Source organism: Vulpes vulpes, unplaced genomic scaffold (genome assembly GCF_048418805.1).
Source record: "Vulpes vulpes isolate BD-2025 unplaced genomic scaffold, VulVul3 u000000652, whole genome shotgun sequence".
Taxonomy (NCBI): domain Eukaryota; kingdom Metazoa; phylum Chordata; class Mammalia; order Carnivora; family Canidae; genus Vulpes; species Vulpes vulpes.
This window is the reverse complement of record NW_027325771.1, coordinates 786,142-857,084: the sequence shown is the minus strand read 5'-3', so window position 1 is coordinate 857,084 and position 70,943 is coordinate 786,142. Positions and strand designations below refer to the sequence as shown.

The following is a 70,943-nucleotide window of genomic DNA, read 5'->3' as shown; positions in this document are numbered from 1 at the left end:
CAGGGCAGCTTGACCCCACCCCCATGAAGGCACCGGGAGGAGGAATCACTTGCCCCCATGGGGCCGAAGGTGGGGGGCCGAGTTGGCTCTGTTCCTCCTGGGACCCACCCCCTCCCCCCGGAGGTGTCATCTGCACTGAAGACGTTTTCTCCCTAAAACTGAGATTTTAGAGTTTTATTTGCTAAGTGAGACGGAAACAGTAGGCGCATAAGCACGTACACCGGCCCCGTGTCAGCTTCAGAGGTGGGCCCTTCCCTGCCCTCCCTGTGGGCGGCGGTTCGAAGTCCACCCTCCCCGCAGCCATCCCTGCGTCCCCTTCCCAGGCCGACACCCCGTGGCGAATGCTTTTGGAGAGAAGCAACTGCCCTTTGCTATGACCCGAAAATCTTAGTGAGTGAGTACAAGAGATTGTAACGCTGGGATTTTCTTCTTTGTGATTGAACAACAGCTCCCGCGTCTTGACCCATTGGCTGCGACCATGGAGCGCCGGCCCGGGCGTCTTTTGACCCAAAGGGTGTGCAAGGCCAGCCGTCGGGGGGGGGAGCTGGGCTGCCCGAGGCTGAGCATCCCGTGTTGGGCGCGTCCTGACCCTCTTGCCTTTTCCAGATGCTGCTTCCTGCAGAGCTGCCTGGTGGCTGCTTCCCTGAAGCCTTGTGCCCAGTCGCCCCGGCCTGCTGCCCAGCATCCCGCTCCCGGAGCCCTTCTCAGCAGAGGGCTCTCTCCCTCCTCTTCTCAGGCAGACGGACAGCTGGCCTAGGTGGCATCTAGCTGCCGGGCAATTGCCCAGCTGCTGTCCAGGAGCATCAGGGGCTCGGCTCCATGCCCCTCGGCACAGACACATGCACCCGGACTATGCCTGGGCCCGTCACCAGCTGCTCGTGGCCAGGCCGCCCGTGAGGCCAAAGCTCCAGGAAGCAGTTCTCTGTGCCGGGGTGGGGGTCCCGGGCCCAGCTTTCCCTGTGCTGAGCTTCCCGGTGACTCTGGAGCCGTCTTACAGCCTGGGCCTCCAGCCCCAGGGCCCCTCGACAGCCTGTAAGCCCGTGGGCCACGTGCTTGGCTGTGTGGCCTGGAAAAGATCGGTTTCTGGTGGGAAAAGGGACTGAGGGCAGTAGGAGGAGCGAGCGTGCTGCTGTTGAGCACCCCTCACACTGTGGGTCATCGCCGGCTCAGAGGTGACACGCTCGTCACCTGGAGGTCGTCACCTAGAGGTCGTCACCTGGAGGATCGCCTTCCCCACGCCCACAAGGCTCGTAAGTGGCAAAACCGGAGTTCAGATTAGGGCGAGTGTAGCTCAAAAGCCAGGGGGGAGTCACCCACCAGCATGGTGGGGGCCAGTGCTTGCCCCGCACACGGGCACTGCCACCCAGGGAGACGGCAGGGAATTCGTGTCAAAGGCGGTCGCCACCCTTACGGGGCACACGGGCCCGTCCTGCTGTCATCGTCCATAGGGACCCATGGCTTGACCCCATTCTTCAGTGGGACGGGGGCTATTTTGAGGAGTCGCATGCCGTACATTTTGCAGAGCATTTCATCAGCTCTTACCCTAAGCGCTCAGTAATTGGGGTTTCAGGATGATCACCCCATCCTCGGCTCTTGCGGCCACAGCCAGCTGGCCGCCAGGCCTAGAGTTGCCCCCGTCTATAAGGTTAGGGCTCAGCTGTGTTGGTTGGCGCAGCTGACCTTACAGAGGTGCTGGGCTCACCGACTGCTCCCCATCATCCTGGGAAAAGGCCTTGGAGGTAAAATTTCCCTTGTCGGGCGCCTGCGTGGCTCCGTCGGTTAAGGGGCTGCCTTGGCGCCGGCTGTGGTCCGTCTGGGGCCTGGGATAGAGCCTCACCTTGGCTCCCTGCTTAGCTTCTCCCCAGTTCAGGTGCGTGTGCTCGCTCTCTTTTGCTCTCAAAGATTTTTATCAGTCAAACTTCTGGGTATATGGGGGCAGCCAGCGAGGTCACCGCGCCGCCTTGATTTCAGACAGCTGCGGCATTCGCCATCGCACACGGGGAGGAGCGGGGTCGGCTCGGGCCCCGACGGGCTCCCAGAACCCGTGGCCGGAGCCCCGTGTGTCCCGGCGGCCGAGGGTCCTGCTGGGCTCTGTCCCACAGGGACGATGGTGTTTGAGACAATCGGGGGCTTTGTCATTCATGGTCCGGGTCACTTACATCTCGTGACAGTTGGAGGATGGGGATCTTGGGACCTGTGGATCACGTTTGGAGGCGAGACCCCGTGACCGCAGATTCACATTTCAGGGGAGGCGTGGCTGTAGGCACTTTAAACTACACAGTTGCAGGTACGGCCTACGTGTAAGTAAGAACTACATCAGTAAACATGTTCTAGGGGATCCCTGGGGGGGCTCAGCTGATCCCAGCTGGGGGGGCTCAGCTGGGCTGAGCCCAGCTCAGACCCTGGGGGTCTACAGGACCGGGATAGAGTCCCGCATTGGGCTCCCCGCAGGGAGCCTGCTTCTCCCTCTGCCTGTGTCTCTGCCTCTCTCTCTTTGTGCGGCTCATGAATAAATAAATAAAATCTTTAAAAAAAAGTAAAAAGCCCATGACCTTGCCGCCCGGAGTCACGATATTGGAGCCTATGTCCCCCCTGGGGGGGTGGCACGGTACCTTGAGGGCAGCCCTCCAGCCACAGCATCTCTCAGCAGAGAAACCAGATGCCTCCTGTGTCCACGAGTGAAGGGCTGATGTACCACCTGCCACGACACTAGCCGTTGCCTCCGGGTTGCCTGCCCCCGCCAGTGGCCTGTCACTGGCATCCTGAAGGCCCGCTCCTTTCTGCCGCCCTCTGCCCCCCAGGCTTGGCCCTCCTTGGGGCGCCAGCTGAGCCCCACGCATCCGCCCCGCACTGTGCAGGAAGAGCCAGAGGTGCCTCCATGGCCAGGCCCCCGCCCGGGGTGCATCCTTGACCTGGAAGACGGTGCAGAGAGAGGCCTTGGTCCTCCCGCGTGTGCACCGCATCCTTCCCTGGGCCAGACAGCTGGGTGGCTTCGGCTGCTCATTCCCACTGGCGTCCTTCCCGGGGTCTCTGCTCAGGCCTCGGGCCGGCCCATCCTCGGCCTCCCGCGGGGTCGATGCTGCTGGCGCCGGACGTTTCTGCCCCCGAGTCCTTCCTCGGCACCTTCCCCTTTGTTTCATCTGGGCGTGTAGCAGGCGCATAATTCTCTCCCTTTCTCTTAATAAAAATTAAGCAATCAGTTTCCTTCCCTTCCACGACACTCGGCGCCCGACGTAACCCAGTTACGACGGTGACTCCAGCAAGCGCCCGGAACGCGGATGGCAGGGAGGATGTGCTGCCTAAATAAAGGGCATTGCTTGCAGAGGAACCCCGTTTGCAGGACAGTGATGACACCCTCTTTCCGAGTTTCTAAAATCAGATTTCTATGACTCTGCTAATGTCATAAGTCCGTGCACCTGCTGCCAAGGTTAATACGAGCGGTGTCACATAGGAGCAACCGCTGAGAATACTCGGTACCTTTACTTGCTGATCTGGGGGCTGTAGGACATTAGAATAAACCTATTACATGACTTTTGATGCCGAGAACAAGAAACACGATGGATGCACTGCCTCTCGGGAGCGTTCCAGGCTCTGATCTGTAGGAGGAGCCAATCCAGAGCCCCTGTACTGTCCTTGCCACAGCGGAAAGCAAGACCGGTGATGTAAAAATAGGGTGTTTGTGATGAGACTCAGGAAGATGCGCCATGGCCCGGAACGGCCCGAGGGCCCCAGCTCAAGTGCCAACTCCCACTGTCATTGGATCCGTTGATGGATCATTGCCGAGGGCCGCGCTGGGGGATGGGGGGAGTAATGAGAGGTGCGGGACGGGGCCCCTGGGCATAGCCCTGATCCGGACGCCCAGCGGGAGGGGAGGCCAGACCCTCCCGGGCTGTCTTGCGCCGGGGCGAGGCCCGCTGGCCCCTGCATCGAACCCCGCTGACCGTTTCCCACCAGCAGTGCTGAAGCCAGTCCTCTTATTCCGTGGGCACACTTCCTGCCCTGCAGAAACGCCTCCGTCACTCCCCGCCGCTGCCTCCTCCCGGGGCCCTGCTCCTGGTGGCTCGGCTCCTCCAGAACCCGGGGGAACCCTTGAACTGCGGATCTCAGGACCACGACCTCGCAGTTGGTGCAGAGGGCCGACCATGTCTCCGCATCCAGAGGACTGGACGTCTGTCCCCTCTGCACCTAGAGGACTGGACGTCTGCACCCCGTCGGTCCCCGGAGCCGGTGGGAGCTGGTCTGGACACGTGAGGCTGCAGTGTCTGGCCAGCATTTTCCTTCCCTTAAAATAACTTGGATGAGAGTCACCTCAGTGATTAATGGACAGAAATGGAAAAAGAGTACATTTTCTCTGTTTCAGCACAGCAGGGAAGTGTATTTACTGTCAAAACACAAGGAAACGTAAGTGAGCATAATAAAGAACATAAAATCACCCGTGATCTTCCTTCAGGAAGACGGTAGTCATCGATGTATCACCATCATTTTTTACTGCATAAATGCTCTTAAAAATGAGGGCAGCCACATACGTGCTGCTGTGACCCGGTTTTCCCTCAGTGGAATATTATTAATGTTGTGTTTAGATTCTATCAATGTCCCGCAGCCTCATTTTGAATGGCTACGAAATCCTCGGCTGCGTGGAAATGCCGTAAAGGGCTATAACCAGTTTCCTGTGGTTGAACCTTTAGAAGAACAAGTGACCAAATGCAGTACAAGGGACCTTCTTCTTGCTACAGCCTCACGTGTATCTGCGGTTACTGCCTTAGGACGAATTATCAGAGGTGGAACTACCGAGTCTAAGGTCATTCGAGATTTTAAGGATTTTGGTATCTGCTGCCGAGGACTTCCCGAAAGGCTATATGATACTCTGTACGTCGTAGTTTTTCGAAGCTGCATGATGTGATCTCTGCTTGCGGCGTCCGAGAAGGCCCTGCCTGCGCCTGTGTCCTGCACGTGTTGGTTTCTGCTCCGGGCTGTGGTCACACTCAGAACCCCCTGCAGTGCACCGATCTTCCGAGCTCCCCGGCTACTTCCAAAGCACTCCTCATCTGTACGGCCGTTCATATACTTAGCATCACAAACCGGTGGCCCCGGGCCTGCCGTGGGATCCAGAGGTCTGTCCGCTTAGATTCATTCTCATAATTTGTTGGAAGAATGTCACCCAATATTCATGAAGCCGAATGTTCTGATGGTTTAGTTCCGGGCGGCGGTGGCCCTGTCCTGGCGCGTGAGGCCTTTGGTCCAAGGCCGCATGACGACGCGGGTACTGCTCCCTTGGCTGCAGTCCCAGAGTCGCGGCGCACAGATGGTGCCTGGCAAAGGGTCTGCGTGCCACTGTCAGTGCCCCAAGGTCCTCCCAAGTCCCGACGTCCTCCTGAGCTCTGATGTCCTCCAAAGCCGTGAGGTCCTCCCGAGCCCTGAGGTCCTCCTGAGCCTGAGGTCCTCCCGAGCCCCAAGGTCCTCCCGAGCTCGAGGTCCTCCTGAGCCGGAGGTCCTCCTGAGCCCAACGTCCTCCTGAGCCCCGAGGTCCTCCCGAGGTCCTCCAAAGTCCTGAAGTCCTCTAGAGCCCAAGGTTCTCCCGAGCCCGAGGTCCTCCCGAGCCCGAGGTTCTCCTGAGCCTGAGGTCCTCCCAAGCCAGAGATCCTCCCGAGTCCGAGGTCCTCCTGAGCCCGAGCTCCTCCTGAGCCCCCATGTCCTCCCGAGCCCCGGCCTCCTCGCCCACACTGCACTCCCCACTGGGAGGCCTCACCCCTCAGGCATGAAGGCCCCCTCACGACACCCCAAGTGCTGTGTGCCGGCCTCTCATGGGACTTCACCGTCACCTTCTTCGGAGGCCGGGGCACCAAGGTCCATGTCAGTGCCCACAACCCTGTCCATCAGGCTCTGGCCCGGGAGCTGCCTCGCAGGCCGTGCCACCTGCCCGTGAAGCTGGCCGTCCCCTGTGACCGGCGTCTCTGTGGTGTCGTTGCATTCTGGGCCCTGCCCTTTGTCGAGGTATTTGATGTACGAGGGAACTGAGGCTCCCAGGGTGGGAGGGAGGCTGCGGAGAGAAGAGCTGGAGCTCCGGGGCCGGGACTGCGGAGGAGGATGGGGTTTAAAAGCGGGAGGTGGGGAGCCGAGCCGCTGGGGACCGGGTGCGGGAGGACGTGGACCCTGCTCGCTGGGATGGAAACGTGGAATCTGCTCTGGCGAATGTGTGCGGTGGCCGTGGGGAATCTCATGCCACTATTAACACGGGCCCGGCTTGGTAGCCGTGGCGCTTCCCCGGAGGGTGGATGGAGGCTGCAGGCGCGGAGGCCGCCAGAGGGTGCGTCCCTAAGGTGGCTTCTATCAAACACCGACTCCCTCCCTGGCAGCAACCATGGCCGTTTCGTGTTCCAGTGCGTGTTTGCACGCGAACCTCGTTCCAACGACTGGGACTTACAGGGTCTCAGGTTACACGTGTGACTCGAGTGAAAGCACAAAGGGAAACTCGGGGCCTCGGGGATGTGCAAACGTGGAGTGAGGGTGGGGCGCCTGTCTCCACCACGGCAGGTGCTGCGTCTCCCAGGGCCTCCCACCCGCCCAGGTCTTGGCGCCTGTGACCTAAAGAGCCGGAAGGTCTGTGTCCCACAGACACACACCTGCGCCGGGGCACAAGGGGGCCCCTCCCTGGCCACTTCCTTGGCTCCTGCTGGCTCCCCGGGAGTCCCGGCCCCAGGGCTGTGCTGTGAGTGGTTCACAGCGCTCAGAACAACGTATGTGTGTGCGCCCGTCATGAACTTACTCCAGATCTTACCGGCACGAGGGAGACGTACAGTATCACTTAAGAATAGTACATGCACGATGTCCTTTATTTTTTCTAAAGATTCCATTAAGCCGATTTATTATCGCATTTGGTTTTGTATTTATTTTCTTTTTTTCAATCTTTTTTGGGTCTTTTTTTTTTTTTTGGAGAGGGGCAGTGAGAGAGAGCGCACAGCGGAAGGAAGGGCAGAGACAGACGGAGAGCGTGAACCCCAGGCAGGACCCATGCTCAGTGCAGAGCCCACCGGGTGCTCGGTCCTGCTGCCCTGAGGTTGTGACCTGAGTGGAAATCAGGAGTCAGACGCTTACCTGACGGAGCCCCGGCAGGCACCTTTTGGTCTTTGCTGGACTTTGATGCCAGAGGTCGACCTGTAGTTGGAACCAACCCTCTGCTGCTTGCGACGAGCAGGCTCGTTGATGGACCTCATCATCCCTGTGGCCCGATCACAGTGAGCCCGGAAGGACACTTGGGCCCTCACTCGGCTCCCTGACCGCCCGGACAGCCTTCTTTGCCGGATTGCGGCTTCCCAGCGCTCGGGGACGTCTCCTTGAGGTTTGCGCTTTCACAACGCGATGGCCACGGATGTAACACGCTTCCACGTTTGATTGGCGTGATTAATGTTTTCCACCACATTCATGTCTAAACAATCACGTGACAGTACGGCAGGCTCTGATCTGTAGCCCTGGCAATTTCCACTCTTGTCCTGGAAGATTCGAAGCTCCACCCGATGCTTGTCAACGCGAGAGTTCACCAGAGGCCTGCGGTGGCCCGCCACGGGCTCTGTGTCCAACCGCACAACACAAAGGCACGAAATCACCCCAAGAGCAGAGATGCCACAAGAGTGGGTGAATCGGTGACAAAATGGTGAGCTTTCAGTACATGTTTTTTTTAATCTTTGCTTTTCATCGACTCACTATTGTGTAGCATAATTATAGTAACTTCTACGTTTAATGATTATCCCACAATTTCTGGAAAATTTGCAGCTGACCCCTGGGTGCTGGTAGGAAGGGGCCTCAGTGTAGCCGCGTGCCCTGAGCCCTCACCTCCACACTCACCTGTCCCTGCAGCTTGTGTGCAGGCTCTGCCCTACCTCTGGTCCCTGGTGTCCTGCAGCAGCGGGCATGGACTCAGCTACAGGGACAGTTCTGTACCCTGTACCTCGTCGGCCCAGCTGGGCCCTTGGGGTGGGGCCCTGGGTAGCCCCTCATTGCTCCTGCGGCGGGTGCCTGGCTCCGCCTGAGTCTCCACTGCCTGCAGGTGTGTGGCGGGCGCTCCGGCCTCCCTGCCCTGCCCTGCCCCACCCCTGCCACCTGACTGAAGACCCTCATCCCCTCCCGCTGGGTTCCTTCCTGTATCGGAGGCTCTGTTCGTTCCCTCAACGATTCGGGAATTGGAAATCATTCTTTTTTCTCCTTTGGCCCCTTCGTGCTGCATCCTCTATCAGGAGAAACAGAATGGACTCTTTCGTTTGTCTGGGTTCCCTTCCAAGGCGCCCTTTACCTTGTGTGAGACACTCATTGTCGCCGTGACCCCCCAACTCCCCGGCCTGTTTTTCTCAATTGGGGATGCCCTGGCTCTAACCATTCCCAAATGATGTGTCGGGCCTTTGTCGTAGCCAGCTCAGCTTTGTAGCAGGGACATAATTCAGGGATCTGTGGATGTGTTCTAGGAGAAGACAAGGGTCAAAAACGTGGCGGAGGGGGGTGGGCAAGAGACATTTATTCCTTCCTATAGTAGAGAAAACTCTGTCGCTCACAAACAGTCACTGGCTTAAGCCAGAAAACAAAAGGAACGTGTTGGTTCATTTTGAAGACAGGAAAAACGAAGCTGGCTTCGGATCAAGCTGGATCCAAGGTTCACGTGAAAAGGACATTAGTCACGTCTCCCTGCTTCTCAGTCTCCATCTCTTCCTTCAGTCTGGTGGCCTCACTCTTTCCTCCTCTAAAGGCGTTTCCTCTGGCGCCGAGGAAGGCGGCCCAACGTCAGCTCCAGGCCAACTGGGCCTCATGCTGCAGCTTCGGCAGGAAGAGCACTGGTGCCGCACAGGCCCCCCACACCGTGCACACCCGTCCGTGGGCCCTGGTGGCCTTGGCCTCCCACCCCACCCGCTCGGCCTGCACTCTTTGGTGCCGCACCTGCCGCTGTCCAGGCCCAGCCCGTTTCCCTGGGCCTGAGGCCCGACTGGCTGTTGCCTGGATCTGCCCTCCAGTGCATGAGTGCACGAGCACCCCAGTTCTCTTGCGGCCGGGCCCTGGGAGCTGCAGAGCGCGAGCGTCCAAGTCAGGCCCCGGCCGCAAGAGAACTGGGGTCACTTGATTTCTGAGACTTCCCAAAGGCTACTTTTAGGTTATAAATAGATAAATGAATATATGTAAGGTAAAGTCACATAAAATTGCCATTTGAGACATCAGTGTTTTCTATCGCTTTTCCTTCCCTCTGCCCCGTGCCCCGCTCTGTGAGACACCAGACTCTGGAAGAAGGGACAGAGACACTTGTTGGGAAACCGAGAACAGCGCCCACGGAGGGTGTTTGCCCCTCTGGGTGCTCTGAAGGGTCCTGGGCTTTTCTTAGGATTTCTGCATACTCTTCCCAGAGGTTGAGAGTCATTCATAGATTTTTTTTTTTTTGAAATATTAAAATTTTTTTTCTTGAAATTGCTTTCAGATATCTCAGCTTTTCTCAGAGAAAGCAAAGTGCAAAGCTATCATAAAACCAGTCAAGCCTGGTGCTTAACTTGGGGTAGATTCCCCCCGTTTTAGAGCTCTGGCCTTTGAAACCACAGGATTTTGTTCACATTGGTTAAAAAAAATTTTTTGGAAAGTTGCACTTTCTGTCTGCAGAGTTCAGGGAGACCTTTGGGGGGTCCCAATGCTGTTCACTTCTCTTAAGAGGTCAGTCGGAGCACATTGAACTACGACTGCAAAATGCCAGGAGCGTGTGGATGCCAGAGGCTGCGATCCTTCCGCACGTGCAAGTGGCGGCAGCGGAGCGGCCGACGCCCTGGGGGCCTCCAGTGGTGCAGTGACTTCTCTATCAGCTTGCTAATCTGCTGCCCTGGGGGTGAGTTACGTGCCACATTTGCAGGGGTTTGAAATCTAGAAAATACCAAATTTTAGAAATTTCAAGCTGTTGCAATCATATTTTTGGGAAATATTTTTTTCACGTATTTTGTGATTCCGTGCCTTGAAGACGGGATAAGAAATGCATTTTAATCTCGATGTATTTTGACGTCTTGATGATCAGGGTTATAATAAACATCCATGATACCACCATCCTCATCATCCTCATCATCCTCATCATCCTCATCATCTTCATCATCTAAGCTGTAAGATAATGATGTTCTCAAGAACTTTCTAAGTATGCAGAATTTTTTTGAGTGTTTAAACTGTCCTTGCTTAGTGTGCTCTATGAGATCTCTGCCTTCTTTTTCTCCTTTTTCTCCTTTTTATTCTTCTTCTTCGTCCTTTTCTCCTCCTCCTCCTCCTCCTCCTCCTTCTCCTCCTCCTTCTTCTTGTCTTTTTCTCCTCCTCCTCCTCCCCTCCTCCTCCTACTTCTCTTCCCCTCCTCCTCCTCCTACTTCTCCTCCTCCTCCTCCTTCTTCTTCTTCTCTATCTTCTTCTTCTTCTTTTCTTCTTCTTCTTCTTCTTCTTCTTCTTCTTCTTCTTCTTCTTCTTCTTCTTCTTCTTCTCCTCCTCCTCCTCCTCCTCCTCCTTCTTCTCCTTCTCCTCCTCCTCCTTCTTCTTCTTTGTCTTTTTCTCCTCCTCCTCCTCCCCTTCTCCTCCTCCTACTTCTCCTCCTCCTCCTCCTTCTTCTTCTCTGTCTTCTTCTTCTTCTTCTTTTCTTCTTCTTCTTCTTCTTCTTCTTCTTCTTCTTCTCCTCCTCCTCCTCTCCTCCTCCTCCTCTTCTTCTTCTTCTTCATCTTTTTCTCCTCCTCCTCCTCCTTCTTCTTCTCCTTCTTCTCCTCCTCCTCCTCCTCCTCCTCCTTCTTCTTCTTCTTCTTCTTCTTCTTCTTCTTCTTCATCTTTTTCTCCTCCTCCTTCTTCTTCTCCTTCTTCTTCTTCCTCTTCTTCTTCTTCGTCTTTTTCTCCTCCTCCTCCTCCTCCTTCTCCTCCTCCTTCTTCTTCTCCTCCTCCTTCTTCTTCTCCTTCTTCTTCTTCCTCTTCTTCTTCTTCGTCTTTTTCTCCTCCTCCTCCTCCTCCTTCTCCTCCTCCTTCTTCTTCTCCTCCTCCTCTTCCTTCTTCTTCTTCCCCTCCTCCTCCTCTTCCTTCTTCTTCTTCGTCTTTTTCTCCTCCTCCTCCTCCTCCTCCTCCTCCTCCTTCTTCTTCTTCTTCTTCTCCTCCTCCTCCTTCTTCTTCTCCTTCTTCTTCTTCTCCTCCTCCTCCTTCTTCTTCTTCCCCTCCTCCTCCTCTTCCTCCTCCGTCTTCTTCTTCGTCTTTTTCTCCTCCTCCTCCTCCTCCTCCTCCTTCTTCTTCTCCTCCTCCTCTTCCTTCTTCTTCTTCCCCTCCTCCTCCTCTTTCTTCTTCTTCTTCTTCTTCTTCTTCTTCTTCTTCTTCTTCTTCTTCTTCTTCTCCTCCTCCTCCTCCTCCTCCTCCTCCTTCTTCTTCTCCTTCTTTGTCTTTTTCTCCTCCTCCTTCTTCTCCTTCTTCTTCTTCGTCTTTTTCTCCTCCTCCTCCTCCTCTTCCTCCTCCTCCTCCTCCTTCTTCTTCTTCTCCTCCTCCTCCTCCTCCTTCTTCTTCTTCTCCTTCTTCGTCTTTTTCTCCTCCTCCTTCTTCTCCTTATTCTTCTTCTCCTCCTCCTCCTTCTTCTTCTTCATCTTTTTCTCCTCTTCCTCCTCCTTCTTCTCCTCCTCCTTCTTCTTCTCCTCCTCCTCCTTCTCCTCCTCCTCCTCCTCCTCCTCCTCCTCCTTCTTCTTCTTCTTCTTCTTCTTCTTCTTCTTCTTTCCTGTCCTCCTCCTCCTCCTTCTCCTCTTCCTCCTCTTTCTCCTCCTCCTCTACTCCTACTTCTCCTCCTCCTCCTTCTTCTCCTTCTCCTCCTCCTTCTTCTTCTCCTTCACCTCCTCCTCCTCCTCCTCCTCCTTCTTCTTCTCCTCCTCCTCCTTCTTCTTCTTCTTCTCCTTCTTCATCTTTTTCTCCCCCTCTCCTCCTTCTCCTCCTCCTCCTTCTTCTTCTTCTCATCCTCCTCCTCCTCTTCCTCCTCCTCCTTCTTCTTCTTTGTCTTTTTCTCCTCCTCCTCCTCCCTTCCTCCTCCTCCTCCTCCTCCTCCTCCTCCTTCTTCTTCTTCTTCTTCTTCTTCTTCTTCTTCTTCTTCTTCTTCTTCTTCTTCTTCTTCTTCTTCTCTTTACTGTTCCCTATCAGACTGTCCTAGAAACCAATGCTTTCCATTGTTTCCATGAATCAACTCAGAAAATATTTATAAGGTCCTACTCTGTGGCTACTATGCATCTCGGTCCTGGGACTTGGGCAATGAGTGAAGCAGACCTCATCCCTCCCTCCTGGAGCTCGTCTTCCACCAGATAATGCCTACCTGTCTTCTCTGGTTTTCTCTTGTCTCCTTGTCCTCTTCTCATCTTCCAAACCCACAAAACTTCAAACTGCATACAAATATATTTATGACATCAATAAATAAGCCCTGACCAAAGATGTGAAGGTCTGGCCCATGACTCACCTCAGCAGTTCCATGCATGTACTACGTAATATGGGTTTTTAGGTAGTGAAAACGTCTGGTTTCTCAGCAGTGAGCCAGCTGGTTCGACTCAGGAGACAATAGCCTCTGGATAAACAGCATTTCATTTGATTCAGATAAATATATTTTCTGAGAGAACCATTTCCCTCTCTTGCCCAGTGGAAAAGGACGCTGATACATTATATACCAAGAGTCATGGGAACTTCTGCTTGAGACTCAGAAGGACTTGTAGGGCATATCAAGAGGCGATCTGCTGGTGTGTGCTGAGTCGGCCTGAGACGGACCGCACCTTGATTCTGAAGTGGAAGCCTAATGCACACACACCCACAAACCACCCCAACTATGCCTGAGCTGCAGCCGGAAAAAGAAAATCACACCCCAAGGCAAAACCAGACTCGTTAGCTCGTCCCAGCTTAAGAACAGCCCGGCAGCTGCCACCTGGTCGGGGCCTGTGGACTTGGTGCCCAGATCACAGGGCAGCCTGCCAACCTGCCACCTGAAGGCTCTTCTTTGCCAACTTGGTCACTGTCCACCAGCCCTCCCCCCACTTGTTTGGTTTTCCCGTGTGTTCAAGTTTGGCCCAAATGGAACAAAATAGCCTTCAGTCAATCCAAGTGATCATGCTATGTGCATGGGAGAGAGAAAACCTAAATCTCTTTCTGGCTGCTTCGCTGACTGCCATAAATTGTCCTCTGACACGTGTAGAGAGAGTGGAGCCAGAATTTCCATAGAAGGGTTCCAACCAGGAAACTCTGGATGTGTTCTATTTTTTAAAGAACTACTTTCTGGTTCTCAGGCCCCCTTGCCAGCCCCACACCCATGGAAGAAACTTGACTGACTGTGGTTGTTTTTAAGGAGATGCTTAAATGCAATCCAAGAACTCAGAAGAGAGCAGAACTTCTAAGAAGTCAGAAATCACGAGGCTCACTCTCAGTTACAGAGACAAAGAATAAAGGCTTCTAGAAAATATTTTGAAACCAGATATGACATTCTACTTCTCTTAGCCGTTTACCTGTGAGTAATTAGAAATGATCGATTCAGTCACCCAGAAAATCTGCAGTTTAATCCAACCATCTGAGAATTTGAGGTCTTAATTATGGGGAGGGGAAGGGGGCGGAAGGGGGTGAGGGGACCTACTCCTTCCCCCAGCACCTGAGTGGCCGAGGGCCTCACCGCTCCCCTGGGTGGGGGGCGAAGAACAGAAGCCCTGGGACTTGCAATTTCATGAGCCGTCTTGGTGGTACAAGACATGAGACATTCTCCAAGGGCTTTGGAAGAGAAGGACTCTCCTACTTCTGGGCAAACACGCCCCAACCATCCACGACAGGGCTCGTTGCGCATTAGGACTATGCCTTCCTCAGGCCTGTCCTGCCCGTTGCGTGCGAGCTGGGCCCAGTGGGAGATGGGGGCCCCTGGGCCTTTGAATACTTGCCCATCCCTCGCCTCAGCCCCCCACATTGGTGCCCTCAGCATGCGCGTCACGGGGACTATGCTGCTGCGCTTGGGAGGACGCGCCACAGGGGGGTCAGGACAGCACAGCCCTCAGGGACCCCCACGTCCTCTTAGACGGGGCAGTGGTACTTGTGAGGGACAACTGCGTGCCAAGGGCTGGAAGAGGGGGGAGCCAGAGCTGCCCACATTCACGGGAGGCCATGGGGGCAGTCGTGGGAACAAGAGGCCTGGGGGCACCTGCCCGCAGACCCCGGGTCCCCGGGACACCCAGCAAAGAGGGGCTGGAGGCCGGGCTTGGACTCGCTCGGCACCACCACGTGGGGCCCCATGCGCCTGGCAGGTGTTTGCCGAGGGCCTCCCGCCACCCTGTCCCCCGACGCGGCAGGCATCACATATACGCTGCAGACTTAGCCCCAAATCCTCTGTTCTGTCCTGTTGGTCTGTCAGGCCATCCTGGGCCGGCACCCGGATATCTTGACTATCGGAGACTCAGGCAGGAGGGCTTTACGATGCTGTCTTCCTTCTTTAAGTTCTTGTGTACTCGTCTGTACGTCTTTAAAAGACATTTCCATTTTTACAAATGTCTGGTGGGATTTGGATTTGAATTGCGTTGACTCTGTAGAATGGTAGGAGGACAGTTCTTCCCAAATTATTTATTGAGTCCTTCGGTCCAGGACAACGTTAAGCCTCTCCCCTTATCCAGGCCTTCTTTAAGGTGCGTCACACTTACTAGGTGTTTCATAGATAACTTAGGATTTTCTGTACAAACAATGATGCCATCTGCGAAGGAAGGTAGTTCTACCTTTTTGCTTTCTGATCTGTGCGCCTTAGATTTCTTTTGTGTTGGCTGCAATCTGTGTACGATTTTGAAGAGAAGTCATGGAGATGAGCCTTTTTTGCTTTGGCCTGGATCTTCAAGGAAAGCACTCAGTGTCATTCTTAAATATAATGTTAACTCTGGAATTTTTTTTTGTGTTTTATTGGCTTGATAAACTTTCATCCTATTCTTAGTTTGCTAAGAGGTTTGATTATGGATGTCAAATTTTGTTAAATGCTTATGAAACAGAAGCCCAAAGCCTACTGAATTTATCCTTTCTGAGAGAAAGCCGCACTGCCCAATAACTTAGTTTTTGTCCAGTTCCACAGACTCTCTCCAAAAGCAAATTCTCCTTCTTGCCATGAGGCAGCCCAGACAGAGCCAGTCTTTCTTCCTGCCTCCTGAACCTCCTCCTACCCCACGCTTTTCCAACGAAGGGTGTGGAACACAAGCATCCACCAGTAACAGGATTCCTGCCTCCATCAGCAGTTCTACAGAGTGAGGATCTCAGCATCTTTATTAACCCACGCGAGAGCTCAGCTCTTTATATGCTGCATATGGATCTCACCAAGTTGAAAAATGGAGCACAGATAAAGAATAAAGGAAGCAAGAAGTGAGTAGGAAAAAAGCTGCACCTTCTCGTTCTTGCTCTCAATGTCATAAAGTCTCCTCTGCTTCCTCACCCACATCCTGCTTCCCCACACGTGCCCAACAACATACACAGTTACTCCATTTTTGCCATCTGTTCGGAAATGTAAAATCTAAATGCCTTAAATAGATAGGAGAGACTCTAAAATGCTTAATAAAAGTGCTTAGCTGTCTCACAGATGAATAGGACACCTTGTGAGGAAACCATGGCCGGCATGGTGTTGTTACTGTGTTCCTAATCGTCACGACTTTGCACCTGCCCATCTGCTCAGGCAGCGCTGCTGACAGTTGGCAATGCACTGGGGTGCAATCTGAACGAGTCACAGCTTTCAAACAGCTTTCTCTCTTGCTCTCTATGCATCATGGTGCCTTTTTGATTATTCCCATCTATTCCTATGGCTTAAATGCTATCTTACTTCCTTTCCCACCTTGCCAAATTCACACTCTATCAAGCTCCATTTACAAATGATACGTGAATAGATTTTATGATGTACGTAAATGGGAAGATGTTGCAAGCTGTGCAGAGTCGGGGTTAAGACAACTGAAGGGAAAACCATATAACCCGATGGGCCATGACTTGAGATACGTGTAGCAGAGTTAACAGCAGTTCTTAGTGGGTCTATACGGGTTTAAATACAACCTCCATCAGAATATTATTCAGCCATAAAAAAAAAAGAATGAAATCTTGCCATTTGCAACAACATGGATCCAGCTGAAGAGTATCACGCTAAGCTACATCAGCCAGTCGGAGAAAGACAAACACCATATGATCTCACTCATATGTGGAATTTAAGAAACAAAACAAATGAGCAAAGGGAGAAAAAAAAAAGAGAAAGAAAGAGAAACTATTAGCTAGAGAACTAGACTATTAGCTACAGAGAGCAAACTGATGGTTCCCAGAGGACAGATGGGTGTGGTGATGGGGGAAATAGGGGATACATTTATCATGGTGAAGATAAAGTAAAATAAAATGATAGAAAAACAATACAGCCTCCATTACTGGCGGCTTTGTGACCACAAGTCACATTAAATGAAAAGGAACAGGACTGGCCACACAATTTGCAAGTCTCAATGCAAAATGCAGGGCCGCCTATTCAAAAAATTGGGGAAAAGTACCACTAAAGATACAAAATATAAGGTTTTTTCCTTTCTTTGGTGGTTCGGAGTATGCGATACATCCTGGGTGACTATCAGCTCTTACAGACATCTGAGAGACACTCTCTGTGACTTGGTACCTGTGCACAGCCCCCTGGATGCCCAGACGCCCTCCCTGTGGCTGTCAGCTAGAGGCAGGGAAATTAGACCAGGCATCTCCCCTTCTTATGGGCCTATTATCCCACTCATGGTGGACAGGTAATTGCCTTTAAAGAATTGCAGCCTCTTCTGGGAGACCCACTTAGTAACTGGATCAGGGGTGGGCAAGAAACCGTGCCCAGCAGGGTTACCTGATGAATGCTCCTGGGGTTGCCAGCCCAGGGTGGGGATGGCTGCTGCCGTGCCCCCTCCCAGGGCACATAAGGCACATGCACGGGACCTCACTCTTCATGCCAGGGCCTGAGAGGCCTCAGTGGTCACTAAACACAGGTGGAGAGGCAAGGCAAGGTCCTGGGGACTAGGGAGCAGGGGAGTGGGTGGCTGAGACCCCATCAGTGGGGAGACCGAGAGATAGTAGGCAGCAGAAAGATGTTTGAGCTAAGTCTCTAAGACCCAGGTATATACTCCTTTGTCTCATAGGACTTGACTTAGAAAATGAAAACTCACCGATAAAATTATTAAAAATCTCAAAGCAATCCCAATCATTATAAACCCTCCGAATTCTTCCAACCACGGGGCCCTGTACAACTGCACTAGTGACATGCTCATGCAGCTGGCCCTTGGGGTGATGCCTGAGGCAGAGTCAGGAGCCAATAGACGGCATTAGCATGATTATTAGTAATATTATCATTCACTGGGTGGTCTGTACAGAAGAGAATGTACATTAGCTCAGGCACGTTTATGGATGTGGATATTGGTGTCTAGGTGAGCAGGCCTTTAAAAACAGTGATAAGCTGCAGGCCTAGTAATCATGAGATTGAGCAAAGCCTTTTTCGGGGCCTTCCTGTTCCTATCCACAGCTTCACCTGGCATCACTTGCAAAGCAGCTTTGAACTACTACGGATGTCTATACTGTCTAGAACAAACATGCTTTGGTAATGACCACCTGGGCAGTAAGTGTCAATCAAACTTCTGCTGGAGGCAAAGTGAGCCCGGGGGAGGTGCTAGCCATGCATCCTCCAGGCCCCCAGCCTCTCAGGGCCCGGGCTGAAGGCATCAGGCTTTCCATAACCCTGTGCAAGTGAGTTCTCAAGCTTTCACATGTGTCGTCTAATCAGCAGCGCCCATCATGAAAGCTGATCCGTCCTTTCTGTGCATACAAATGCACACCCGTTGTCCTGACTATGCGGGGTAGGTTTGCACAGACTCCTTGAATGTTTGGCCTAGGGTGCAAAGTGACTGCTAGCACTCAGATGGAAGGATGGTCTTTTCGAAAAATTTTTTTTTATTTTTAGTTTTTTGGAAGGAGGGTCTTCCACACTGAGAAATCAGGCAGGCATAAAAGCAACCGTCAGAGAAGAAAATGTGCGAAACATAAGAATCTCTCTTTGAAAATGCAAAGGAAAGGTGTCAAATGGGAGGAAAGGCCTGTTGTTTTCCTACCCAATGATTCACTTAAAAATAATTTTCTGGCCTGTAAGCTCCCTCTTTTTATTTTTATTTTATTTTATTTTATTTTATTTTATTTTATTTATTTTTTATTTATTTTTTGCTCCCTCTTTCTAGAGAGCTAACATTTCAATGGCTAAATTCAACTACAGTTCTCCATTATGACTAAAGGAGGCCAAAAAAATCCGGTCTGCACACCGGGGAGTGTAAAATGAAGCCTACAAGTCATCCTGCAGCATTGATGCAGGCTGGCGGGGTCTGAGGACCCAGAGTGGCGCTCACAGGACCAACCAGGAGGGTCTTGGCTTCATGCAGGATTGAAATCAAACACACGTTGAGAGGAAGTGAGAGCAGAGTTTATTGACGACATAGAGACAGTGCAGATATAGACAGAGCATCTGAGAGACTCAGAAAGGAAAGGAGAGTGAATCTTGTCTTTGCTTGGGGTCTGGGGTTTTCATCGAGGATTGTGGCCCAGCACACGTATCCTTCCAGGCATCCAGGGACAAAGAGTGTTTAGGTCTTCTCTGTAAGTGACTTATACCTTGGAGCCGGGGGTCTTGATGAGTCTGGAGTTTTGGAAAAATGTTCATAATGACCCTGCCCTGTCATTCCTTAGATGTCATCGATTGTGCTGAAGACTCCAGAGAAATCATTAACCCCTTGATCTTTGTAGGGACAACAATGTTTGTTCAAAAGGTGTATATGAGGTGAGGGTGCAGGTCCTTGCAGGAAAAGGTGCAGGAAAAGGATTGAAAAGGATTTTTTTGTGGGGTCCCCTTGGTTTCCCTGTCTCAGGATGATGAGCTAAAGAGTAGCGAACCATCACAGTATAGTTAGTTGAGCACAGCCAGTTAGGCGCCAGGTGCTGCTTTACGTCCTTTAGGTCAGTTCCCAACCTTACAATCAGATGAGGAAACTAGCTTAGAGGAACTTGACCAAGGCAATGGGAGAGCAAAGATATGACCCCTCCAGTCTGTCCTTAGAGCACACACTCCTAACTACTGGGCCCAAGTTCAAGTTCTACGATAGTAAAGAGGTTTCACTTAGAGACTAGCCTAAAGTATTTCTAAGTATTTCACAACCACTGTGACATAGGGACTATGCTTTGCTGGTCCTTTTACAACAGAATGTGTTCCTTTGTACCTAACACATTACTCATCTAACAGTCACTTGCTATAAATTTAAGAAAACAACAACGACAACAAAACACTATATACAAATGGAGTTTCAGAAAGCTTCAGCCAGGGTATCCCTGGGTGGCTCAGCGGTTTTGCACCTGCCTTTGGCCCAGGGCGCTATCCTGGAGTCCCAGGATGGAGTCCCACGTCGGGCTCCCGGCATGGAGCCTGCTTCTCCCTCTGCCTGTGTCTCTGCCTCTCTCTCTCTCTCTCTCTCTCTCTATGTCTATCATAAATAAATAAAAATAAATTAAAAATAAAAGCTTCAGCCAGGCCATAGAAATATTTCCAGCAGCGGGGGTACCCGGGAGCATCTCCCCTCATCCCAGGAGCACCAGTGGCCTCGTAAAGAAGGAGTGAACCGACTGAATTCAGATCTATTTCTGCTTTAAAGCAGTACAGTTGTCTGAAGGGCTGGAGGGGCTGTAAAAGTGAAGGGGAGTCCTGAATGACTCCCGAGGCTCTGGCTTGAGAAATGGGAAGGCTGACGTTACCGCAGACTGAGGAGAAAACCATGGACGGGCCAGGGCTGGGGTGGGGGGTCCCCGGGAGTTCAGGCTGAACCTGTTAATGCCCAGGAGGCGAATTAGGCAGTGGGACAGGTGGCCCCATGTCAGGGCAGAGGTCCTCCTGTGGTCCCGGCGGAGGCCTGGGTGGAGGTCCTGGGCGGAGGCCCCAGTGTCCTCAGTGCATGGGAATATTGAACCCGAAAGTGCGTACTGTCATCACCAAAGTGAATAATAACTGAAACGTGTAGGCGCTGCCACTCAGCTCCGGTCCCGGCTCCGCAGCAGCAACGCCCAGGAGCTTGACGGACAAGCAGGCTCTTGGGCAGCCCACCCCCCGGGCCAGAAACGGGCAGGTGGGTGCGGGTCTTTCGGGTCCCTCGGCAACAGGCGGGCTGGCGTCTCCTTGCCTGGAACTGCTGAAAACCAGTGGCTTAGGAACCGTGGAGGTAAGAGAGGTCTGCTCAGAACCCCGTAGAAGGCCAGAGGGATGCGGAGGCTGCTGTGTGCTGGAAACCAGCCTGTGGTGCCCAGTGCCCCGGACCACGCCAGGGCCACGTGCTCCTGGCCTCCGCCGGGCTCGAACAGGTGAGTCGGCTTGTTGCCTGCAGGCGACGTGATTTGGGGGGCATCATGGGCAGAAGCAGGCCTGACCCTGGCTTGCGGGCCGAGGATGGAGGGGGTGCCGACTGGGAAGATGGGTCTCTGGAGGAGCTTTCCCTCAAAAATAAGGAAAGAAACGGGCACCATCTCGAGAGGAGAAGTGGAGGTAAGAGGTCTTTTTTTTTTTTTTTTTTGCTTTTTTTTTAAGATTTAATTTATTTATTCATGAGAGACACAGAGAGAGAGAGAGAGGCAAAGACATAGGCAGAGGGAGAGTCAGGCTCCATGCAGGGAGCCCAATGTGGGACTTGATCCTGGGACCCGGGGTCACGGCCTGGGACGAAGGCAGGCACTAAACTGCTGAGCCATCCGGGCTGCCCCTTTTTTTTTTTTTTTTTTTTTTTTTTTTTGCTTTTTTAAGAAGGAAGCTGTAATGCTATATTTCATGGTGTTGGAACGGACTGGCACAGAAATGGAGGGCGAGGCCCCGTTCTCAGGAGGGAAGGGGCACTTGCAGGAGCAGCATCTCTGAGCCGCTGGGGAGGCAGGGAGGTGCCCGGCAAGGAGAGAGCTTTCCCAGAGCACGCGTGCCCCCTGCAGCGTGACCCGTGGGGCGGAGGCGGGGGCTTCCCTCTGCTCAGCCCCGTGGGAGGCGCACGCATCACTCAAGGGTGAGGATGGTGGGGTCGGGAGTTCTCTGACACGGCCGTGGAGGGCCGGGGGACGCACGAAGGGCCCACGGAGGTCACACAGGTTTCAGACTTAGCATCACAGCGGTTGTTTATTTTTCTCCAAAGAAAGCTTTCTGAAAACCTTGAAGCTGGTGCATTGGGCCACACGCACACGCACACCCACCCACACCCACACACACACCCACACACAGGAGGGAAAGTGAATCAGATGCCACCATGGAAAGATTCTGACTGTTGGATGCAAAGACAGGCTCTGAACTGCCACAGTGCGGGCGGAAGGAAGGCCACTGGCCCCACGAGTGGCCCCAAAGGCGGCTTTGCACGAGGTCCCTGGACAGCAGGTGGGGCAAGGGCAGCTGGGGTGCCTGTCGCGCTCACGGCCCGCCTGGCGCAGGGGACGGGTGGGATGGCCTTGGGCCACTGGGAGAGCTCGGGCTGCACTGTGTGGCATCGGGGAGGCGAGCAGAGGGAGGGGGCTGCTGGCCGGGGAGCCGCACCTGGGGTCCCTGGGGCCGGTGACCCGCTGTCCCTGAGTGTCGTAAAGCAGGGTGTCCTGGGCACCCAGCAGGTGGTGGGCCTTGGCTGCGGCCCCGTGGCTGCTGCTCCCCACGCGGAACAGGGCGAGGGGCAGCCTGAAGGCTGAGGAGAGGAGAGAGCAGGCTTGTGGGCGTTGGTGTGGAGCGAAGGACAGAGGGCAGAGTCACCGTGGGAAGGAGGGGAAGGGGGGAGTACGGTGTAAAGGAGGGGAGGGAGTTCTGTGCAGCGAAACCAGAAACACGAGTCAGCAAAGGGACTGGACCGGGAGCGGCGACCTGGCCCGACCCGCCGACACCTGCTGCAGCTGCCACCCTGGGCACCATGTCGGGCCGCGAGCGTCGCGGGAGGTCCGGGCCTTCCGTGGCCACTGGCCCTAGGACCTTGGCCTCAGCGTTTCCGCGTCCCGGGCCCTACACGGGCGGCCCACCGCACTCGGCACCGCGCCACCCCAAAGAGGCCTTCCTTGAAGACCTCCCTTTTTTACAACAGATGCTGGGGTTCCATCCAGATGCAGCAGCCGTGTTGGCAGCGCACGCTCGCCGCTGTGCCCGGGATGGAGACAGAGCCAGAAAGCGCCAGGAGTGTGCGAGAGCCCCCACCCCATGCCCAGTGGTTTGAACGTGTTTTTCTCTAGCACCGGGCCTTACGAGGCTACCCGAGGGGAGCAGGTGAGGGGCTGAGACCCGCGTCTGGACCCCCCTAGGTTGCCAGGGGTAACAGCACCCCCGGCACGTTGGTGGGGCCCTTGCATCTCCGGGCGGGCGGGCGAGGGTGTTTGGAACAGCAACTCGGAACTTGCAGCCGCAGAGGAAGCCGCTGTGGAGTTGGTCCGTCACGGAGATTCCCAAGCTCCAGGTCGTGGCCAAAGAACCAGGATCTTTAGTCCGTGCCCCCACTACATGATTCCAGTCAAGATGTTCCCAGGCCACATGTTGGGAAGCAAGTGGTGGGGCCTCTTGGGCGGCCCTTTACGAGGCCAGAGGCAGGGGCCCTGGGTTTGGGTCCAGCCACCAGGCTGCTGGTCTCCTGTAGTTGGCTCCCAAGCTCCGGCCCCACCTAGGCTCATTCCTGGATAGCCAGCTCAGGTGCAGGTGCCTTCTTTACCGCCCACTCCTCTCCCGGTAACAGGAAGCGGCTTGTGGGCCATTCTGGACAGCAGGGGTCCACAAGCCCTCTCGAAACAGGTGCCTGGAAGCCCATGTAAGGAGTCTAAGTTCTGGGCTTGCTTTTGCAAGTTGGGAGGCGCGGACTGCTCGGGGTCACACGAGTCCGGAAATGCCCATTGACCGCTTTGCTTATTGTTCCTCGCGTGTTAGGCCTCCCGGGGAAACTACGACTTTTTGGGAAGAGGTCACCATATTATTTTTTCCTCCGACTTACTCCCCACCATCAACTACATAACTGGTGTTCAATATGGAATGGGACTTCCCAACGTACAGTCGGGCTGCTTCCAAAGGTCCATTCTGAAGGCACTCATTTGGATCTTGTTTCTCATTAGGACAATGTCATAAAAGGTAATTATGTTCCCAGGGCAGCTTCTAAATACCTATTTAACCAGCAGTGTAGCTGAACGCTAGTTCTAATAGTATCTAAAATCACCTATAATACCGCTTTTTTATGGGAAAATCTGTTCCAGATTCCAATTGGAGATGCCAGGAACTCATTTTTCTGGCCACAGTTCTAGAATAAGACTTGATCTATTTGTGGTTAAGAGTCCCCCGGTGCACATGCGTGTGCACACACACACACACTGGACCAGCTTTTTTGATGGGTTTCCAAAGATTCCATGAATTCCTTTTGGGAGGCAGGATGAGGAGGACAGGCAGGGGTGCTCCTATCAGGGGTGCTTCCAGCTGGCCTGACCAAGTCAGCAGGAGGGACCTGGGAAAGTTGGATTTTTGGGCTTGGAGTTAGGCGGCTTAGGTGGCAGTGCTGAGCGGAGGTGGGAGGAGTCCAGGACTTCCTGTGGCCCCGGAGGCCAGTCTGGGCCGTTTTGGCAAACCACGGCGGGCGGGTGGGCGAGGGCTGTGGTAGCCATACCGGCCGGGGTTCCAACCCAAGGTTGTAGATGTGCTTCAGGGAGGTGATGCTGCTTCGGTCATTTGTTACTGGGTACAAACCACCCCGACGAGTAGTGGCCTAAAAACAAAACACCATTTTATTTCTCGTATTGTTCCATATGGATTTGCAGGTGGTCATCGTGTGGCTGCCTTCTGCGGGCGGGGAGACCAGGGTCTGGACTTGGCTGGAGGCTGGGACTCCTAGACTTGCTGTCTCTCTCCATGTAGTCCTGCAGCTTTTCCTGCTCGTGGGGTGTCTCCTCTGAACCTCCCCATGTGGCTTCTCCAGCGGTGTAGCCAGACTTCTCGCATGGCAGCTCAGGATATTTAAGAAGCAAAAATAGAAACTTTGAGGCCTTCTTGAAACGAGTCAGGCCATTGGCACAGTTTCCCTGCTGGTTAAAGTGGTCACAGGGCAGCCCAGAATCACGGGAGGGGGTGACCCAGAGGCATCGGTTCCAGGAGGTATGGCCTGCTGTGGGTGACTGAAGTAGCCAACGGCCATGGCTGGTGCCATCCCGTACGTGGGTGAGCCTCCAAAACCAAGAGTGTTTAGCTAGAGAGTCTCTGTTACAACCACCACAACCGTATTGCTGACATTCCTAGAAGAAGCCGCTAAATAATTTTTTTTGACTCGCCATTTCTTTTCCCCTGTAAAAAAACACATAATCCAGCTATAAAACCCATCCTGTCATGTTTTCCTTATGTCCCAGCCTTTTCAGAGACAGAGCTCCCCACTTCCCAGGCGGTGCTCTCCATCCAAACGGAGACCTTGGCAAAACTGCAGTGGGTTCTGGGGTGCATCCACAGAATAGTACAAAACCCCCAGGTTTGCATATGGTTTTATTTCTTAACTGTCAAGGAGATTGAAGGTTGGCCCCATAAGAACGTTCCTCTCAGATCTGCCTTCTTACCTGAGGGGAAGAGAAAGGTGGCGTTGGCGTTGGCCCTTGAATTAAATAGATACAAGCATACGTCCGGAGAGCTCGTGGGTTTGGCTCCAGACAACTGCAATAAAGTGAGCCAAATGAATTTTTTTGGGTTGCCAGTGCATATAAAAGCCGTGTTTACACTCTACTGTAGTCGGTTAAGTGTACAGTAGCATTAAGTCTAAAAAAAACCCCGATGTATATACTTTAACTAAAAAAATACTTTTTTGCTAAAATATGCTAACCCATCACTTGAGCTTCCAGCAACTTGTGATCTTCTTGCCGGTGGAGGGTCTGGCCTCCACGTTGCTGGTGGTTGACTCATGACGGTGGTGGACACTGAAGGCTACGGTGGCTTGTGGCAGTTTCTTAAACAAGACAAAATAAATTTGCAACATCAATGGACTCTTCCTTTCATGAATGGTTTCTCTGTAGTACGTGATGCTGCTTGACAGCATTTTACTCGTAGTGGACATTCTTTAAAAACTTGAGCCCATGCTCTCAAATCATGCCCTGTTTTATCAACCAAGTTTATGTGACGTCCTAAATCCTTTGTCATTTCAGCATCATCACGGCGTCTCCAGCAAAAGTAGTTCCCCTCTCAAGAAACCATTTTCTTTGCTCATGGAAAAGAAGCAACTCCTTGTCCATCCAAATCCGAGCATGAAATTGTGGCAGGTCAGTCCCATCTTCGGGCTCCGTTTCAGATTCTGGCTCTCTTGCTGTTCCCGCCACATCCGCAGCTACTTCCTCCATTGAGGTCTTGAACCCCTCAGAGGCCTCCGTGAGGACTAGAATCAACTTCTTTCTAACTTCTGTGCATGTTGCTCTTTTGACCTCTTCCCATGAATCACAAATGCTCTGGATGGCATCTAGAATGGCGCATCCTTTCCAGAAGGTTTTCAGTTGACCCGGATCCAGCAGAAGAATCACTGTCTATGGCAACTGTAGCCTTAGGAAATGTATTTCTTAAGAAAATAAGACTTGAGCTCAGCCCTGGTGGCCCAACGGTTTAGCACAGCCTTCAGCCCGGGGCGTGATCCTGGAGACCCGGGATCGAGTCCCACATCAGGCTCCCTGCATGGAGCCTGCTTCTTCCTCTGCCTGTGTCTCTCATGAATAAATAAATAAAATCTTTTAAAAAAGAAAATAAGACTTGAAAGTCTTATTACAAATTACTCCTTGATCCGTGGGCCACAGAATGGATGTGGCGTTAGCAGCCATGAGAGCAGCATTCATCCCATTGCACATCTCCATGAGAACTCCCGGGTGACCAGGTACGCTGTGAACAAGCAGGGATATTTTGAAAGGAATCTTGTTGTCTGAGTGGTAGGTCTCAACAGCGGGTTTAAAATATTCACTAAACCACGTTGTAAACAGATGTGCCGTCATCCAGGTTTGCCCTTCCATCTGTAGAGCGTGGGCAGAGCAAATCTAGTGTAACTTTTCTGGGATGTTCAGAATGGTAAGTGACCATCGGTTTCAACTTAGAATCAGCAGCTGCGTGAGCCCTTAACAGGAGACTCAGCATGTCCTGTGAGTCTTTGAAGCCAGGCATGGACTTCTCCTCTGTAGCTATTGAAAGTCCTGGATGACATCTTCCAATAGAGAGAGTTGAAAATCTGAAAATCTGTTTTTAGGTAGCTACCATCATGCACTCTCGGAGCTAGATCTCTGGAGGACTGGCTGCAGTTTCTACGTCAGCACCTGCCGCTTCCCCTTGTACTTTTACGTTCTGAAGACAGCGTCTTTCCTTAAACCTCCCGAACCGGCCTCTGCTAGCTTCAGACTTCTCATCTGCAGCTTCTCACCTGTCAGCCTTCTCAGTAGAGAGCGAGGGCCTTGCTCTGGGTTAGGCTTCGGATCAAGGGAATGTTGTGGCTGGTTTGATCATCTATCCAAATCACTAAAACTTTCTTCTTATCAGCAAGAAGCCCGCTTTACTTTATTGTTCGTGTGTTCACGGAGGAGCACTTTCCATTTCCTTCAAGAACTCTTCCTTTGCTTTCAAAGCTTGGCCAACTGTTTGATGTCAGAGGCCTAGCTCGCAGCCTGTCTTGGCTTTTGACCTGCCAGAGTCCTCATTAAGCCTGATCATTTCTAGTTTTTCATTTGAAGTGAGAGACCCATGACTCTTCCTTTCCCTTGAACATTTAGGGTTATTAACTGGCCTAATTTCAATATCGTTGTGTCTCAGGGGGTAGGGAGGCCCCAGGACAGGGAGAGAGACGGGGAATCGGCCGGTTGGTGGAGCACTCAGCACTCAGAGCACACTTTTTTTTTTTTATTTGACATGATTCGTATTACCTCAAAACAATTACAATAGTAGCATCACAGAACACAGATCACCCTTACAAGTGTCATAGCAATAGTGACAAAAAAGTTTGGAATATTGTGGGAATTACCAAAATAAAGAGATATGAAGTGGGCAAATGCTGTTGTAAGGATGGTACTGATAGACTTGTTCAAAGCAACGTTGCCACAAACCTTCAGTTGGTAAAAAAAAAAAAAAAAAATGCAATCTCTACCAAGTACAATGAAGCAAAGTGCATGAAAACCAGGTGCCCATATAACCCTGCCTAAAACAAACCTAGGTGCTCTCCTCCGATCCCCTCTCTCCTTCTGTTTTATTTGGGATAGCAAGATGCCCAGCCTTGTTCTCCAGCTAAGTATGGCCTTATGACCACCTGGTTAGTGAAATACAAAGGAAATAGTATCTAGAACTTCTAGAAAAGTGACTTAATGGGACTTAACTGGGCAGGAACTGCTGGGTCTTCTTTTGGATTCCTTCTTTCTGTTGTTTACACTGTGGATGTAGTGGTTGGATCTCCACCTTGTCGTGAGGTGACCTTAGAGTAGAAAACATACTCCAGGGTAGAGTTCAAGATAGATGGACTCTGGGTTAGTGATGCCATGAAGCTTTATTTGCAGCCTCAATTCCAGAACTAGATATGGAGATCTAGATCACGATGGAGAGGGAGACATTCTTCGTGTGAAGCCATTGTTATTTGGGGGGTTCCTGTTATAGTGGATCCTGCCTTAGGCACCTGCTCGTAGCCTATTATGAATGCCGTCTGTTATGTGTATTGCATCAGAAAAATGATGATGAATCACTTGTGAAGGCCACAAAAGCTGCACACAGATGGTTATGGCAGCATTATTCATAGTTGCTGAGACTTAAAAGCAACCAAGATGTCCTTCAGTAAGTAAATTAACAAGCTGCTGTATGTAAATCCAGACAATAGACTATTTAGTGCTAAGAGGAAATGAATTATCAGTCTATGATAGATTTGCATATTAAATACCTATTACTAAGTGCGAGGAGGCATTCTGAAAGGCTGCATAGCGTACGACTCCAACTTTATGTCATTGTGCAGAAGGCGAAACTGTGGAGACAGTAGCAAGGTCGGTAGTTGTCAGGGATCGTTGGAGCCCAAACAGAGGCACACTTTCTCAGCCCACTAAGGATTGATTGGACGGGAGAATGGGTGAATACAGAGAGACGTTGGGGCTTGAGAATTTGAATTTCCACGAAGCTCCAAGGTGATGCTGATGCTATGGGTCCAGCAGCCACACCATGAGCACCACTGACCTCAGCTTGGGCAGGAGATGACCCGTCAGTGATCAAGGGAGGCAGAGATTTAGATGTGCCAAGGGAATAAGGGGACACACACTGGTAGGAGAGTTCAGGTTTGTAGGCAGTGAGGTGGGGCAGGAAACTGAAAAGAAGGCAAGGAAGCACTGAGATATCACGTGTGCCAGGGCAGCTCCGTCCAGCGATGAGGAAATCCAGAGGCAAGAGGTCCTCTGAAGGCCAAATGGGGGCTGGCATGGAGGCAGCAGATGTCAGGGCTTAGGTCTCTCAGATGGAGATCAGGGAGGGGATCCAGGATGAGAAGACAACTAGCAAGGGCAGGGCCGGGTGCTGGTCCTCAGGGACTTGGAGAAACCAAGCAGATCAGAGAAGACTTCCAGGTAATGACACGGTAACTCCCACTATCACGCACAGCCCCCAACGGACGGTGACTCCCCTCCTGAGACCGTCTCTCCTGCTCAGAGAAATTTCACACCCAGTGTTCCTCGTTGGTAGACGGCCCTCCTCCAAGTAGGGACCAAGTAGGGACCCAGTGACTCAGGCACCTTCAACTGGTGTCTCCGCAATCATCACATGCGACTTTTAAGGCTACTGATGAGGGAAGAGCATCAAGAATTGAACGTGGGAAGCTTAAATGAGTCAGACCCACGTCATTCTGGGCAAGCAGCCTTGCGTGACCCTTGGAGGGGACAGTGTAGCTGAGAAGGCAAAGCCCTCGGACCCTGCAGAGGAGGGAGAGGAGACCGCTTCTGCGCGCCCAGACTGTTCACACCAGGACAGCGAGGGTTTCATGGTTGACCAGGACATCGGCTCTTAACCTTAGCGGCACATTAGCCTTTAAGGTAGGGGGCTTCTAGACATTGCCGGGGCCTATGGCCTCCCTGAACCAGTCAAATCTGAGGCTCTGGGCTGGTATTTTCTTAAAGCTCTGAGAACCAGTAGCCCAGGAAATTGTCTCACTTGCCTCCCTTTGCTCACTGAATCTATAGATGAGAGCGGAAGGAGGGGAAACGTTTCCAAACAGGGCACAGAGGGCACCCCAGGGCAAAGGTGGAGTGGCAAAGTGCCATCGGCTCCTTCCAGTCCTCCCCCCGGGACAGCCGCTGCTCACCCTGAGCTGGGCCCAGGCTCCGCTGAGACCCGGTCCTCTCATCGTCTCTCTTTTCATCATGAGGATCCCAAAGTTCTGAACAGCGAGGAATTCAGAGTCCGTTTTCATTGTGTGTCTCCTGTCCGCTGGAGTCACGGGTCACGACCTTCCTGCTGTCAGTACGGTTATTGAGCTGGGGTCACGGGCTCTAGCCCCAGGGTTTCTGTTGACTTGATGCTCGTTGGCATTCATCCATTTATTTATTTACTCCACAAAGATCCACTTCCCTACACTAGGCACTGGCAGGGTATCTGACCCTTAGCCTGAGCTGCGTGGTGGAGAAGTCACCAGCTTCCAGGTTCCGCAGTGGGGCGCGGACGTTACAGTGCCGCCCTCTTCTGAGCCTTGGTGATGGTCGCCATTTGTTGGAGGCTGGCCCCTAGGCTGCAGCCTGCTCGTGGGCTGTGACAAGGTCACCCAAAACATCCATGCTCAAGAAGTGGAGTCTGCACAACACTGCTAGTGACCAACAGCCTGTCTTGGGCTCATCCCAATGGGCACTACCCAGAGGTTAGAATCTTTATGAGCTAAAGTAATAGCTTCAGAGCTCCTCTTACTGCTGGCCCTTTCTTCTGGGCCATGACGTCAAAGGAAAGACATTTTTGTATGTAATTTTTCATCATTGAGCCTCCCCGGTGGGCCATGCAGACTGGTTCTTTTCTCTACCATTTCTGGTGCTGAAGAGGCCTCCATCCAGAAGACAGATAAGTAAATGAGAGTACATTTCGTAGCCTGTCAGAGGAAGAAGAGCTTCAACTGTTCCCTTTGAATGTGCCGTTGGTAGGTTATTTTATGGTTGCGACACATACCTGCCTTTAGAAGCTTACCAAGCCAAATTTGTCCCAACCTTATTTTATTTTATGTGGGAAATCTCAAGCTTCAGTGGGATAATTAGTCCAATAATTATTTGACCAAGGTAAACTGGGCCCTCACGACATATGTAGGTGGGACTCTTAGCCTAAAACCAGGGAAAGTCAGGCCAGTCCTACCGTCAAGATGAAGAAATGTTTATCTCATGGTAAAACTTCAGTGTTGACACCTGCACAATCAGAGCATAGGGGTCGCTTTGCTTTCTAACAAACGGACAGGTCTCCAGGTTCTTCCTAAGGATCAACAAAAACTGAGTTCTCAAGCATGAGTGTCTCTGATTCACGCCAAGCATCCATTCATTCCTCTAGGCTGCCTCCGCTTTATCCGTATGTCAAGATAAATCTCCAGAAAGTTATGGATCTGAACCATATTAACTAAACTCCCCAAAGAAATATCTTCACTGAGTTATGATTTAATAAGCAGCCTTCCCTCGGTGTTTATTGTAGGTCAGTGTGAGAAGCGGCTATAAGAAAATCATTTCTTCATCTCCTATAAGCCTCTTTTAGCCTATATTGTCATTTATATAAAAATCCAACAGGTAGCCCCAAGAATTTATTGCCAAGAGCAACCAAGTCCCTACCAAAGAACTCCTAAGCTTCTTTGATCAGATACCGCAAACTATACAACTCAGCATCTCTCCTTTTCATCTGATTGCTTTGAGGCTTAGAGCTGGACTTGGTGCTCACGTTTGGCAGCTCTCTTGAGCTGAGGCCCCTCATGTGTTCTTCTCTCTGCCTTCTAATCCCTATACTTTGACCTATTTTTTGGTCTTTATTTTTAATGTATCTTCTTGGAAACTGATAACTTTGGAGGTGGGCTGAGGCATCTTCACCTCACGGCGTGCTCTTCCTCTTAGGGCTCAGGTGGCTCTCATCTCCCCCTAAGGAAGGTCCCAACGGAGCAAGATGGAAATGGTGTATTTTTTGATACCGGATACGGGGGAGTCTCCCATAGGAATCCACGCCCGGATAGGCCGTGGCGGGGAGTACTCAGCGTCTTGGGAAAATTGCTGTCTGAATAGAGAGGGGGAGGAACTGAAGGGACCAGTGTGGTAGGAAATGGGAATCCTGAAGACGAATTTGTAGTCGGATGTCTGTTAAAACCATCTGCTCTGACTTAGACTATGTAGGCTACACATATTTTTATTTTATGAAAGTGACATTTGTTGAAATGTCCACGTATTTCAAAGTCATCAAAGCAGTACTTATTATCAGTGCATTATTTTTCATGTCCTTCTCATCAACAAATCAAAAATAAGAGGCTGAGCTATGAATACCGCTCTCAGGGTGTGTTGTCAGGTCAGTAGGTTTTAAATAGTCCCGAGGGGTCCTCTGCCCCGGGATACTCTGACTATGCGTCTAAGATCATCTGTATTTCTAGGAACACACAGCCCTTTCTGCAGGGGCACTGACTGCCAGAGGTGCGCTTTATTACAGCTCAGGAGGACAGGTCTTGTGTCGAGTTTCTATCTCCCGTGGATGGAATGGAGGGAGATAAAAGAAAGAACAACCAGCAAGATAATTGCAGAACTTTGAGCAACTGAACAAGGCAGAAGGAGGGCGACCCTGGGGGAAAGGCAGTCTTGTACAAGTGGGAGCTTAGCCCGAAGGGAACGCGGAACTCGATGAGAAGTGGGTGGTACCGAAGAGCTTTGGAAACCAAGAGCAGAGGTTGGAGTGGAGGAAAGGGGAGAGAGAAGTGACAACCAGAGGCAAAGAGATGCTGAATAGAGGTATTCATTAAAAACAACAGTAAAGATTAACACACCTGACCCAGGCAGGTGAAACCAAGGAATGGGGCCCTGAAAGAATGAGCAAGTAAGTGCGTAGATACTGGGATACTTGTTCAAAATGGAGCCAGTAAAACTCACCTTGCAAGGTTGTAAGACCTGAATCGTGTGGGTTCTGACTTTAGACCTGAATCTGGGTTTGTGTGGAGACACAACAGGACCCTCGAGATGAAAGAAAACGGGATGATTAATGGAGATCAAGAGTATTTTTGAACAGCAGGGGTGCCTGGGTGACCGAGTCAGGTAAGCGTCCGACTCTTGACTTTGGCTCAGATCGTGATCTCAGGGCTGCGAGACAAAGCCGGGCATCAGGCTCTGCGGCGGGCGTGGAGCCGGCTTGCGATTCTCTCTCCTCTGCTCCCCTGGCGGCCCCCCTTGCATGTGCACGCTCTTTCTCTAGAAAAAAAAATACATTTTTTAACATCAAATGGTTCCTACAAAATGGCATTTTGATTAGTTAAGGATAAGTGAGCCAGAAACACAGGGATAGAATTTCTCTTGATGCACATAGATGTTTTTAAAGAATTAGGCATTGCAAGTGCTGACATAATGCATTTGGATATCTATGGAGTGAATGAGAGAGTAAATAAATAGAGCATGTTCTGTTCAACCCAAACCACTAATGGGATATTGTAAGCCTACTCGGTCATTTTCATGGTAAGGTTTTTATCCTTTCTAGGTCTATATTGTTAGCTTTTCTCCACCAAATGACTCTTAAGAGCAACCTGTAAAGTTTCTTTTAAAAAATCTCTTCATAAAAAAATAAAAAAATTAAAAAATCTCTTCATAAGTGTCTTCTGAAAATACTATTTTTTCTTTTTAAAATTGTTTATTTATCTATTTATTTATTATTTATTTATTTTTATTTTTATTTTTTTAAAAGTAATCTCTGCTTATGACCCTGAGATCAAGAGTTGGATGCTCTTCCAACTTAGCCAGCCCAGTGGCCTCTGAAAAAAAATGGTTTCTTGATCTGAGGTTAGATCGGGGGCATTGTCTCAATCTACGCTCGGTTTAACATCTAGCAGAATCCGTAGCTTTCCTTTTCTTTCTTTCTTTCTTTCTTTCTTTCTTTCTTTCTTTCTTTCTCTCTCTCTCCCTCTCTTTCTTTCTTTCTTTCTTTTTTTTTTTTGTTTAAGATTTTATTTATTTATGCATGGGAGACTTAGAGAGAGAGAGAGAGGCAGAGACACTGCAGAGGGAGAAGCAGGCTCCATGCAGGGAGCCTGACGTGGGACTCCATCCTGGGTCTCCAGGATCACACCCTGGGCTGAAGACAGGCACTAAACCACTGAGCCACCCAGGGATCCCCTAGCTTTCCTTTTTCTCCTGGAAATGGCACTGGCAGTGAAGCGTGCTTGTCTCATCCTTCTGTGATGCGCTAATTATGTGAAGGGCTTCTAGTCGTGCCTCTGGCGGCAGAGGCGGAGATGGCCAGGACCCAGGGCCCCGATCTCTGCAGGTTCCTGCCCGTTGTCTCTCCGGGGAGGGATGCTAAGACATCAACAGGGTTTGTTTGCCTAAGAGCTCAGTCCCCAAACGTGAAATCCCTGGTCCTGGTTATTTGGGCAGAACCACGGACACATGAGCACTAAGCCTGTCTCCTGTTTCTACACACGAAGGTGAAGGGAGTTTCCTAGACCAGTGCCGTCCAGTAGAAATACCCTGTGCATCGCAAATGTGGGCCTCATCGACATATGGGGCTTTAAGTCTCCTCGGAGCAGGTTTGAAATTAATTCTAATATATTTTGCTTCACCTAGTATGCCTAAAATACTACTGTTTCAACGTTTTTATCAATTACAAGCATTTATTCATAAGCTCTTTTACATCATAAATTTTTACTAAGTGTTCGAAAGCGCTTGTGTATTGTCCACTTAGAGCCCCACGTTCTAATTGCTTACTCGCACCTGTAGCCGGTGGCCGCCATAGTAGAACAGTTCTGGATCCATATTTTAATACTGGCCTTGAAGTTGTGTCATTGATGATGAGCGAGAAAGAATAAGAAGTTGACTTAAAGGATGCGAGGGAGCTCAGGGAAAAGGGTTCTCATTCCTGAATGGAATGTCTCTCAGTATTTAGTTGAACTTCCTGTGTCAAAATATCTTAGGATACATTTCATCAATAAAATCGTAGGATCCCAGGTTTGACCCTGAATCTATCTACTCAGAACCTCTAATGTCAGAAGCTGGGAATCTGCATTTTTAAAGCTTCTGGGATCATCCCTTTGCACACTTACGCTCTGGTGTCCAGAAGAGAAGTCGCACGCATGGGCCCCTTGTCCTCACAGAACAGCTGTATTTCCTTTGTCCCCAACACATTTTTGCGTTTTTCGAGCCATTGTTTTAAAATCAGGATAATAGACATACGTATACGGTTTTGCATTCTCTTGAGAACTCAGAAGATCTGTACATTGAAGCCTCATGAGGAGGACAGCACTGTGAGGACGGCTGGGGGACTACAGTGTCCGGTAGGATGGGCGGTGCTGCGTTTGTGGCCACACAGCTTCATGTGCATGGGTTCTTCCAAAGAGCTGCCTAACCCAACGCCTCTCTCATGCACAGGAAGGCTTAAATACATCCCGTCCGACCCTCCCATCCTAAGCAGTGAAATGTAGATGTACGGAGCTTGGACTCGGCTTCCTGGCTCTGCTCAACATGTAAATTTTCTTTCAGTCCAGTAGGAGTAAACCTCTCGAGAAAGTACTTTTATTTCTTGGCCAACCTTTCCTCGAGCAGAATTCCGATTGTGCAGTGCCTGAAACCACTAACTAGCATATATGCTGATTTGCCTGAACTGCAAGAACAAATCCAATTAACAAATCCACGAGGAATCGGGCTGGAACTGAGCCATTCTTCCAGGTGGAAACCTCTTTCTCCTAGACAGGCTGCTCGTATAGTTCGCCCCCATCCTCCACGCGTAATCCCCAGCCCTACTGGGGGAGTTGGGAGTCTAATAAATTCATCTTCACAAACTCTGGGGATGGATGGCTAACACTTTCAATGACTTTTTGTGTGTGTGTGTGATCTTTATCATTTCCAGCACTGTCTCCCTCTGATTCTGACACAAGAAATAGTTCAAGAAACAGCTGAAAGCAAGACCTTTTTACACACGGGGAAGTCCTGGAGAGGAAACCAGGTAAGGTCGCCTAAAAGCCAGGGTGGAAACAAACCAGAGAAAGTCAGGGCCGTCAGTGGGTTGTTTGGGGCCATGGTGATTGCACCGCAAGGGGTTTCCTACCTCAAGCACTGTCTACGCAAGCGCGGAGCCGTGCGGGTTCCCTGATTACCATCTGGAAGCGTAACTGCTATGTTTTGTTGTATCTCAGAGGAGATAAGGATGCATCTACTGTTTGTAGACAAAATGCTTCCTTTTTAAAAAAAAATTCAATTATTTTTTTTAATTGGAATTCAATAAAATGCTTCCTTTTAAAAAGCATCACTTCCCTTCCCTTCTAGCTAACTAGTTGGTCCTCAATCTTCCTCAAACAGTCAAGATCTGCCTTGTTCCACACAAGGAAATTACCTTAGAAAAGAATAGCTCATGTTTTTGTAAAGTTACAGCTTTTCAAAAATACTTTCAGGGCAGCCCCGGTGGCTCAGCGGTTTAGTGCCGCCTACAGCCCAGGGCGTGATCCTGGAGACCCGAGATCGAGTCCCATGTCAGGCTCTTTGCGGGAGCCTGCTTCTCCCTCTGCCTGTGTCTCTGCCTCTCTCTCTCTCTCTCTGTGTCTCTATGAATAAATAAATAAAATCTTTAAAAAAATACTTTCAAATCTATCGTCCCCCTCCTATTTTCTCAGGGGTCTTGAGAGGAAGCTAAGATAGAGGGTGAGGATTAACATCGGTCACAGGAGGAACTTCCCTCCTAAGGGGCATTGAGTAAACTTCAGTCTGGAAATAAATAAGAAATAAATAAGAAAAAAACTAGGTTTGTCTCGAGACTTTGGAGACTCTTCTGTCTTGGTGCCATGTGCCCCCCGCCCCCCTCAACCCCGGGACCACTGCGATTTCTCGCTTCTTTCTGGCGAAAGGCTTCAATGTGGGGGACGTTTGAAGGTGTCCCCCTTGTGGGGCTAGTTGGATCTTAACAGAGTCAAGAGCATCAAACCAAAGCTGCAACTTCGGTTTCTAGCAGGCCTGACCTCCTGTGGTCAGAGTTTGGGGACAGTCCACGGAGCCCTCTCTTCAGCCCGGGGGGTCAGGACACTGCTGGCCTGGTGCACAAGTGCTCACTGTGAATCCTGGAGCTGGACCGCGGAGGGCTCTGCTCCCAAAGTCGGGGTCAGGGACTAGTCCTGATCAGCAGGCTGCTTACGTTTCTGAAATCACTTCCATCAAAGAAAATTAATCACCCAAGGAGTCTGCTGATTTCAAGGCAGCATGTACCTCTTTTATTTTTACGAGCTGAGCAGAACTATTACTAAATTGCTAAACAGATTTTTTAAAAAATCACCGTTTTAAGTCTTGTGCTAGAATGGGAGGTTAATGCTTCTGCCTTGAGTCCAAAATAATACTTCCTAAACCAAACCATGAGGCTGCGTTGAGACTAAAAGACAGGGAAAGAGCCAGAACTCCAACATATCTCGCTCTCACGTCAGCTCATCGTGGGAGGGATTTCTCTGCGTCTGCCTCGCACCCCGCTCCGAGGACCTCCCGTGGGTCCTCATCTTCCCGAGACCTCCCAGCACCTGCGGTCCCATTTATCTTCTTGCAGCAGTCATGTAGGGACCTTGGGGGAAGGGGTAGTGCCCTGCAGCTGGTCCCCAGGAGCTAGTTGCCCTCATGTGGTTTGCGTGTGTACGTAAGGACATGCTCGGGGCTCATCAGCCGGTCCCATCTGGGGCGTCTGGAGCCGGGCCTGGGAGCCTGTGACAGCTCAATCTCAGGCCAGAGGATGGGGAAATGTATTGTACGGTCACAGTGACCTTTCAGGCAGAGCGACTCTCTGGCATTCGTGCGTCTACATCTGCTGATCCCATTAAAGCCTCTGTTCCTTGTGAGCGTCACAGGAAGAAGAGCCATCCATCCAGCTAGGTCATAGCTCCTTTCTGGCCACCACTCTCTGGTCCCAGCCCCACTGAATCAGAACCTGCACCCCAGTGATTTGCGTCCACGTTACAGAGCAGGAAGCACTAGCATTGAAGCCTCTGTGAGGACCAGACCTGGGATTCAGGGTGGACCTCTGTGGTAATAAGGAGGAGCTGGACATTGGCCGGTCAGGGGAAGGACATGTCAGCACAGGAAATATGGTGCATTGGCCCAGGGCCTTGAGTGGGGACGAATAGACAAAGTCTGATGGTTGGAGCCTGGCAGGGGAGGACAACACAGTGAGATGTGTACTGAAAACTGTAAAGTGGACCCTGATCCCAGCACCCCTTGGAGCCACTATCGGGAGCTTGGATTTTTCTCCAAGAGCAAAGCAGGGCACCGATTGATGTCAGGCAGGGGAGGGATCGTGGCCTGATTTGGGGTGTGTGTTTGAGATGAAAATCCCCGGGCTTGGCCAGTGAATTCAGTGTGGGATAGGACTGGAGGGGGCGAGGGATGAGGGAAGCAGAGAACGCGGGAACGGTTCCTTTGGGGAAGATCATAGCGCCATTTGCCGAGACGGGGGAGCCTGCAGGGGAAGAAGGGAATCTCGGGTGGAGGCAACAGCGAGGAATCCAATCAGAAGTAACTCCAGGGGCGCCTGGGTGGCGTCCAACTCTTGGTATCGGCTCAGGTGGTGATCTCAGGGTCCTGGATGGGGCCCCGCACGGGAAGTCGGCTTGGGATTGTCGCTCTCTCTCTGCCCCCCTCACCCCCACTCGTGTGCACTCTCAAATAAATAAATCAATCTTAAAAAAGAAAAAGAAAAGGCTCAGATGCCACGGGACCTCTACCTGTCTAGCGGGACTTGGCAGTTAGAGCCACAGATACGGCGGGGAAGAGGAGCCAGGCCTGGTGATTTGCATTTGGAGCCTCTAGACTCTCGGATGCCGTGTTGTCCGCAACTTTAAGTTGTAGGCGCAGGGCCATTTGGGGAAATAAAACCCAGCGTGAATGACTTCAAGGCACTGTCAGGATTGTGCTTAGTGTCCCGTGGTGACGCAGAGGCTGCACGCTTCGAGTGCCATGAGGCCGGCCGTCCCCTGGCTGCGGATTACTTATAGGTAAACAGAGGTGCAATGTGACCCTGCAGATTTTGGAAATCCTATTTATCCTTAATTTATGCATAACTGTCAAGTGTGTCTTCAGTCTCTCAGACTGAAGCAAATTAGAATGACCTTGTTTATTGTTCGCGTCTCCCCTGGCTCGGCTGCAGGCAGGCCCGCGGCCCCGGACCCCACTGAGCTGTACCCTCCGGCGCAGCGGGAATGCTCCAAGTTAGTCCTTGATGGAAAGGACGAGAGCAGGGAAGGTTTCTAGGGACAAATACTGCGAGACAGTGACCGGTACCAGTGTGATGTCCAGGGAGGAATTACAAACCTTGTCAGAGTGCAGTAAGGCCCCAAGACACTTACGTAGGAATTTCCAGCACGGCTGGTGGCTGCAGCGGCCCCATGTCCTTGCTTATCTGAAATGCCCTAAAATCGTCCACGCTCACGGCGATGACGGGCCGTCCTCAGCAAGAGGTTGAAATGCATTCAGTCGCTGGATGTAAAATGGTGCGAAATGTGAAACGCGTCTATAAAACTACTTTACAGAAACGTAGTTGAGTGTTTTGCACTTGAAGGTTTTGTTCTCGAGGTAAACCCAGCATCCCCCGCACGTCCCGATGCCGTCAATGAGGCAACACGGCCTGATGGTCTGTAAACCGTCCTGCAGGCCCTCGTCCTCTTAGTTCAGGACAAGTGTGTGGTCCTGACTACCTGTAACTTTATCCGAAGACGAACAAAAGTCTTTTCTGGAAAAATTACAGACTCTTGCTCCGTGCTGCCCTGGGTATTTGCCTTCTGAGCACAGTTCTCCACGGTCACCAGAGAGAAGAGCTGGGAGCCACTGCCAGAAGCACATGGTTGGTCGGCAGCCGCGGGCAGGATGAGGCCCGTGTGCGCCACACACAGGGCCTGCGAGTCCCCGAGGCCCGGGCCCCTCGGGGGAGCCACCCTGCCGGGGACCACACACCTGCGCACCTGTGCGCCTGAGCACAGAGTGGACACGGTGAGGGTCCCTTCTGCCCCATGTCCCCCGTGGCGGGTGAGGGCAGGACCCGGAAGGTCAGGCCGCTCCAGGCGAGCCATCATGTTTCCCAGAGCGCAGTGGCCGGGCGGGCACCGCCGAGGGGAGCTTGGGCCAGAGGTGCCCCGGCCGCAGAGTGCCACTGTCACTGCCGTGCCCTTCCAGGGGACGCGGAAGACTCACTTGCCCAGTCCTCCCATCTGCCTCGCACACTCATGCCCACACATGCCCACACACACGTACACATGTGCACACATAAGCGCACACACACCGGCGCACACGTGCACATGCGTGCACACAGAGACACATAGACATATACACACGTACACATGCATACACACGTGCACACATGAGCACACATATACATGTGCACACACATAGACACGTGGACATATACACATGTACACATGCGCACACACACATACGCACTCACACATGCACACATGCACACGCACACACACATACGCACTCACACATGCACACATGCACACGCACACACATAGACACATGGACATGTACACACATGCACACATACACACGCGCATACACAGACACGTGGACATAAACACAGGTACACATGTGCGCGCACACTCATACACACATGTGCACATAAGCGCACGCATGTGTGCACACACGGGCACACACATGCACACACATACAGACATGTAGACATACACACACGTACGCATGCATACACACATGCACACATAAACATGTGCGCACATAGACACATGGACATATACACATGTATACACACGCACACACATACACACGCTCACACATAAGTGCACACATAGACACGTGCGCACACATAGACACGTGGACATATACACACGTACACACGCACACACACATACATACCCGCGCACACGTGCACACACGCACACAGACACATGGACATATACACATGTACACATGTGCACACACACGCACATGCACACACGCACACACACAGACACATGTGCACACATGCACAGACGTATGCACGCACATACACACGCACATATACACGCACAGATGCACACACATACACATGCACACATGCACACGCACACACATGCACACGTGTGCACATGCTCCTCAGGCTGCAGCCACACCTTCTCAGGGCGCTGGGCCGCGTGTGGATGCCGAAGGCCGCAGCGGTTTGAGGAGCAGTGGTGTCTACACAGATCTGACATCAGGGCAGCGAGTGTGAGATGGTCTGGAGGTAAAGGTGCTGCGGGTTCAGGGACTGCAGTGGTCACGTGAGCAGGGAGCCTGCCCCGTGACCCTGGGACGGCCTGCATGGAGTGTCGGCCAGGCCTCTGGGTCCGTGCACTGCGGGGAACGAGTGGAGGTGGCCTCGCGTCCCTGTAGACTCAGGGAGAGAGCCACGCGGCAGGACCTGGGACCCAGCCAAGCAAACCGAGGCCTTTGTGCCACCGCTGCCCCGGGGGCAAAGGGGCCGCATTGGGGGACTGGGGCGCAGGTGGGGCATGGCCAGGCCTCCCGAGACTCCCATGGGAACAGGTGCATGGGGGGTGGATGAGGCCTAGGGAGACCCCCGACGAGGGAGACAGACACCTGCCCAGCTCACGGTGCCGCACGGGGTGAGCATCGGGTCCTGGCTTGTGTCTCCTGTGGGTCCCCCCCGCAACCACCAGTCGCCGCCTCGATGACCCGCGCAAGGAGAGGAGTGTGAGCGTCAGACCAGGGCCAGGGCCAAGAGGGCCGTGGGTTCTTCCGGGGACAGCCAGCGTCCCCATCCCTGTGTGCCCGTGTGGATGCGGCCTTGTGGCCACGCCGACAATAACCCTTTGATGAGAAAGGGCCGCCGCACCCAGGAGCAGAAAAAGGCCTGAAACTCTAAACTTCTGTGAAATTGGATGGGAGCCAAGTGTCAGCATTTCCACCTCTTTCCCAGATGGCGGGAGGCATTTCACACCGCTTTCCATAATTTCAATAAATCTGGTAAGTGATAGGAGTGCTCTGCATGCCAAGGGTCGTATAATACGAGCATCAGCGTAGACGTCTGGGTTAGCGTGTGACGAGAACCAGACTGCAGCGGCTGAGCAGAGCAGGCCCGGCCTGGCCTGGGTTCAGTGACTGGACGAGCGGGAACCAGTGTCAAGGTCGGCTTATTTTTTTTTCCTCCATTTTTAAATGTTTCTCCTACGTTTGCTTATTGTCTAAAAACCATCAACTGTCTTGATGACTTCTTTTGGTTAGCATGGCCCGTCACCTATGGCCTCGTTTGGCCTTGTTGCCACCAGACGGGCAGAGCCCTGGGGTGCAGCAGTCGTTCAGCCAGCCGCTGACGATTGGGTGAGCTCCCTCTCCGCGCCAGGAATTGTCGCCCTGGGGACTCCGAGGCGAGCCAAGGGCCCTGCTCACACAGAGGCTGAACACAAATGAGCAGACAGGCTCATATGCGATCTGTCAATAGATGATCAGTAGCCAAGAGGACCCTCGAACAGGAAGCAGGGGAAGGGGACGACTCAGGGGGTTCAGTGGCCTCAAAGACCACAGAGCATTATATCCGAGACTCTAAGGAACTGGACAAGCAAGTTGTGAGAAGAGAGCAGGCTGCTGAGTGGGCATGGCAAGCGCAAAGGTCCTGGGGTACAAACGTGTTGATACTTAAGGACTAGTGGAAGCCAGGGAGGCCGGAACAGAAGGAAGAAAGGGAGAGTGGGAAGTGATGTGGTGAGGAAGCTGGGCCTGGGGCTTCTGTGTGAGGGAGATAAGAAGACCAGAGCGGGCTTTGAACGGAGGAGGTAGACACTTTGATTCCTATTTTCCAAGTGTATTCTGGCTCCTAATGGATAATCTGCAGGGGGTGGGAGGCGAGGGGCGAGGTGGGAAGGCTTATACACAAGTCAGCATCGTGGTGACAGCAACTAGGGCTGTTCCGAAGGCAAGGACGGGGCTCTGCTGACAGGTAAGTGGAGGAGGGACGGGAGGTGCTCTCCCGTGTGGGAAACCGGCTACACTCGCAGACGTGATAAACACTATGTGTTGCCTACAACAAACAGCTCGTCACGCCCCCACTGACAGCCCGGTTTATGTGCTGTTTTGCACACGTTCTGCACACCAGCAGGGCGGTTGGAGCCCAGAGTGCAACCCAGCCCGGCACTGTCGGTGTCCGTCTCTCACCACAGACTGTTCTGGAGCTTTCCTAGAAGATGTGTCCCTTTTAAGTTTCCATCATGTAATTATTAAAAAAAAATGCAGAAGAGGGGCTTCTTTGTGGAGGCGGCGTAGAGGGATGACTCCACATCCGCCAGTCCTGCTGGGACACCGTTCCTACTGAGAATTCAGGGATGAGAGAGCAGATTCTCAGATAAGTTTATAAAATTGCCTGTTCAGGTGCCAAGCACTATGGGCAGTGAGTGGTGCTGGTTTTTGATATTGGGGGAGGCAGGAGGAAGGGGGCAAAGAGTGGCCAGCACGTGTCTGTGTCTTGAGTGAGTCTGCAGCCTGCGGGCTCGTCCCTGTCACCTTGAGCTGTGCGGAGCCCTTCCGAGGAGGGTCCGACTAGACCACGGTTCTGGGTGGCCCCCCTCCTCCCAGGGTGACAACCACAGATCTGGGCCGGGAGTGCACAGCGAAGTGGGACGCTCCGGGGGCTTCCTAGCTTGTGTCACGGCTGCCGCAGAGACCGGGAGCGCGGGGCAGGTGGCTCACTACCTGGGCACCCTAACCGTCCGTACCTCCCAGGCACAGCTGTGACTACAGCCAGAGGGGCCTCGGGGGTCCGGGTGCTGTACCGCGAGGACATGGGAACGACAGGAGGTGCCCCCGAGGCTCACTTTCCCTGGGGCAGCCTGTCATCTTGGCTGCACAGCTTTCCCTTGAAGCCCTGTGAGGTTTGTCCTCTGAGGTGCAGCCGTGGAGTAGGAGATGGAGCCTCGAGATGCTGTGCTGCACCCCGGGCTCAGCGGGGATTCTCTGGGGAGCAGCACGTCCTGCCGACATCACCCTGCGGCCGGTTCCCCTGAGCACCTTGTGGACTCTGACGAGCCACAGGCTCGAGGACGGGGTGAGGGTGGGCGGGTGAGGAGCAGGAGCTGGAGGTCCCTCCTCGGGGACTCAGCCGGTGGGAGCATCCCTGGGGCCCGATGGCTGTGCGCGTGCCTTGGGGCCACCTCCTCATCCAAGGGAGCATAAAGGGAGTCAGGGGAGCTCCGTACCCTTGGCCCAGCATCCTGAGGACACCCCATCACCGGGGGACATGCAAGAGTCCAGCCCAGGTGCCCCCCTTTTGGCTGCGTCCACAGTTCAGCAGCTCCGTCCAGCCCACCTGCGTGGCAGGTGCAGCCTGGGGCCACCCGTGCTCTCCCTCCTGCCTCGGGGTTCTCTCTGGAAGGGGGCTGCTGTCCCACCCGGTCCTGAGGATGTTGGCACCATGGTCCTGCTCCCAGGGGGCCGGGTCGCCTTCCGTGTGTTGGCACAGCCTGGCCCCAACAGCCTTGGCCAACACGGGGCACCCCGAGGAGCAGGCGTGCATCAGGTTCTGGGCATGCAGAGGGGTCACGGCGCAGGAAGAGCAGCTGGAGAGGGGGAGTCCCTCAACAGGACCCCAAGTGAGCCTGCCCGCCGCCGACTGCCCCCATTAGTCTTCACCCTGAGAAGTGCCTTGTCCCTTTTCCTTCGCCACCGTCCCCGACTCCTGTCAGTTTAGTAAGGAAAGTAAGTGAAGTCCCATGTTCCACTGGGACGTGGGCTGTAGGAGGCGGGGGGTTCCTCACCGAGAGGACGCGGTGCACTGAGCCCGGGGGTGGTGACATGTGGGGTGCACTACGTGTGCACTGAGGGGGGGTGAATCCCGTGCACACTGAGCCCGGGGGGGTGGTGAACCCCGCGCACACCGAGCCCCAGAGTGGGAGTGAACCCCATGCACATTGAGCCCCGCGTGCACTGAGCCCTGGAGGGGGATGCACCGTGTGTGCACTGGGGGGTGGTGAACCATGTGTGCACTGAGCTCCAGGGGTGTGTGTGTGTGTGTGAACCCTGTGCTCTCTGAGCCCTGGGGGGTGGGGGGGGTACACCACGTGTGCACTGAGCCCCGAGGTGGGGGTGAACCCCACGCGCACTGAGCGCCAGTGGGGCAGGGTAGAGGTGAACTCCATATGCACTGAGCCCCGGGGGCGGTGAATTCCCTGCGCACTGAGCCGCGGGGGGGTGGGGGGTGGGTAGAGGTGAACCCCCTGTGCACTGAGCCCGGCGGGGGGGCGGGCAGAGGTGAACCCCATGTGCACCAAGCCCCAGGAGAGGGTGACCCCCATGCACACTGAGCCCCAGGGGCGGTGAACCCAGTGTACACTGAGCCCTGCCACAGCCGCGCAGCCCCGCCCGCCGCCCCTCTGCTCCTACGTCCTCGTCTCCAGCCGCAGAGCGAGCAGGGATGGAGGGAGGCAGGGACGCAGTGGGACCGCGCACCCGGGGACCACGCGTGTCACCCCGGAAGCAGCCCTGACGTCCATGCCGGCCCGCCGGCTGCCGTCGAGACCTTCATCCGTCCATCAGGGAGGTGCCTGGCCGGCCGTGGTGCCCGCCGTGAGTGAGCTGCCGGAGATGCTCAGCCGAGCCCTGGAGGCCACGCGGGGGCCGCAGGGGCCACAGGGACCGGGCCTCGCTGCTCAGCTCCCCGGCCCCGTGCTTGTGGTGCAGAGGCTCAGCGGGGCCCAGCGGCCCAGAACCCAGAACGGCCCCCTAGTCCATAAGCACCCCTTGCATAACCAAGCTCCCGGGGCCCAGGGGTGCCACGTCCTCACGGGCTCTCCTCCGGAGCTGGAGGCTCAGCGGCAGCCCAGCCTGGGTCTGTGGGCTCCGTGAGGTTTGCCTTCAGGAAAGGTAAGTGGCAACCTTCCCGGCGGGAGACGCAGCAGGTTGCTCCTGCCCCCTCCTCCTCCCGAGCCCTTTCTTCATCTGCCCCGTGGACTGTGCCCTCCCAGTGCCGCTGCGCTCCAGGGGCCTCCCTCCGGCTCTCTGCCTGGGGTGCCTACAACCTTCTGGCTTCCCTGGACCGGGAAGGCCACCCCGCGTGTGCCCTTGGAGGTTCGCGACAAGCTAACAAAGTGCAAATTACAGAGCCAGGTGGTTTAGAATGCGCCGTGGGGCGCAGGGTCATCTTCCCATGAGCGTCTGTGGAACGGATCAACGCTGCTGTCTCTAGAATTGGAAAGAACCATCAGCCTTCTTCCCAAATGTTTTCAACTCAGCATACTGATGGATGTTTTCCATGGCAACAGAGCTCTTATTATCATAAAAGTCAACTGGAAAATATCATCTGCTTTACCAACACTTGCTGTACTTCCAAGCCTGCTAGACAGCATCTAGTCCATAAATCAAGAAATGGATCTATTTGCAAAATTTCTGCAGAATGAACGCTAAGACTATTGCCAGCCACAGAAAACCTCCTTATCCTGCGACGATTCTAAAGAAGAAGGTGTCTTGCCGTTGTCCAAATGGCCCGCATTCCCGGGCTGTCTGGTAATTCATGCACTTCCTCAAGCCAACGTGAAAACATGAGCCCCTGAAGACGCCCAGCAACTTGCAACGTCGTGGTTGAGCGTCTGAGCTTCCACAACATCCCTTGCAAGATGAGGCCCAGGTTTCTGCAGGGAGCACTTTTCCTGCAGGAAGTGGGTTGTTCTCAGGGCTTCCCCAGGCCCAGATGGGGTTCTGCAGGGTTCATTACCAGGACGGGCACCTGCCCTCAGGGGTCAGAGTCAGGGCTGCCGGCGCAGAGGAGGCTGCAGGCCAGCTGGGAGAGGCCTCCTGACTACGAGGCACGGACTGCCGGGACCAGACTGTGTTGGGGGAAAACCGCCAGTTCATTAGTCTCTCCCCTTGGAAATATGAGGATTCCTTGTGTCTTTAAGCAAAATCCAAGATTTTTTTTTTTTAAGATGCACTGTACTAAAGAGCACAGAGTATTTTGTAGTTCTAGAGTCAGAAGCACCGTAAGTTTTCCTGTTCCCGCCTCCTCCTTGACCACCCAACATCAGGACAGACTCCAGGGGTTAGAAGAGCTTCAGTCTCCCCGCTCTGGGGTGAAGCAAGTCCAGTGCCAAGGACAGTCGCCCCAGGAGTTCGTTCTCTCCTGGCCGTGTTATAAATCCCCAACCCAGGGACGGGTTTCAAAGCCAGTGTACATCATCCTGAGGGATTTGTGTAAACCAGCTGGTAGCCCAGGGTTTCTGGACCTGGACTCCCATCCCCGGGAGGCAAGATGGCTCAGCTGGTGCTCACAGAACTTTCCAGTCTCGTCTGCTCGGCAACAGCAGTGAAGGAACCTAGTAATGGGCTGCATCAGCCGGCGAGGGCTGTTGGCCTCTTGCTGCTCTTTCTGGGGCCTGCCAAGAATGACATCATCTCACTGGATTATTAGCAGGCCCTATCAGCAAACACGAACCCATCGGTCACATGCAAGCTGCCCCACATATGTTCATGCTGGCTGGGGGGGAGGGAGCCACTTTCCATCAGCTTCGTGCCCTGCTTAAAAAATTTCTGAGATGGTCTCGTGCACTGAAACGTCGCTGCGAGCGTTATTTTTGAGCATGGGGAAGACTCGGGCAGGACGCCGTGGTAACAGAGCAGATCGTTTTGAGAGATGCAGGTGTCCCTCTGGTCAAACCATACTGACATTTAAAAAAATAATCATAAAAGTAGGATTTATGGTAAGCACGGGGGTTAACACAATGGACCCACGAGGTGTCAGCCGCAGAACCTGTAAAGAAGTGGGTGTTCCTTTGCTTCTCGTGGTCAAACCCACCATCACTGGTTGGAAGACTCCAGGGACAGAAGGTTGCTTTGTGCGTTGTTCTGGGGTAGAACAGGGCGGAAAGGGCATATCGCTGGGAGACACACGGTCCGGTCCTGACGCCCTGTGAATTTATGTGGGCTGGTTGACGTCCGTGCCGTTCTCGTGGGTGCTTCCAAGAGTATCAGCGCAGAGAAGGGCCTTGGGGATCAGTCAGCCCAACTCACCGCGTTGGAATTCAGCTGAGCTGCAAAAGGGCCAGCGGAGGCCTCGGCGGTGGCCTCTGGGCAGCAGACCGGCCAACCGGGTGACGGGCAGGCCCTGACTTAGCATGAGGGCATCTCCAGCCGGGTGAAGGCTCAAGGGGTGAAGGAAAAGAGGAGGGGGGTGTACCGAGTGGTTCGTCTTAATGATCTAACCGCCCAGGCTGACGTCACCGCCATTGCTGTGTCTAAGACACGACTGACCGCTTCTGAATCCGAGTACCTCTCCCACGCATCCACGCAGAGACCCAGACACATGGGCCGTCCCCAGCCTTCAGGCTGTGTGGCTGCATTACCCTGTCACCGGGCCTTTTCCTCTTTCCTCCCACCCTCACGGAAGCCGCCTGTGTCCTCCAGACAAGTGAGCTCTAGAGAGATCACAGCCAAGAACGGGCTCCCAGCTTCTCCCTGTCCCTGCGCAGGGCCTGCTATGCTCTGGGCTCGGGCTGCAGGGCACGTTTGAGCAAAAGAACCAAACAGGGCAGCAGGGAACCGGCCTAAAGGGCCCCATGGCCTGGATGCTGAAGGCAGGTCGCGCACTCATACCTCCCGGAGAACGTGTTCTGGTAGAGTCGCGGTCTTTAGGGCTCTAATGAATCAAATCATTTTGAGTCGAAATCCAAGTACATGGTTTCTTTTTGAGACCTTTGAATGGAATGGGAGTATTAGCTTAGGACGTCCTGGATGCAGGTGTTAGACGCGATTCAACATGCAGGGTTGATTGGGAGAAATGGGGGCCAGCGAGGGAGCCGGGGAAGGCTGGGAGCCCCTGCTCATCGGCTGTGATGCAGATGTGCAGATGTGACCCTGAGGGCAGGAGAAGGGGCGGGGTGGGGGGTACCCCGACTGCCCGGCACTGTAAGGGCAACTGGGCACAGCCGTCGGGGGTTCACAGGCCATGCATCGGCTGCCACAGGAGGCCCACGGCTCCTGGGAACTGGTTTCCTCCTCCCAGGCGCTGACCCCACCACTCCCACAGACACATGTCGCGTTTCCGAGAGTGACGGTCCGCGGTCGTTGAGCTCCCCACAGCCAAGGTCTGGGGGGCACGCCGACCCGGCCGCCAGGAGCCTCGAGAGCGCAGACGGTGCAGAGGACTCGTGGACGGGCGGCCCTGGGTGCCCCTGGGCTCCTACGGGCAGTGCTGCCGGGTGAGGGGGTACCCAACACCTGCAGCTCTCCCCCGCGGGCTCACAGGGTTCTGAGCGCCCATCCGTGTGCAGCCCTCGGAGCAGGAAGGCTCAGCGAGCAGAGGCCGTCTCCTCAGGCTCCGTGTGGCTGGGCTGTGTCCCCTCAGAAATGACAGGTTGGACAGGAGCCTCCTTGTGGGTGGAGGCCGCACACAGGTCATCAGGCTACAGTGAGGTGACGACGGTGCGGCCCATCCAGTATGACCGGCTTCCTGGCACGAAGGGGGAATTGGGACACGGACAGAGACCCCACAGAGAAGCGACCAAGCCAAGGGAGCGGGACCAACGGCAGAGACGTGGAGCCCGTGGACGCATGGGACTCGTGGGGGCCCCTAGTGACCCCAACTGGCGCTGCCGCTGAAGGAAAAGGTTGAGCTTTATTGGAAGCGGAGGCTCCACAGAATGAGCATGTCACAGAGCTCAAGGCGGCGTTTGCTGTGATTTTGCCTGAGCTCATCCTACACCCGGGGACCAAAGAAATCAGGCCGGTTCAGGAGATTTGGGGGCACTCTGAAAACCCGGCCAGCGTAGGGTCTCTGCCCCAGACGCAGCGTGAGCCTCCATGAGCAGCAGTCTCGGGTGGGGGTGGTAGGAAAGGACAAGGCGAGCGAGCAGCATTCCCCTGGCACTCTCCGTGCTTGTCCAGGAGTCGGCAGGTCCAACGAGCTTTACCCGCTTCACCCAGCTGATTCTCTCCTTATCTGGGTGGAGTCAGGGTCTCACGGAGCCTCACCGTGTAGCACCCGGGTCCACCGCGACCCTGAGCTGCCCTGGCCGGGCCGCAGCACCCCCCTCTGGCTGCCCAGGGGCCTCCCGGGAGAGCTCGTGGGGTCCACGCCGTCTGTGCCCAGGGGGACGCGTGCCTGGTGTTGGAGGAGCCGCGCGTCCTCTCCTAAGACGGCACTTCCCGCCCAGTCCCTTGGGCCATAGCCCCTGCCAGCCTGGACAGGTCACGGCTAAGCAGCCCGCCCAAGGGAACAAACCCAACACAGCTTGGTCCAAGTGAGGTGGCCGGTTGGTGGTTTTCTTCTGTTATTTAAGAAGTTTGATTTTCAAAGGGTTTGTGGGGAGAACTGAGGGTGGAGGTCATCCTATAAAGATTGGATATTTCCAGGACGGAAGAAAACACCCACAGGAGCAGTGTCTGTCGGGGAAGCAGGTGGGCCCGAGGCGGGGGACGCCCTGGGACCGTGACCCCTCCGCACCCCCCCCCCCCCGCCTCTCTGTCCCTCCCGGCTGGGGTTCCCGTCGGTGAATTTATTACTTATTTTATCATCTGAAGCCCGAGAGCGGATGAATGAGATCAGCCGCCTGTCCTGACGGATTTGGGGCAGAGGGTGTGGCCCCGGAGAGGGCGGATCTTTGGTTCTCAATGTTGCACCTGAGTCATCTGGAGAGCACTTGAAAGAACAGCCCTCCCAGGTGCAGCTCCTGATGCTCTGGTTTCAAAGGGCGGGGGCAGCTTTTGATCCATCCCAGGTACCTCTAACCAGCGGCCTGGCGGGGAACCAGTCGGGGGGTCTCCACCTGGGCCCTGAGGGGCCCCAGCCCCAGACTCGCTGCTCCCCTGGCCCTGCATCCGGCCCGGCGGCTGCCCTCGCAGGTGGAGAAGCTTCAGGAGGGAAGGGATGTGGGCCGCGGAGGGTCACTGAGGTTGGGGGGCCTCAGTCCGGAGGTGGAAGTCTGGTACTCGGGGTATGTGCACCGGCGCCTCCTAGGGCAGGGACTGGGGGGACAGAGCCTGCAACTCCATAGGGGCGACAGTGGAGTGGCCTCGAGTTGCTGCTAAAATGGAGGGAGGGACTAAGGATGTCGGAGAGGCTGGGTGAAGCCCTCATGGTGCAGAGGGGAAGCCAGGGTGGGGGGAGCCTCTGGGAGACCAGGGGACAGGAGCTGCAGAGGGGAGGCCGGGGGGGCAGGGGGGCTCTGGGAGCCCAGGGGATGGGAGCTGCGATGCCAGAGGCCCTGCCCGCCTCGGGGTCCGGCCCATTCCCAGGGACAGGGTTGAGGCCTCAGGCACCCAGCGGCAGCCTCCGCTCCGTGCCCACAAGCAGGAGGAGGTTGTTGGGCTCCGACCCGGATGTGTGCTGCGTGGCTGCCCCGTGGCCGCGGCTTGCGCTGGTCTCTGTCCTGGAAGCCGAGGCCTAGCGACACAGTGGCCGGAGGTGCAGTGGGTGCTGGGTGTGGGCCTGCCGGGCATCGGGCACCCTGGCTGAGGCTGCAAGGATGGTGAGGCCTGCCTGGGCTCCCTGGGGTGCCTCCTCCCGGGGTGACCCCGGTACTAGCCAGTGAGCCTGGGAGCCATGGAAGGCCGGGCGTCCCGATTGCCGCCCATGCTCCTGTGGCCCCTCGGCCCGTCACCCGGAGGTAAAAGCAGCCGGGCTGTTAAGGGCTCGTGGGGTCCCCGAGGGGCATCTGCCCCCCTGCCTCGAGGGCCAGGCCCTTAACCTTGTGCCTCTCGGCCTTTGGGGGTGAAGGGCTAGGGGTCTGTCAGTGCCTGTGGAGGTGTGGGTGCCGCAGGGTGCTGGGACCCACGAGGGCGACGGGGAAGGAATTACATCGTGTCTCCCACCTTCTGCTTCGGGCACGGTGCCCTCCACCCGGCCAGGGCCCAAAGCTCGAGTAGGCAGTGCTTTTGCCGCGTGCCCGGCCAGGCAGTCAGCACAGAGGTGGGGTGAGGCCCCCCTGGCCACCCGCTCCATCCGCCAGGCCCTCACTGGAGCCCTGCACTTTCCCCGGAGGTGCCACTGACCCCCTCCTGCCCCCGGGGGTCCGGGGGCTGGCATGAGCCCAGAAGGGAAGCCCGGGCCTGGCCACTGCTTTTGCAACAGTGGAAGGTTTTCCATCCGGGGATCACTGAGGCCTCGGGCCAGGCCACCTCCCACAGCTGGTTGGCAGCGACGTCTGGGAACAGAGGCGCAGCGCAGGGGGTGCGGTTCTGAAACCCAGGAGCTGCTCTTGTAGCAGGGCTGGAACTGGCTTTGCTTGCTGCTGAGGAACCGGGCTCCTGGTGGCTGCTCGGCACCATCGCTCAGACGAAAAGACAAAGGTGTGAAGGGCGCCCGGAGAGGGTGTGGGCCTCGGGGTGTCCCCGGAAGAGAAAGCCCCTCCACCCCTGCCTCCCTGGAGTCACGCCCAACCCCCCTCAGCCGCGTGGCCCGCATGGCCTGTTCCCTGTGCCGCTTCCACTTCTCTTCCTTCAGAGCTCGGCTCTAGCCTTAAAGTCTCAGGGAACCTGCCGGGGGCCCCGGGTGGCTCAGTCAGTAACGCACCAGACTTGGTTTCAGGTCGGGTCGTGATCTCAGGGTCCTGCAATCGGGCCCCACACTCAGTGCCGCCTGCTTCTGCAATCGGGCCCCACACTCAGTGCCGCCTGCTTGTGCCCACCTGCCCCTACCTGCGTGCCTGCACACACTCTCTCTCTCAAATAAATAAATTAAATCTTACCCAAAAAAGAAGAAAAAGGAATGCATGTCTACACGTTACGCATGCCTTCTCCCTTAAAAATAATGTAGGTTTGACAAGTGGGATGCTTATCCACAGGCTGCCCTCCTCTCACACACACACACAGGCTTGCAAGCACTGACCCCTCCTCTGGGGTGAGCGTGGGTCGGTAATGGGGCCACGGCAGTTGCCTTGGGACACCAGGTCCCACCTGGTCCTCCACTACGATGCTAAGCCCTAGAGTCAACCAGTAACCCTCGTGGGTCAGAAACAGAGTGGAAAAGGAAGTACAACAGGATGTCCAACCACAGGCCGATGCCTGGGGAATGAAAAGTATTAAAAGGGTCTAAGCACATCCTTGAAAACATTATTCCAAGACCGTAAAGGTCTCTGACAAGTGTGGGATCCATCCCCCCCTTGGGAAGTCATCTGCTGGTCACTTAAGGAAGAACAACTCCATTCTGCAGACTCTGGGTCATCAGGTCAAAGACAGAAGCAGACAAATGCACTTGGAGATGAGCCACATGCCACCTCCAGACAGTGGGACCTCGTAGCATCAGCTCTGCGCGCATCCCCCTGGGAGGGAGGGAGCCCAGAAGTACCATTAGCAGCTCAGTGCAGTCATCTGCAATGACGGGGCGGGTGGTGAGCTGCCGGGGCTTGTTGGGCTCGAGCCACATGGACCAGGGTGGAGGCCAGCCCTGGCGGAGAGCCGACGGGCTCGGGCCAATGGCGGAGCCACAGCGGCTCCCATTCCCTCGCGTGAAGCCAGAAATGTTGGTCCGCACCCGGTCACCCAGCCAGGAGAGCTGACGAAGGAGCGCTTCCCCAGCCCATGGAAGATGATCGGTGAATACTAGATATCGGTGCTGTGTAAGAAGGCAGGGATCGGAGAAGAAGATCTGTACGTTTCAAAACACCCAAATTGGCCTCTTTCCAGGTGATTACATACACGAAATGCCGTCCTCTTCCATGACGTGTCTCCTTTCATTGAAGCATCTTTCCTAAAATACGCTCGCCATGCCAGCGCCCACTGCCTCCACCCACTCCTCGCTTGCTTTCAGGGTCCGTGGTAAAGGAGGTCTGGTTACGTGTTTTCAAAGCCGATGGTTGCCTTGAAATTATGTGCTTGAGAGGATGGTTGGTAAGGAACATTTTGGGCGGGGTGGATTCCATGAGTCGGGAGAAATTGGAGTTCACAGGGTTACTGTCTTTTGCACCATTGAAAATCCCAGCAGTTCCCTGAGAAAAATCTCTTTAAAGGTATATTCGGGTCTGCAGAGACTAAAAGCATATTTCCTCTAAATGATATGTCTTTTAGGACATTCCTTAAATGATTTGCTTTGTTCGAGGCTCTTTCAAGAAACCACATGTAATTACGTCCAAGTATTCAGAAGGTTAAGCCTCAAACTCACAAATGCCAAGAAATTCAAAGTTCTGATTGCCACCCTGTCTCTAATGCAGCGAGCGGGCCTTTGTTCCTCCCCCGAAGCATGATGCCTTCAGAAAAGAATGTGGGCTTCAGTGTCCATGGCTTCTGGCTTCCCTCTGCAGCGTTCCTCTCCATTATCTGGAAGTCTTGATTTTAATCAATTTAGTAGTACGCGTAAACAGTCCCACTGGGGGAAAGGGCACGTGCGTAGGTTAAGACAGTCGCTACACTGTCTTGAGGTTCTGCAGAGTCTAAAGATGGATCGGGCCAAAAAAAGATCCCAAAGCCCAGCTCTCAAGGGTTCATTATTACTTATTTTGACTAACTCCTAACATGCGTAGTCCTGCCTCCTGCATACAGAAATCCTGCTCTTGTTTAATCACGAACTAGATCTCCGTTGAATTCTGTGTTCTTCCAATTCTTTCAGACCCTTGAGACCCCAGGCGTTATTCTTTGCTGCGGTTGCTTAAATCAACCACCCGCGTAGAAGGCAGAAGCTGAAGGAAATAAGGGCACAACTAAAGGAAATCAGACATCACATGATTGTGATGTGCAACCACTGACAAAATGTGTGACTGTTTTTCATGATTGGTCTCTGCGGGGTTCTCTTGAGTGTTTGGTGCTCAGAGGCTGCCACAGGAACACCCATGGTGCGAACGGAAGAGCAAAGAAAGGCTGGAGAGACAAGAATCACCCACACATTCAGCAAATAGTTGGCAACATAGACGTCCAGACCAAGTCCTGGTATAGGCACCGAGGGGACGGTGAAGATGCTTCCCTTGTGGAGCCTTGTCGTGGTGCTGGAGGGCAGGCGGTGAACGTATGTGTAGGGGGTGCTGTTGGGAAGGGGTTGCTCCGGCAGGTAGAAGTGAAGTGAAGAAAAATACAGTGAGGAGGAGGGTTCTGGGAGCAAAGGACAGGTGACCACAATTTATAAAAAGATGGTCTAGGAAGCCCCACTAGTATCTGATCAGAGACCTGAAAGAACTGAATGAATGAATGATCCACGTGGGTTTCTAAAGAAGAAGAAGCATCCATAGCGGCCATGGAAACCCTGAAGAAGAGGCCAGCACAGCCCGGGCGAGGGAGAGGCCAGAGCCGCAGCGTTTAAGGCCAGAAAGGAAGGGGGGGTAGTGGACACAGGGCATCTTGGGTCATTTCTAAGGACTCAGGCTTTTATTCCCAGTGAGAGGGAGCTGTTGCCATGCATGAGCAGAGGTGATAGGATCTGACTTTGACTTCGAGGAAGGTCCCAGGACAGGCTGGATAGGAATGGGCTGGATGGGGCCAGTGGCAGAAGCAAAGCGACCAATGAGAAGGGTGTTAAAGACTTGGACCAAAGGTCTGAGAAGCAGCCAGATCCTGAATCATTTAAAGGAAGAAGTAATGAGGCTTGCCAGTGGGTTAGATGTAGGAGTGTGAAAGAAAGGCAGGAGTCAAGAATAACTCCAAGATGTTTTGGCTTGAGCACCAAGGGATGGAATTGTCATTTTTTAAGATAGGAAAGAGAGTAGGCGGGGGGTGAAGATTTGAAGATCGATGTGTTAGGTTTGAGATGCTTATTAGACATCCAAATGGAAATGTTGAGGAGGTAGTTGGAGACACAGATCTGGAATTCAAGGAAAAAGTCCAGACTTGACACATATTTTTATATTTTTATCAGCATTTGGATGATGTTTAGGCCCATCAGACTGACTGAGAACACTCAGGTTGTGAATGCAGGCAGAAAGGAGATGTCCGAGGGCTGAGCCCTGCGGCACCAGGAGGTACGTAAAGAACGCCACCCTGGACAGTTGTGTCCCTCGTATATGTCTTAATTCTATCTGGTTCAGAAAACTCTATTTTTCAAATCAAGCGATTTAACATTGTCTCCACCAAAGCGCTTCTCTAGGAAGATAGTGCTTAAGGCTAAAATTATAGAGAACTCTGAAGCCTTCCATCAACCTTGTGTCGAAGGAATCCTTAGTCACTGACTTTCAGAAGCAAGTTTCAGAAGCTCCTTTGTCGATGACCAGGCTGCTGCCGCACAGCCGTGCAAAGACCCGTGTCCTGGTGTATCCTTTATTGTGTAGATGGAGGCAAGGCGACACTGTCGCAAAGCCAAGAGTGCAGACTCCAACTTTGTGTCTCACTGAGACTGTATTAATCATCTATTGCTGCGTAACAAATTGCCCCCAAGACTTAGTTGCTTAAAACAGCTCTTCATTTTCTCGTAGTTCCTGTAGGTCAGAAACCCAGGTCTGATCTAGCTGGATTCTCCGACTCGGGGTCTCACACAAGACTGTAATCAGGATGCTGGTTGGAACTGAAGGCTGTAAGGCTCCATTGGAGAATGATGTAGAACGGGTTAAAAGCCACCTCGGCTCCTTGACTTGTGGGCTTCTCCGGCTTCATTGATTGGAGAAAACGTGTGAGAAACCCAAAAAGAGAATGCTAGCAAGACAGTGAGTGTGAGCAAGATGGGAGCCATGGTCTTTTGTAGACCAGTAACAAAAATGGCATCCCTCATTTTTATTGTATTTTGTTCATTAGTCCTGATTCAGCAGGCCTTGACTGTATTTAAGAAGAAGGGGGCCGTCAAGGGTGTGAATGCCAAGAACCAGGGATCATAAGGGGGCATTCTGAGAAATTTGTCTGCCACACACAGTGGGAGTAACTTTAAACACCATCAAACGTTGATCGACACCATGATTTTCAAGAAGTAGAAGCATTTTCTAATTCAAAGATACCACTTGTTTTTTCAACTTAGTTGCAATGCTCAATATTTATTAAACTGATTGTGGGGCAACCTGGGGGGCTCAGCGGTTGAGCGTCTGCCCTCGGCCCAGGGTGTGACCCCGGGGCCCCAGGATCGAGTCCCGCTTCGGGCTCCCCTCATGGAGCCTGCTTCTCCCTCTGCCTGTGTCTCTGCCTCTCTCTCTCTGTGTGTCTCTCATGAATCAATAAATAAAATCCTTAAAACATATAAACTACAGATTGTAACACCTTAGTAAGTCATGAAATGAATCTAGTGCTCATGACCGACATTTCGTACTTTAATAAGCCGAAAACAAAGCAGAAACTATCAGAGGAACATTGCACATAAAGGAGTCTAGAGGATGGACTAGATCATGATACGAATATTTCTTTTTAAGGATCATGGTCAAAATTAGTGATTTCCGTAACAGCACTCAATGCGAGTGGGTTACCAACACCTATCTTGGAAAAAAAGCCACCTCCACATGAGGCAAAGGAAATCATGTCAGAAGCAGAGAAACCCCAATGCACTCAGGTGCGCTAAATAAACACGCGCCGGCCAGTTCATGCTTATAGATCCCAGTTCCCGCATGGGGTCTGTAAAGAGTAATTAATAAGAGACTGTGAAACCCCGAGCAGACATGACAGATATGACATCTTGCCTCTGCAGAGGCAAAGCAGACGCACCGCAAACCAATGAAAATACCCTGAGCAATCCTACCCGTCTTGAAAGGTCAAAAGAGAGATTTTCTTTTTCTTTTCTTTTTTTTTTTTTTAACAATAAAACAGCTGTGAGTGCCTGAAAACAGTAGGCTTGCTCTCGACAGATGAGGCCGTGCTGCAGCTGGAGCAGCCCCTGCCCCCTCTGGGGAGACCGTGCCCCGGACAGAAGTGTCTCAGTGCTACGGAGAGGGTGCCCACCGCTCTCCTGCAGGGGCCTCGGGTTCCAAGCAGGGGGGCCAGTCACACGGAGGCCCGGAGGCCCCAGGGCTGGCGGCCGTTCCCGTGGGTGGGAACCAAAGTGCTGGCCGGCCGAGGGGACCGGCGCTGGGCTTCTGCCGTGGGGACGGCACAGTCGTCGTCTCCCGTCCACCCTTATCAGCCAGACAGCAGGCAAGCCAAGTTTCGGTTACAGACTCCAGACTCAAAAACTGCCTGATCCCACGCCTGATGTTTCACATTTTCCACAGCGCTGCACGGCAGACCTTCCTGGTTCCGTGTGGGAGCTTCAGACCTCATGAAACCAAAGCCAGGAACCGGGGAGACTCGCTGCAAGTCAGGACGTCTTGGCAGCGTTGACTTTGGGGGGGATCGGAGGCTCGGTTCACAGCATGTGAAACCTATTAACGTTGGGTTTTGAGGAAAAGGGCGAGGAGTGAGGAGAAGAGACGGAGGTGGAAGGGCTCAATCCGTGGTTTCAGTCAAAGCTTTAGGCTCCTCTAATTCCTCGAGATGAAAAGACCCAAGCATTTCAGAGGTTTTGCTCAAAGTGAATTTGGAAGTACTTCTGCGTTTTCATTTAGCATTTAGTATCCAGAGTCTAAACAATTCCATTTAAAGTTGGATGATGAGCCAAAAGCTTATTGTTTTGCCCGTCTCGTTTGTTACAGATGTGTAATCACAGTACAGCCTGAATGGTAAACACTGATAGAGTCTGTTATTACTTAGTTACCTCGAAAACAGCATTGGCATCAACTCGGGGACAGCGTCTAGGAGTTCGGAAAAAGGGATATTTCTACTTTTCTGAAAAATGAGTCATGTTCTTGAAAGCTTTTCGTGCGATAAAATCCGAGAAACATCGCATGAGGTTTATTTTTTTGCCTTGAAGAAAAATGGAAGACCAAGTTACCCTTACATTTATAAATATCTGAATTAGCATCGTCAGAAATGGGTATTTGTGGGTCTCCTCAGATAAACATATGCAAACAGGAAAGGCTGCTACTCCTGAAGTCTGGGACCTCTTCTTAAAGTCTTCATATTTAGGTTAAGGGCAGATTTAGATTAGGGTTATATTCATAGTCAAAGCTTATTTGGAGTCAAATTAGATTTAGATTAAGGATATAAGTAGATTTAGATGCAGAAGCAGGTTAAAAATAGCTCCTTTAGTTCTATCAGGTAGGAATGCTTTGGGCTGCAATTACAAGCAAGCCCAGGTCATGTAGGCTTAATCAAGTAGGGGTTTGCTTTATTCCCATAATGAGGATTCCTGACGTAGGTGATGTCCAGAGCTGGGCACCAGGTTGAGAAGGGCCCAGGCTCCTTTTTACCATCTGCTCTGTGGTTCCTGGAGCCTCAGCTTATTGCTCCACTATTGTAGGATGGTTCTGCACTTCCACGCACCACATCCACACTCGAGGCAGGAAAAATAGGAGATGTTGACATTAGCACCATCTGTCTCTCTTGTCAGGCCTGCCAACGACTGAACAGACGGTCTTCTGCTTGCATCTCGTTGTCCCTAGCTCAGCCTCATGGCAAAGCCCAGCTTTGAGGGCAGCTGGAAAAGCAAGTATTTAGCTTTTTCCTTTGTTGGAATGGAGGCAGTTGTTCGGGACGGGCCTCGGGAGTGGACGTTAGCCCGGTAGAAATCCGTTGACCGGGGGAAGGGCAGTCATTAAATCAGCCCCCGACACCGAGGCCTGGTGCTTCACCCAGGATCTGTGTTATTCCCCACGGGGAGGGCAGATGTCTGCATCCACATGGTGGAAATACACGTAGAAGTCTGGGTTTTCTAAGGCCAGTGGGGAAGTACTAATTCTGTATTGTATGGGACACTAACTGCTGTTTAGTCTGAAGACAAAGACCCAATGCTACAAATGAAAAGTTATGTAAGTTATAAACCAAACGTGCTTTAAAAAAAGGAACCAAGTGATGTTTATTATAACAATGATGTGTAGCAACATAGACCTGTTTCCGGTGAGACCCGGTTTAAACCATGATGTTTTTTTGTGATTGTTTCTTACACAGTCCCCTGTATGAACTCATTCATGCAGATACCAATTCAATCATTCAGTTGTTCAACTCAGTCACTCAATAAATATTTATTGATGGCTTTTTCCAGGGGCTGGTCTAGGCGCCGGGAATACAGTGAGGAGCAGCAGCAGGCCTAAACCCTGCCCTCATGTTAAATTATAGCCATAATTAGTGTTATAAAGTCACTGAGAAGAGGGGTGAGGGAAAAAGCCACCCTGAGAATATCAGATATATGCTGAGTCCTGGGAGATCATCAGGAGGTGACCCAGCAAAGGGGGAAGGGAAGAGCAATCTCCAGAGTGGAACAGACCCTTTTAGAACCCAGGAACTAAGCAGTAGTGCAGACTCAGACTCCCAAAGAGATCCAATATTTGTTCAAACTTATTTGGGGGATGTTTATTTTTATTGTACCTAAACTGTGATAAAAATGAGAGGTATGTAAAAAAAAATCATCATGTCAAAAAATTTTAGGGGCACTTGGGTGACTCAGTTAAGTATCTGCCTTCGGCTCAGGTCATGATTCTGGGGCCCTGGGATGGAACCTCGCATCGGGCTCCCTGCTCAGTGGGGAGAATGTTTCTCCTTCTCCCTCTGCCTCTCCCCCTACTTATCCTCTCTCTCTTTCTCTCTCTCTCTACCTAAAATAAAATTTAAAAGTTTATAAATAATATCACTTTTTTTAAGATCACATTTTTAATTCCCATATGAGGGTGTCTAACTCACTGAAGATGAAAAATACTTCATTTTAAAAGTGCCAACTATCAAGATGTGGTTCTCTAATCCATTATTTATATTTTAAGCATGAAATGAAAATAAGTTGATGGGTAAATCTTGATAGGTTGGCCTTGAAACTACTGCAAGGCCTTCAAAAGAGAAAGGTTGGTTACAAAGTCAGTATGGGTCTTAAAACCTTACAAGTTAGAACTTCTTACTAGGGCCACCTTGGGCATCTCAGTAATTACTAACTGAGTACATGAACGTAACATTCATTTTATGTTCACGTAACATAACGTTCATGTAAATGCTTACGTTCATGCATTTAATAGCACGTTTAACAGCAAAATAGAAACTTCAAAATCTAGTAAATGAATAATAACTTACTGACCATGATGTGATGAGTATACTAAAAGCCAAAGAACACATGGATAGAAGGAGAGAAATTTAGAGAATTGGAAAAGTATTGGCTTAAATACTGAAAAATATGGAGTTGCAGCAATCTGAAAATACGGAAGTCGCGTTTTAGAAAATGGAGGGGAAAAAAAGGAAAATGGAGGAGACAGTGGGAAATCAGAATGGAGTTGATGACGTTGTGGAGGGAGGGGACCCGCAGGGGGCAGTAATGACAAAGGCCGACACCAAACTGCCTCGGCCAGTGCCGTCTCTGGATAGACACTGGGGAACAGGACGGGGTTTTGTTTGCAAGTCTGGGCCCAGCTGCACCTGAGGGACCCGAGGGCAAGGTCAGGAGGGCCCGAACTCCCATCCTCAACAGTAGTCTCTGTAGAGCAGGGCTCTTGTTTTGGTGATAAGTCAGGATCCGTGAAAGACTGTGGCTGTTGAATCTGCTTGGGAGCGGCCTTGCCTAGAGCAGAACCGACTTGTCGGAGGGCCAGGCTGTAAATCTGGTCCACGCCACGGGCCTGGGCCATCAGTTCTGTGGCCCGACGGACAACAAACCCTTTGAGCCTCGGAAGCCACCCCATCTCTGACCTGTGCCCCTCCTTACTCCCCGACAGGGCCCGAGTGAAAAGATTCCCTTTTCTAAGAGTTTAATGGAGACTTTAAACGCATAATTTCAAAGGTTTCAGCCAGGTCTTGTGTGTTCAATGGGACATGGTCAGCAACAGCTCAATTTCTATTTCCTGCAGGCTTGAAGAACACAACTTGGAAAAAAGAATAAGGAGGGGACAGGGAATGAAATCTAATTCCTACTTGGAGAGAGAAGGTTGTGCAAATTCTAGGCAGTTAGGAAAATACTTCCTCCTTCACATTGCAGTGCCAGCCTTTACCGCGTTAAAGAACGAACGTGCGTTCTTGAAAGGCCTGCTTGTGTCTGTGTCGAAGCCGTTGGTAGCTAGACAGGAAAACAGAAAGATGTGGATCTTACTTAAATTAATGGGGACACCTCCGTGTAGCCCGGATGCGTGATTCCTGAATGAGTCTGTGACACTGAGCATACAAAGCTCCCCTCTGGCAAGATGCAGGGAATGTGGAGTGCCCACGCCCGTCACACACTATGCTGCTGGAGGCCCCTCCGCCCCACCACTGTTTGAAGAACTCAAAGTGGAGGAAATACACACTTCAAGAAAGAGAACTCAATCTTTTTATATATATATATAAATTTATTTTTTATTGGTGTTCAATTTGCCAACATATAGAATAACACCCAGTGCTCATCCTATCAAGTGCCCACCTTCACGAAGGAAGAAGAGAACTGAATCTTGAGGCTAAAAACAATTTCACCGGTAGAGTTGGGATTTCCCAAAAAGTGAAGGAAGATTAGCGCGCAGATTTTATTAAGGAGTTTCTCTACGAGATAAAGTTAGACACAAGGGCAGATCCAAGCTCCCAACTCCCCGTTAACTCCTTGCACACTCTTCCTTTGGAATCTAGACAGACTCCTGCCCATCACGTAGTCTTAAATGCTTTTCTTCATGTATTTTTATTTCTTTTGGTTCTCACATTCTTTCACTGAATTTGATGAATCTGCAAAGATGTGGATCATGCTTTTGTCAAGAGAAGTGAGAGACAGGGCCTCCTCCATGTTCCTGGCCAACCCCAGTGGAGACACTGTGGGGGCCGCAGGATTGCGGCAGTGAAACAACAATCCGTTGTCCAAAGCCGAGATCCTTGAGAAGGGGAGTAATGACCCGCAGTGGAGCCAGGACAGCCTTATTGAGGTGAAGGCAGCTGTTATATGGACAGTTTGGGAGCTGAAGTGATATATCCTCCTTTTCCCAAGCAAACCAGAGGGAAGCTATCTTTAAGGGAAAGAGAACACTGATCCTTGGTGTGACCTTTTGAAGACAAGGCCACCAATATTTTGACATTCCTCCCATTGAGAAATGGGGTTTATGTCCCCTTCCCATGAATCACAGCGTGCCTGTGCCTGCTTTGACCACTGGAGTGTGAAAGTGGTGTAACTTTGAGTGTTAGGTCATGCAAGATCACGGGAGCTCAGGTTTACTCGGAATTCTGAGCCGTGCAGAAGGGCCCCATGTGGGTGCCCTGGTCGGCATTCCCAGTGGGCTCCCCGCTCAGTCACCCCCGCCGGGGAGCCGGTCACTCGCGTGAAGAAAGCTCCATGTGATTCCAGCTATTTCGGTCAGTCCCAGATGAAGGTCCAGGTACTGGACCAGCACAAGCCGTGCCCGCCGCATCCTATCCAGAATTCCTGCCCCATAGAATCTGTGTATCGGCTGCTGGATGCCGCTCACTTCGGGGATGGTTCGTAGGTAACAGCACGGGAGCCGGACCATTTGGGTTACAGGTGTGACTTACCTGCCTCCCGCCTGCTAGCTTCCCCTGGTGCGCACTCTGCGCTATTGTCGATGCAGGCCCCAGGAAACTCCGCCCGTCTTACCCCATGTCACGGAACACCACTGGCTGAGGGCAGGTTGATGGCATCAATTTACAGTGAAGCGTGTATGTTGCAAAAATTATGTTAAAATGGTTTCAAGTGAAGCTTTTGAAGGGAATGATTAGTATATGGGTCACGCCAAACCTTCAGAAAGCCTGGTGAGCCCATGAAAACCTTCTAGATGGTTATTTCAAAAATCACCTCAGATGAACCCTTCTGTTTTGACCAGTACCTGTTAAGTCCAGGATAAATGCCTCTTCCGAGAACAGTTAACAGCAAACCTTAAATTGGCTGACGGTCTATAAACTCAGGATGGCAGGAGGGATACTGATGGTCAAGTGTCCCGATATGATTCTCTGGGAGCATCTGGACTCAAAAGACAGAGACAAACAGGGTTGGTGCACTTGGGAGTGGGTGGTACAAGGTAAATGAACATGTGAAGAAACCCGGAGGAAGCACAAAGCAGAAGTCCTGAGATAATAAAAACCCTCAGAATAGACCAAAGTCATGCATAAGCAAGATCCATAAAACAAGGAAAAGGGGAGCGAGGTCAGTGGGTGGCATCAGGCGCAGTGGAGAACGGAGGGAAAGAGCCCCAGGAATCAGTGCCAGTTTCCAAGGGGCTTGAAAGACAAGTCATGAGAGTTGCATTTTATCCGAGCTTTTTATTGAGGGACATAACTCTCAAATATTAAGTTGGAAAAATCAATTTCTATTTGATCGGTTGATAACAGGGTGTTTATGAAACTCCTTGTCTCCGCTCCCCCCCCCCCCCCATTTTCTCACTCAGGGAAGTTACATGTGGAAAGACTCTAGCGTGGGTTTGAGCAGATGCCGGAGGGGCCCTCGAGCCCTGTGTCTTGTTGGCCCCATAGCCGGAGCTGAGATGCCTCGGAGCTGGAGGCTCCCAGGAAGAGCTGCTGCGGCCTCAGTCCTGGCCCGGGAGGACCCCTGGTCCTCACCTAGCGGGTTCCGTCATCTGGTTTCTGTCCACCCAGTGTAGGACTGTCACAAAGTGTCCAAGGAAGGGCCACGCAGGCCACTGGACAACTCCGCAAGCCACCCGCCTCCCCCTCCCCCCGCCACGACAGCCCACAGCCAGCAGGACGGAGTTGGGAAAATGTCACAGAACCACTCAGCTCCACGTTGATGTGGAGACACAGCAGCACCAGGAGAGTCTGCTGTGGATAGACTCAGGGAGGGCAGCCAGGCGGTTCTGAGGTTGTATTTGCCCTGAACTGAGCTCACACTCGTGCCTCGGAGCACAGACCAGCTCGTCCTGAATGTCCCCAGGCGGAACCCCACGCAGTCCACGACCTGGCATAGCCTCTGCAGGCCGCTGCAGGGTGGTGCTCGTGGGGTCTACGCAGGGCAAGGGAGTCCGTTTCTTACCCCAAGGCCCACATTCCGGTGAGTGGTGGAGAGCCCGGGCATTCCCCAGAGGAGCCCACCGCAAGGAACCCCACCCAGGAGCCACCTCCTCTGCATTGCAACTGACTGGGGCGATTCCCCACAACTGCACAGGCCAACCCCCCGCGCACAGGGTGCTGCAACAAGCAAGCAATGGGGCCTCCTGTAATGGCCTCCTGTTGTTGGGCAGATGGACGCCCCTCCTAAGGTGACCAGCCCCTCAGGCTGCGGGCGACGCGGGGACGTGCCTAGTTAAGGCATGAGACTTTCTCGCCTGGACACACTGTTCACTAGACTGGCAGCTTCACATGAGCAAGAAAAAGAAGGTTCGAGCAGAAGCAGCACAGTCAGGGCAGGTGCATGGGAGTCGGGGAAGCAGAGAGGGTTCCCGCCTGCCCACCTGTCATGTTTCCATGCAAAGCATTATCTAATAACGACAAACAGGTGCACTGAGAAATAAAGTAGGTGTGGCCTGAAAATACATCGGCCCTGCCTGGGCCTAGTATGATTCGGAGGAACGGAGGAAGGGCCAGTGGATGTCTGGGCCAAACAGGGTGATTGGCAGGTGCCGGGTGGTACGTACATGTATTGCCGGGTGTGGGGGGTACAGCAGCTTCCCCGATGCAGCAGACTGGGCAGCATGACAGGTCCTTCCTGGACTGACTGCCGGTCCTTAGTATATCCCCTAGCAGTGGTGCGCCCTTCCTGATGTCCTGGGAGGACACACAAACCCCTCGGGGTTAGACTGCCTCGCTGACCCTGTGCCCTGAATCAGTCCTGGCAGGCGGGGGTACCTCGGGGGGACTTCCGTGGCTCCAACCTCAAACGAAGTGCTTTGTCCTTCTGAATCAGGAGGGACGGGCTGCTGCGGGCCTATGACCTTGTGCAAAATGCAGGTCTGTGACGTCTGTGCCGAAGGTGCGGGTCTGTATCCTTTGTGTGGAGCGTGTGGGTCTGTATCCTCTGTGTAGAGCACGGGTCTGTGACCCCTGTACAGAGTCGGTGTCAGTGACCGTCAGCACCTTGCCCTTGGGGACCTTGCCCCCTGTACCCTGCCCTCGACACCCTGCCTGGCCACTGCGCTCTCATCCCCCACCACTGCCCCCCACAACCTCCCAGCCTCTGTGCGAGCGCCCTCCCGTATCCCCATGATGTGACCATGTCAGGACACCCCATCCTTCTCCCTGGGTAATGCACTGTCTGCACTCACAGTTGACAGCCGAGGGGGTTGGGTGGCAGCTGAGGTGGGGACCTGAGGCGTTCGCTTGAGCCCCCGAGGCAGGTGCTCAGGGCCACGAACCGAGGGGTTGTATTGTCTGTAGAAAGAATGAAGTGAGGGATGGAAGCGTGGCACTGGGTCCTCCGGCATCGAGTCCCTGTCGCTGGTGGCGTGAGTGTGAGGACATGAACCCCTTGGGCTTGCCCACCTCGTACTGTGTGTGACTTGGAAAGTTCCGGTGGTTTCCTGAATGTCATTCTGGTTCTGGCCCAGCTCCCGTCAGGGGAACCATGGCCCTGACACTGGCCCCCGACTCACGATCCTGGGGTGGACCTGACAGCATGGCGCAGACCGCAGGGACGCAGGGCCTGTCGCCCGATTGTCACAGTGAACCCTGTTAACACACACTAACAACAGCAGGATTAAGAAGCAACGACCCTGGAGATGCCCACGGTTGGGCTGTGACCACGGGGTCACGCCCTGAGCCCCCAGGTGCCCCCGGGTCTTAAGATCAGGTCCCGAGCCCCTCCTGGCAGCCACACCCCAACCCTGACCTATCCCGATTCTGCGCCTCGGGTTGTTAGGGGCCTGTATCTGAGTCGCCGCAAGCTCCTTGTGGGCGACAGGTGGCAGCCACGTGGTGGGCACCTCGCAGCCGTGGGGGGAGAGCCAGCAAGGTGTCGGCCCCAGCAGGACGGTGTCACCTCTGTGGGTGGCCACCAACCAGCAGCCAGCAGCCCTGTGGGAGGCATCAGAGGCCCAGTGCGCAGAGGGCAGGGCGGGCACCGCAGAGAGGGCCAGGGGAAATGACACTCGGATCCTTGCCAGTCCTCCTGCGTTTACACCGTCCTCTTAGGTTGCCGGAAGTGTCGCGCTTCCTCAGCACCCGGAGGCGTGTCTGCGTCACGGCAGGTGCATAGCGCAGCCGGAGATGTTGGTCGCGCCTTCTTGGCCGCGGCAAGTGCTTGGGGGTGGCCCGTGGGCACAGGGCCCAGGACGGACCGCAGCCCTGCCACCAGCTCCTCGGGGACAGGGACGAGCAGGGCACTGAGGGCACATGGGGGCCCCAGGCTCATGGCTCCACACCCTCCTGACCATGCTGATAGGAGCTTGGGCCGGGGAGAAGGCAGTCAGCACCTCTGCCCCTCCAGAAATTGGCTCAGTCCCCAGAACTGGCCCGCCGGGGACTCTGGAAGCCTGTGTGCCCTGCAGGGGAAGGGAAGGGCGGGCCTCAGCAGGTGCCTGCCCTGCCAAGCAGGCATGGCCTTCCTCCCTGTCTCCCTCCCCTCCTCCCTCCCCCCCTCCTGGACTCCCCTTTCCCTCCCCTCTCTATCCCTCCCTCCCTCCCCGCTCTCTCCTCCAGCCTCCTGGCCTCCCTCCCTGCCTCCTTGCCCTCCCCCCTCCCTCCCCGCCTCCCTCCTGCGGCCTGGCCCAACCCGTGGGCAGGTGTGGCAGCCCCACAACCCTGCAGCTGCCTCTGGACTCATCACCCAAATGAGCACAAATGCCCATGTGGAATCACTCTGGTGTCTCTGCGACGTGACACCCACCCAGAGGGACCCTGGTCCCTGTGGACGTGCCCTTGTGGAGCGACTTAGTTCCCTCTTCCAAAGGCCTCCCTATCAAATTCTTCCTACTTCCATAAAAGCAAAAGCGGGGCAGCTATTGTGATGGAAATCTATAGAGACTGGTGAATGCTGAGTGTGCCCATGGTTGCACAGAAACCCCTGAGCCTCCCCAGGCCGGGCTTCCGCCCTCGCCCTCCTTACAGGCGGTGGCTTCAAAGGCTGGTGTCCCCTCCCCTTCCTTATTCAGGTTACCAAGTCCCAGAGGAGGAAGCCAGAGCCCAGAGCAGCTGAGCGGAGCGGGGTCCCCTTACCCTCTGGGTGCCCTCAGCTCCTGCCCCACCAATGCTTGGGGCGGGAGGAGGGGGGCGGGTACTGACCTCACTCCTCATCTGCCGCAAGAATTTACACACACAACAACGCTTTTCCGGTATTTACTTTCCCACCCCACAGATGGACTTCTGCCCCCATTCACCACCTTTCCTGAGAGATTAGGCACTCCTGGTACACCCGAGACGGAGGACATCAAGTCCGTTCTGTGGGCAGCGCCCCATGAGTCATGCTTGATTGAGAGGGTTTCAGAGCCACCACAGAAGACCAAAGAGCATTTCCAAATTTGGCAAGAACTTGAAGGTACAGTAGGAATGCACGAAGCACAAGTATTTAAAACATATTAAAGATACTCAGTCATAGGCTCCGTGCTGGAGCGTCTGGCTTCAGCCCAGGGCATGACCCCGGGGTCCTGGGATCGAGTCCCACATCGGGCTCCCTGCATGGAGCCTGCGTCTCCCTCTGCCTGTGTCTCTGCCTCTCTCTCTCTCTCTCTCTGTGTCTCTCAAAAATAATAAATAAAATCTTTAAAAGAGAGAGAGAGAGAGAGAGAGACTGAGTTATAAACACAATCACAGATTCAAGGGGTTTTTCAATCCTATGTCCCTGTCAACAAACCTTGGAGTTACACATACTGCCCATGTGTAGGTCCCACTGTCCAGTATCTGTGCCAAGGTAGAGACATCTATTTTTCTCATAAAATGTGGGAAGAAATAAATGGGAGGCCACAGGGTAGAGTTGAACACTGGGCTAGAAATTAGAAGACCAGGGTTCACATCCTGATTCCATCATCCGTCTTTGCACAGGTATCTCAACCTCACATGCATTTTTCAGTGAATGTTAATAGTGAAAGAAGGCAGACCAGAGGGGATTTCAGGGATAACTTCACCAAGTCCCACGTTTCATAGATAAAGAAGCTGACTGCTAGACAAGGCAACTGATACGACCAAGGGAACCCAGCAATTCTTAGCATAGCATGGGCAAAATCCCACGCTTTCTGGCTCGTAATCAGCGCTCTTTCTCCTCCTTTCTCCTTGCACTCGCAGTTTTATCACCCTCCACATGGAAACATTAACGCTTATCCTACCTACCTCATAAAAGTCTTAGAAAAATCAACTGAGATAATATGTGGGTTGGATTGAATTATCTTTAATGTAAAGTGGTATTTAAAGATTATGTAATGGTTCTTTTCCAGTTTTCCTTATCACAGCAAGTAGCCTCCCCAGCCATCCTGTTACACAAGATAAAAGCCTTGATCCTTCCCTCTCTTATACCCCCTGTATCCAGTCCATCACTAAATCCTATTGAGTTTCCTTCTAAAGGCATCTTGAGTCTGCCTACTTTCTGTCATGTCTGACACACCATCCTTACCTCGCGACGACCATCTCTGACCCAGACCCCACAGTGGCCTCCTAATTTGTATTCCTTCATCCACTCTTACTCCCTTAAGTGAATTCTCAACACAGAAGCCAAAGGATCTTTAAAAATTCAATCATGGTCATGACCATCCCTGTTGAGAACTCTTTGATGACTGCCATTGCTTTTTAAATAAAGTAAAAATCCTTAAGCCATGAATATAGCATCAAAAAAATAAAACACTTAGCAATAAATTTAACAAAAGAAGAACAAAACTTATACTCTGGAGATTATTGAAATGAAATAAAGGAGACCTAAATAAATAGAAAGACACCTCATAATAGGGACCTGGAGACATAATACCATTAAAATGGCAAAACTCCCCAAACTCATCTGCAAGTTCAAAGCAATCACTATCAAAGTCCCAGCTGGCTTCTGGGCATAAATTGACAAGCTGATCTTAAACTTCAAGGGACCTAGAATAGTCAAATTAATCATGAAGAGGAAGAAATTATGAAGGCTCATACTTTTTTATTTTAAAACTTACTTCAAAGCTAAGGTAATCAAAACAGTGTGGTGATGGCATAAGGATGGAATGGAATTAAGAGTCAGGAAAAGCACCCTCACGATTATGGTTCATTGGTTTTTGCCAAGACAGTTCAATGAAAAAAGAATAGTCTTTTCAACAAATAGTAAGAGAAAACTGGATATTCATATCCCAGAAGCATGGTGTTAGACCCTCCTCCCTTCTTAACACCACACACAAAAATTAAAATGGATCATTGACCTAAATTTAACAGCTAAGGCTAGAAAGCTCTTAGAAGAAAACATTGGAGAAAATCTTTGTGACCTCGAGTTAGGCAAAACCTTCTTAGATAATGTCGTTACAAGCACCAGTGACAAAAGAAAACATAGGTAAACTGGACTATGTCACATTTTAAGACTTTTGTGCTTCAAAAGTTACCAGAGAACTGCACTGAATGAAGTGAAATATTTGCAAATCACACACTTAGTAAAGGGCTTATGTCTAGATTATAGAAAAACTTATAATTGAATAATAAAAGTAACCCAACTTAGAATGGGTTATGAGTAAGGATCAGTAGAGGCAGGGTATATGTCAGCCATCAGGTGACAAGGACTCGGAGAATAAAAGTTCCTCCAGGAATTAGAAGGGGGAAGAGTACGTGCAGGCTGGAGGTGTGGGGTTTGAGCTCTGTCCTTTGGGGGGTTAGTAAACGTACGATCTCAAAGTTTTAGGACCTAGTGGACCCAAGTGCTTTAGGACCCAAGTTTTAGGACCTAGTCCAGTAAAATTAAAATCACTGAGTTAGGTTTAAAGAGAGAATGATCTGGAATTCTGGGCACAGGCCTCCTGCTGGAGGAATGGTAAGGAGGCCATTGGGGCTGGGAGGTTAGAAGGGAGGTGAAGAGAGTCAGGGAGGGGAGGTTGCAGGAGCCACATTGATTAGGGCTTTTGCACAAATACATAGGCTTTGATTGTCTACTCTGATAAGATGGTAAATCAGCAGTTGGTTCCAAGCGGAATGAGATGCTCTGGCTTCAACGGGACATTAAGAGCAGAAGCTCTTATACGCAATAATAATACATAGGATTATACGCAATAACACAAGTGAGGGAGAACGATGGATGGCTTGCGTCAGGAAATAGCGGAAGTGGTGAGAAGGTGACAGATCTAGACCTATTTGGAAGGCAGAGCCAGTGAGATTTGCTCAAATCGGAAGCAGGGTGTGGATAATGGGATTTAAAGAGGACTCCAAGGTTTTTTGCCTCAGAGGAAAACCAGGCAGTGAGTTGCCATATTCACTAAGATCTGGAATAAAATGCCTCCCAGGACGGAATCTTTCAGAGCTTGGGAAGTGAGAGTTTAGCTGAGGCTTCAGGCTCCCAGCGGCCCCACCTGTCGCCACAGGGCAATCCCTAGACCCCAGGAGATGCTCCATGAGAGCACTTGCGCTTTCCTCCCCAGGCTATTTGTTCTGGAAGTTTTGGATTTCTCTTTATTTGCTCCCTCAAAGCTATGCGGATAAGCTCCCATCCTAGGGCTGTTCTTTATCCCTTACGTGGTCATCTTATCTAACATAGTAAAGAGATCATTATGCCCAGTAAGTAATTTGCTTCATGGCTTAAGATGTCAGACTACTCCTGGGTTGCAGAGCAAATTGCTTAACCGTGGGAGAGTTATCCACGTCCAGATCTGGAAAGCAGACTATCAATTCAACGGGGTTTTTAAAAATACATGGTATTATTTTATAATAAGTACCTTTGGAATCTTTAAATCACACAGCATTTCACATATTGTGTCTCATAAACCATGTCCCAAGCACCAGCCCGGATCTAAAGTTTGGCCTGATAAACCCAGAGTCTGATTTTTTTATTCCAAGAGAAAGGAATAAACATGTACAGATTGTCTACTCAGTGCTACATTCTTTTATATATTACTTAATCTTCCTTTTGAGGAAAACAAAACAACAACAACAAAAAAACAACAACACCCAAAAACCCCAGAGCCAGAGAGGTTCCC

At 52.6% G+C, this 70,943-nt stretch overlaps 1 long non-coding RNA gene across 1 annotated transcript; it reads left to right on the top strand.

The window, feature by feature from the left end:
* Positions 1–21,155: 21,155 nt before the first annotated feature.
* LOC140597295 (uncharacterized) lies at positions 21,156–59,024 on the top strand. The gene is made up of 5 exons (XR_011999163.1): positions 21,156–21,409; positions 22,095–22,273; positions 25,159–25,272; positions 35,039–35,134; positions 53,663–59,024. It is a non-coding gene; the product is annotated as an uncharacterized lncRNA (long non-coding RNA).
* The last annotated feature ends 11,919 nt before the right edge of the window (positions 59,025–70,943 follow it).